The 72,089-nt window shown below is 36.3% G+C and overlaps 1 protein-coding gene across 1 annotated transcript; it reads left to right on the forward strand.

Moving 5' to 3' along the window:
• Positions 1–2,721: 2,721 nt before the first annotated feature.
• LOC145691876 (retinol-binding protein pinta-like) lies at positions 2,722–57,123 on the forward strand. The gene is made up of 7 exons (XM_081767186.1): positions 2,722–3,013; positions 24,522–24,681; positions 31,067–31,226; positions 32,777–33,026; positions 47,162–47,272; positions 50,329–50,434; positions 56,757–57,123. The coding sequence occupies exons 2-7, from the start codon at positions 24,531–24,533 to the stop codon at positions 56,906–56,908; spliced, it is 930 nt and encodes a 309-aa protein (XP_081623312.1). The 5' UTR covers positions 2,722–3,013; positions 24,522–24,530; the 3' UTR covers positions 56,909–57,123.
• The last annotated feature ends 14,966 nt before the right edge of the window (positions 57,124–72,089 follow it).

Raw genomic sequence — 72,089 nt, forward strand, 5'->3', positions numbered from 1 at the left:
GGGTGCAGTAAAATTAGCTACGTCACTTTTCAATGCTCCTTCCTTCTCTTCTCTCTATATCATATCTGGAGATGAATGTTCTGACTAGTAGGCTACAGTGTCGATTTTAAAAAGTAAGACGACATACGCTATCAATGAAAAATGTTATGACTTTTAATATATATAGGGCAACAAATCAAGAAACTCTATATCGGTCTTTTGTCCCCCTACCGTTGGATAAGAATCCTGCTGGCGTTAGTGATTATCAGATTGTTTAGTTGCTTTATCATATTGTGCTATACACGGAATAAATACTTATGTGTTTTATTTGAGAACAAGAACCTTATTTACATTTGTTACGGCCCTTGCTTGAGGACAGCGAAACATATTCACGTTCAACTTAATCAGTTTCCATTCTCAAATGAATACAGTGAGGCGAATGAAATAATTCACACACACATTTAGAACTTAGAAAATTGACCTGCTAACATGTCGTAGTAAATTCCTGAAGAGTGAAAATTGAAAAACTGAGAATACGAATCTTTTCAGAGATGACAGTGCACTGGTGCTTCTAATATATGTCTTTACTCCCTATACCTACGTTATTTCCCTAGTCAAAATAAAAACTCTCCAAAAATAATCAATTTCTTATGCAACCATTCCTTCCTTGGAGTACTGCGCGGTCTCATACCCGTCACGGCGATGTAAAGGCACTTTTGGCAACGAGGATACATATTAGTAACTGGTCACCCCACACAATTGTTACAATTATTCTTATCTTAGTGCTATAAGAATATCATATAGCGCTTTATTTTTTAAAATTATATTTGTGCAAGGGAAATGATTTCCTGGTCAGTTCGATGATTTGGAGCAAGTGAAAGCTGTAGTATATAGAGGTATAGAGATGGCTAGTGTGCAGAAAGAGTATCACAAACAAATAAGACACGTACTCAGAAACTTTTATTGCGACCAAGATGCCGGTTCTCAAAACTATGCACAATAACAATGCAATTTCATACACGAGCCTACATAATTTTATTTTTGATTTAAATTGTTTAGTCGCCAGACAACGTATTTCTAATCGCCTTGACTACCTGACGCCCAGACTTTCTTTAGCATAAACAACAGGAATATTGACAGAAATGCATTATGAGTTATATGTGTTGTTACTTTGAAACTTCAACTTTTTCTTTTCAATAACCTTACACGAAATTTTTCTAAGCATACGAGTAGTAGTCACTCTCACTCGCATATGAGGTTGTGCTGGAGAACACACTCTGCTTCTATGTTTCATTCAGTGTTGTGTTTAACAGTCTCCATATCTTTCTCATCCAAACAAATCTCAGAAAACGTAGTGTTATCTTGGTAATGAACAGTAGCAATTGCAGCTTGGTGCTTGCTTCTCTCTTCCTTTGTCCTAATTCTTGTACTTTCCCTCCAGTCTACGAAGTTCATGAAACAAAGTCTTAGCGTTCTTTGGTTGTGAAAAAATGTCCCTTCAATAACAAATAAACTGTATTTTATACAGGGTGTTCCAAAAAGTGCTATTTTGACAATTTGAAGAAATTTTTTAGCTAAGTATACGAACTGAATATACTATTTGATTTCGATTTTCTTTTCTTCGTTGCGTTGTGACATGCCTAGAAAAAAGTTACCGCCCTATTAGAACTATAAAAAGTAAATTGTATGTTACACAGGGTCCAAAAAGAGTTTGATTTTTTGAAAATTTGATCTCAATTCGCGAACTGAAGATATTGTCCGATTTCAAAATAATTTACAGTTACACGTTTGGACAGGCGGTCAAACTTTTCCGCTCTATTACGATTTGATTTAAAAAAAATAGTTTTTTTCTCGATCCACTCTAATGCACAAAGTGATGACCCAACTTACTGATGTATTATGATAGTACAACCACACCCGTTGGAAGATCGATCAGATAATGTAATCATTGCAGTAAAGTCGTACGGCCTAGCAACCGTCAAAATTTCATTTCATACTTTCCACTCCTTCTTAGAGCTTTTTTTTTGGGGGGGGGGAGTCAACGAGTGTATGTTTATATATAAGAGAGGGAATAATACGGATTGTGTTAGAATAATTACAAATAATTGGTTGGCAACTCTGTTTCTACATTTTAGTTATGAAACCAGAGACGGCAGTTGTTCAATGGTTGAATAATAACTCCCCTTACTAATAAGTATTTTATTATTTCCACAACTTCCCATGACTTACACAAGGTCTGTCTCTCTCAATGCTTTCTAGTTAAGTCTACCCCCACATTTTTCTGATGTGGTCCACATGTCTATATTATCCCACACGTGTCGATCTTATCATTAGTAATGCTACATTGTATAATCAAAGACAAAATAGTCACTTGAGTGTGTCCTTGGATTTCTAAATAGATCGGATTAGCAATGGACTATCTGCACAGATTTTTCTCAATATTCTTATCTTACATTCATATTGAATATATAACCATTTAGTTTTACAATAACACTTGTAACAAAAAATGCTCTACTTTGTCATAAATATTTACAACTTAAGATTCGTTAACTTTGCTGAAAGGGCAAATTGAGGTCAAGTTTGCATCATGTTCTGTTTTAAATAATGTATGCAATAGATAAACTTGTAATGTTAACCTCTACAGGGCCAAAATACAAAGATAACATTCCAATACTTTCACTTATGTAAGAACTCTGTGCCCTTATTTTCCTTACTGTTGATATTACAGACAATTACATAGTTTATTAATTTAAAAATCGTCGAGGTTTACGTTAATTTAGAACATTGGACTCTAGTGTATAAAACATTATGACATTGGCATTCAAAACGCAAGAAAGTATAAACATTTTTTTAAAGTATTCGTATTTGGATCAAGAGTATTGACTTTGTATTAGTTATGACTGTGTGCTTATTATAGCTGTAGATAACGGTCTATAACTTACTGTGTTCTGCCTGGTAGTGGTAATCTAATACTGTCGTTTTAAAATATAAAATCTGTATCATCCTTTCAAGGTTACTCGGCAATAAGTAAAAGGTAAGAATTTTGTAATACTTTATGCTATTTATCTATTAAACTTGAACAAAATTATTTATAGGTGAGAGAAATGTTTTATATACTTAATCTGCACATGCCCTGTTATTTTCTACACGAAAATACCGGTGGGTGTTTTATTATTTATTTGCAGTTCTAGAATGTTTGATAACGACACTTATGACATTTAGATTTGTCGAAATTTTTGATATAATCCTTGTTTGTGATATATAGCATACAGATCGTAGTACAGGTAAAGATCAACCAAGTATTTGTTGAATTTGAATTGATAATATTAATTCCAAAGAGTTTGCAGTAGAATAATTGAAGCTATTCTAAAATATTTCTTCGTATTATGGCTTAGTTATGCGTGTTGCCTGTGTTGGTTTAGATAACTCATGACAAGTAAAGAAGTAAATGTTCTATATTTTCGAAAAATAATTTAGCAAGAGCTTGCAAGCAATCTATTACTGAGATGCTACAATCCTCATTTTAAAAGAGAAATGTCTCAGTCTCTAATAATTAATAGAATCCGCTCCAATAAATTTGTTTCTTACTTACCTGCGTCTTTTCACTTGAAAATTAATAGTGGTGATCCTGAATATGAACGTACCTTCCAATTCATTTCTCACAAGGGAAGGTCCCACAAGTTGTTGCTCAAATCTGATTGCCACATATCACATCTGATAGAGCATCATGAGATATGAAAATGAGCAAAATTTAAGGTGCTATGGACAAGAAGGATAGGACCTAAGGGACTATAAGATTTGAATATCCAAAAAATTATATCATGGAATTATATACGTTTAAAGTATCTTGAAAACCGTTAAAGCAATCAAAGCAAAAGGTGCACAATATAATGAGAAAAATGTCACATCGAAAACCACAAACAATGGTGCCATAGATAAAGTAGTATTGCCAACTCAGCATAAATATATTTTGTTTGAAATAGCATCATATACAAATGTGCACAGATTTAAAACGCATTATTATCACTAAGCATAACAGCGAAGTGTAGTGGTACAGTGTCGTACACTATTGGAGCTGTGTGTGCTGAAAATGTACAACGGAGAAGTTTGATATGTGGCAACAGAGGGTAATGAAGGAATGCATTAGAAAAAGTGATGGATCTGCATTACACTTCCTTAGCCCCGGTGAATTAGCAGACAACTAGCGAAAACAAAATGTTATACGCGAGGAAATAAACCCTTGTTCTTTAATTCTTCTAATTCTGTAAACTGCTTTTCCAGATTGTCTTATCCAGATTTGGTAGAGTACTTTCTTAGTACTCTAAAATTGACTTAGGCGTAGAATTATTTTTTTAAAAGGATCAGAAAGTCAATGATCTCGAAAGAAACTATTGTGATCTATCAGACTCCACCAGAGTGTAAGTGTAACTTTTTTTACTGGAGTATTTAATGGTTAACAAGTTTTCGTTGGTAGGAACTCAAAATTGTAACACATAGATAGGTCTTCTTATTTATTGCATTTCCTCAGACAATATTAATGTTATTGAATAGTAAGTTATCATTATTTTAAAACACCAAGATCCGTTAAAACGAACAAGTGAAGAAAGAAGTAATTCTGTAATATTATATGTGGTGGCATGTTGTTTTCCACGACTCGATTTTCGTTTTGTTTGGCACGATTTTGCAACAGTATTTGCATTACCATCATATCAGACTTCATTATCGTGAAGATTCACACACACGCAGAGCCGTAGCTAGAGATTTCGGCGCCCGGGGCGAAGTAGAATTCGGCGCCCCCTACACTCACCTTAACAATAATTGTATATATATATAATCAGCTTTTGTTGTTATGCTACACTGAATTTTTATTAATCTTCTTGGAAAGACCATTGCAACAACCAAAAACGATCATTATGTATCTTTTTTCAAATAGGAGCTGTTTTCAAGTCTTATTTTGGACTTTTTGTTAAACTTGACAGAACTACCTTTGGTTGTATACAGATTCACTAGGAGAACTGTTATGGAAAGTTACTGTTATTTACAACGTTCCATACTGTTGATGAGAAATGAAATATCAATACGTTAAAAACTATGCGCTTTTAAATTGTTCGAAATGGGCGACAGTATTAATTTCCAGTAATAATTGTAAAATTTTAAATTTTATTCTGTATGTGACCACATCAATAGCATTTTAATTTCGATCTTTTTACGGTAAGAAATATCTTGTGAAATGTAATGGAAATTCAGAAGGAGTCTTCTTTGTGAATTTCTAAATATTGATCGATGGAGGTGAAGAATATGTTCAATGTTTGTACTTAAAATTCAAAATATAATTTGGCTACTACATATGTATGAAATTATAGTAATTACTTAATTTCTTAATGAATCAAAGTTCCGAATTTAAGGTACTTATTATTAATTAATACATTAAAATACACTAACACGTACATATATAGTGTGTGTACTTATGTTTTGTATGTATGTAGATAGATAGAAACATCACACAACTAGGCACGTATGCACAAAATAATATGCTGGCGATACAAAAAGTTGATGAAAAATGACCTCAATGAATTCTTCCAAATTGGAAGCATTTGATATGTCAATGGAATTTTAAAATAAATCATTGGTAGTGATTAGTGTCTGAAAAAGTCGAACTTGTTGGGATAAGCCCCTATTCTACAACTGCTTGAAGTTCGAAAATGTTATTGTTCCCCTCTTTTACCTTTATTTTTAATATTCCCGCGCAAACAGCAATTTGAATGTGTCTCTTCACTCTTCTCACTTTCATACCTTCATTTTCACCGTCGCACAATAGGACAAAACAAGGCAATTCTTAGCAAAAACTCGAAAAATGAAGTAAAATATTGACTCGATTTAATTTGTTCTAATGAAACCTTTATAGTGTACACATAAGATAGTGTGCAGGAAAAGAAGTGATAGCAGCTTACAATGAACTCATGGGACGTGTAAATTCGGTTATGCGCCGAAGTCAGAGAGGCGCTGCTTAGTGACAGAAGATAGGAAATTGACTTGGAATGCGACTATTCCTACATTGTGTGTAGATATTCAGTGGCTGGTAAACATGGTGACACGACCGACATGTATGTACCGTTTTGTATATTTAGAATGTTGATGTCATGTGTAGTCAATAATCATATTTGGAATGATGCTAATATCATTATCATATCCCTACGATAATCCCCTACTTAATAAAATATTTGGAAAATGCTGTGGTACTGAAAGCACATAAACTAAGGACAAACGACAGAATGTCATTTCAGTAGAAAATATGGCATAATATGTCTATGATTTTTTAATATGTCGTAGCGGAAACATTGTTCTTACTGTATGCAAAGAGAAAACCTGCACATATTTGCACTTTTGGGGAAAATATCGCATGAAAATGTTTGAGGAAAACCGCATTCTGGATGCAATGCTGCTTTTGAATTGAGCTGGGATGAGTGTGTTAACAAGTGTTAGGTTATTAGACTTGTGATCCCCATGTACGCAGTGACAAAGTTGAATATAGGTCGTTTCCTGAAATTTTGCCCCCAGGCCTCGTTGGGGGCTTCGTCCCCAGGACCCATCTTGATTCCAACATCTAGTCATATTTCTCTGGCATTCACCAACAGAACTAAACTCTAGTCAAACATATTTGATTAATGGTGGCGACATTTTGAAACGCCAATGTTTGCTAAACAATCTATGGACCATAAGGTAGAACCATTTTAAAAATGGTGTTGATCAACTCAGTACTTTTTTATTATATATATATATAAAATAAGAAATTTTATCAATCAATATTTAATATTTGATTTAGAAAACAAGGAAAGACAGTGGGAAGAAAAAGGTGCGGGGATTATAATTATTATAATAGGACTCCTTGGTTAGACACATAAAATTTGGTATTTGTAATTTTCATTTAAAATTAATTACAAAGAAATTATAGAGTAATACACATAAACAGAATTATTTTATTTTATTTTATTTTATGTTTTATTTTTTGTGACGCGTACACAGAAGTGACATTGGAATCAACTGTAATGACCTCCGCTCACTCCAGCTCAGAATGTTCCAATCAAGCCCTGAAATGAGTTAACGTAATGCACGATGCAATATATGAAACAACCCGAACAGGTTACCGATGCGTGTAAATCATACTATGTTTAATATACCTGATAATATATTTATATCGAGAACTTGTAATGATATAATTTTTATGTATTGAAGCGTCCTTGCATCTACATTGTCATAACGAATCTTCCACAACTTTGAAATAATTTTGAGGAGCAAAAACTTTTCTTAATTTTTATTACTCATCAGTTGTAAAATGAATAAGTACGCTTTTTTCTTTCATGCGTAAGAATGTAAGACAATCGTAAATTGACAAATCAAAGCATATTGCACACGCGTTTGTTTATGCCAATCATATAATCTGTTATATAATTTAGGCGCGAATATAAAGAACATTTCCTTTTATGATGTAAAACTCTAAGTTTTTGATGAAATAATGCCGAAATAACATTATTGTGGCCACTACACATACCGAACTAATTGGCTTTCTTTCAATTTTCTGCTTCATATTGCGAATTCTTATTTTTGCCAAGAATTCAGTGCTTTGGCCCCACTGTGCTTTGTGATTAATCCGATTGGGTAGAAAAACGTTTCGAACTGGGCAAACTCATCACTGTCAAAACGCCGAACACGACTTTGCTCATTTCGGATTTTGCAAATACTCCTGCATACACTATAAGTCATTACTCGGCACCTTGTATACCACATGTTATTAAAAAATAATCTATAATAACTCTTTAAGTAATAAATAAAAACTTGTTGTGACTTATTCAAACTCTTGGATTGCGAGCGAAGCGAGCAAGAAAATTTTTAAGAAATCTACGTATTTCATTGATAACCGACAGCAATATTAATCTAATAGGGCGCCAATACTTTCTGGGGGCGACTCGTCTTTTACTCATGCCCAACAACACTTTTTCTTTCTCCTTGCTCGTTCGGCGTCCCCTTGATACCAGCGCCCGGGGCGGGCGCCACGCTGGCCCTCCCTTAGCTACGGCTCTGCACACACGTAGAGTAAAAGGATTGGTTGCCAGGCACCTATGTTTGTGATGCCTGGATCAAATGGTAAGTGTTCTCACTTTAGGGACGAGAAAGTTTTCATTAGACTCGCTCCTGAAAGAAAACATTAATCTCCAAACAATTGAACACAAACACATTAATATCACAATAACTTAGTAAATTGATACAATTGTATTTTCTCAATGATATACTTGATATATATATAAACTTGATATATACTTGATATCAAGTTTATATATATATATAAACTTCTTAATATAACCTCATGTTACATAATGTTTTGTTTTTGTTATGCTACGCGAGTAAAGAACTAGATAGGGTGAGTCAAAAGTCCTTGGACACCTGCATAAGTTTGAAAATCTACGGGAAAAGTAAAAAGTGATGATGGGAACAGAGGTTTGATGAGGCCGCAATTTTTGAAGTGTATGTCATTCATGGCAGCCATCTTGAAATCCGCCATTTTGGATTCAATTCAATTTTTTTAAATGGGAAGTGGAGAGCATGACACATCAAATAACACTAGCTTGAGCTCAGGAATTTAGTGGTGTAATTTGTTTTTTTTTCTATCTTGTACAGTTTAGAAGTTATTAATGTGCAAAGGTGGGAAATTACCTTGATACTGACCCAGTTCTCTCTTTGTTTCAGGTGATCTAAAATGGGCTGACACGTGAACAGAAGATCGAAATCATCCTTATATCAGGGGAACGGAGCTACCGAACAATAGCAGCTGACTACAACAGACGGGACGCAGACAGAGAACCGGTATCACACAGCACGGTGGTTCACGTGATTACGAAATTCCGGGAGACGGGCTCTGTTCAAGATAGGGCACGTAGTGGGCAACCAGAGACTGTCACCAATGAGGAATCTGCAACGGCGGTTGTTGCGTCGTTTGTGAAAAGTCCTAAACGAAGTACCCGTCGTGTGTCCCTAGCATGTGCAATAAGCTAATCCTCCGTTGTCTGGATATTGCACGCCAATCAGTGGCATCCTTACAAGCTGCACATGTAATATAAACTGAACGAGGATGACCCTGATCGCCGGTTGGAGTTCTCCATGCGGGCTACTGAACAACACGAACTGGATCCTGCGTTTGCCAAGGGCATACTGTTCAGCGACGAGGCGTATTTTATTTTGAACGAGGAGGTTAATCGGCATAATTGTCGATACTGGTGTGACGCAAATCCGAACTGGGTTGACCCGAGTCGAGAACATAGTCCAGCGAAGGTGATGGTGTGGTGTGGCATATGGGACACCCGCATCATTGGGCCATTTTTCATTTACAACACCTTAACTGCACCACAGGACCTGCTGCTGCTGCAGGACCTTGTGTTCCCTGCCACACTGAACGATGATGGCATTTTCCCATCTTATTTTCAGCACGATGGAGCCCCTCCACACTATGGACTTGGTGTCCGTGAATGGTTGGATGAATAACTGCCAGGGAAGTGGATTGGTCGCCGTGGTCCCGTGGAGTGGCTGCCCAGATCCCCTGACTTACGCCCCTTGATTTTTATCTATGGGGACATCTTAAGCAGATAGTGTATGCTGAGACAATCCTTGATTTGAGACACCTGGAGGAACGCACCCAACAAGCCTGTGACCAAATTTCAGGAGACATTCTCCTCCGTGTGCAGTCAGAGTAGTTGCAGCGACTACAGTTGTGCATTGCACGGGATGGACAACACGTAGAACATGTGTTGTAGCATTCAGTATCAAGGTATTTTCCCACCTTTGAACATTAATAACTTCTAAACTGTACAAGATAGAAAAATCAAGTTACACCACTAAATTCCTGAGCTCAAGCTAGTGTTATTTGATGTGTCATGCATCCCACTTCCCATTTTAAAAAAAATTGACTTGAATCCAAAATGGTGGATTTGAAGATGGCCGCCATGAATGATATACACTCCAAAAGTTGCGCCCCTCATCAAACCCCTGTTCCCATCATCACTGTTCACTTTTCCAGTAGATTGTCAAACTTATGCAGGTGTCCAAAGACTTTTGACTCACCTTGTATATTTAGAAAAGTAAATGAAATATTTTAGTTTTATGTTCCACGCTTATGTTGTGTAAGCTAAAGGATATGATGATAATGAGAATGAATGCAAAATTGTGTATTGAAGAAAGTGGGGGAAACAGAAGAACCCCGAGAAAACTCACGCACACGGTGTTTGTCCACTACAAAGCATTCTGGATTCCTATAGAAGTTGCCTAGGATTATGAACCAAATATGATGTGAAGTCACAATCATCAGTCTATTTCATACTTCCGGGTGCATAAATTCTACTCTATACTATATTCTCTATAGAAAACGCACTGAGGGATATTAGAAACGGGTGAGAATTAGCAAAAGGGCTGTATGGCATCAACTTCGAGGTTCGTAAATTAACATATATACTTGTGTTGCAGTTGACATTTTGTAATTTTTCCTTTTCCTATTAAGTATGTAGTGGCAAAGGGGCTCAGTGGTAAACCATTCACCTCTGGGGTTTGAGGTCTCCCGTTAGATTCCAGCTCGCGCGAAGTGGCCTTTGCGTATATCTCATTAGAAAATGAAATGAAATATTTCAATTCTACTTCCCACAATTATGCCTGCTAGGCTAATAAAAATGGTGATGATCAGACCCGTATTTAGGTAAGTGCTATTCTGTGCTCGAGCACAGGGAGGCAGAATTTAGGGGGTGACAAATTTTGGATTTCATTTAAAGATTCATAATAAAGTAATATTTAAAACTAACAACCCGCTGAGTCCCGCGCAAATGCGAGAAAATATGTTAATGTGTTTAATTCGCTCTAATTAAAGTAGTTACTAATTAGCTAGCTTATCTGATTCTTTTTAAAAAGTCATCCCCTCCTACCCCAAGGGGTGAGGATGACTTTCAACATCATGAAAACTGATACCGTTAAACTCAGTCACCTCGAAAGCTATGATATCAACACTAATATCTGTCGTTTTCTTTTAAAATCTCGCCTCCTTCCTGAGGACTGTAGTATGATCTTGAAGCTAAATCGGATTAAAACTGTCACTATTCACCTCAGCGACCCTAATAACTGAGTTCAACTCTAATATTGGTCATTTTCCATTATTTTTAAAATACCCTCATGGACATTATTCTTATGTAGTTTTGCACCTCTATATCTCAGCTCAGATGAGACTTACAAGGGAACCTTCCGAAAATGATAGTTGCAGGGAAAGATGTAACCTATGCCAATTGAAGGAACTGTAATAGAGATGTTCATTCCCAAAAAATTAGCTGCCCATAGCAATAAGTTCAAGAAATATAAGGGGTGGAAGTTCAGGAAAGAGCAAGGTTGAACAAGGGGGGCAAAGTGCAAATTCCGCAAAAAAGGAAGGCATAACAAAATACAATGCTGACAAGTGATGTATAGAAAGAGACTTGCCACAATAGGGAACAAATGAAGGCCACCAGGGGGTTGACAGTGTTGCCAACTGCAATGAAAAGTACATGTTTTGCAATGAGCACTGTATGAAGTGAGTGCAATATTCAGTGTCAACCTGTAATGTAGAACACAAGATATGACGTGTATAATCAGCGGTACAATATAACAAAATAAAATAGAAAAACAGAAGTACGAAAAATACGGAAAAGACGATGTTGGCCATAATGCGCCACATTTGATCACGAGCTGTGCACATTAGAATGAACAAAACAAGAAAGCACCAACTATGCAGGAAACCGACGTACCTAGAGTCGAAAAGAAAAAGGAGTTCCAAAGTTGGCAACACTGGCAATGAACATCCAGACAATTCTAATATAGTTAGGCCACTCGCTTCACAAAAAGAAAAATCCGGCTACAGGCATTAGCCTTCGCATCATTTGTACATGCTCGTCAACATTGTATGTGCATTGTTCGATGAGACAATGGTCCAAAAAGAAGATACATTTGCAGTGAGCACAGTGGAATATTGCCAATCCGTCACACATGGTACATTGATCGTCTGTGAATGTCTCGAAACAGTACTATAGAGGTGTCGGAACCTTTGGTGGTCTTCCTATCACGTATCCACACCTGTAGAAAGCAAACATAATCAATGGCTTGAACTGCTGTGTGCTGCTGTCTGCAGTACTATCACCATCTATATGATATATCCAGTGTCCCACGTAATTCTGCGACTGAAATAGTTTCAAAGCGAAAACAATGTGACACATCCAGTTGTGCAGGAATGTACCCATGTCAGCGAGAGACAAACTTCTGTGAGACGCAAGTGGCCCCAAGTCCCTTATCATAGGGTCCCAGGGGCCAACTACAAAATTTCAAATAGCACCATCGGTCGAGTTATATTTCTTTCGAAAATCTTGGAATATGCAACAACGCATATCAGAAATATTTACTATATGGGATTTCAAAATGGGCGCCAAAAATATCTTTTAGGTGACAAGAACAACGTGCATTTTGGCGGCCATTTTGAAACCCGTGCTTCATATAGCAAATGTTCATTATAGGCGGTGTTGCATCTATCCAGAGAAATGTGATCCGCCCCTGTTCCCATTTGAAATGTTGCGGTTGACCCCTCGAGCCTTATGATGGGGGCCCTGGGGGACTTGCTTCTTACAAAGTTTTCTTGGCCCTCGACATGATTACATTCCTGTGCAATTGGATTTGCAACATCTCTTTTCGCTTCGCAGCAATTTGAGATCACAATGTTCGATGCCATGTTAATACGCAGCATATATTTGGCTATTTTGAAAACCATGCTTCATATAGCAAATGTTTCCTATAGGTGTTGTTGCACATTCCATGATCTATCGAAAGAGGTACCAATCGGTCTCTGTTGCCATTTGAAAGTTTGAAGTTGGCTCCTGGGGTCCTATGATGGCGATCATGGGGGCACTTGCTTCTCACAGACTTTTATCACCCACTGACATTGGTACATACCTGCACAACTGGATCCGTCACATTTTTGTTCGTTTCGCAAATCTTGCAGGTCACAAAGTTTGCTGGGACACCATGTATAATCCCACATACGACCCAACCATGACATATTGTTCACTACTTATCTCAACCCAACCATTTCATTTTCCCCGACTTGACATTGCCTCAATCACTCTAGCATTGATGCATTCCGAGTGATGCCTGTTGCCGGAATTTTCTTTTTGTGAAGCGAGTGGCCTAACTATATTAGAATTGTCTGGATGTTCATGGCCAGTGTTGCCAACTTTGGAACTCGTTTTTCTTTTCGACTCTAGGTACGTCGGTTTCCTGCATAGTTGATGCTTTCTTGTTTTGTTCATTCTAATATGCACAGCTCGTGATCAAATGTGGCGCATTATGGCCAACATCGTCTTTTCCGTATTTTTCGTACTTCTGTTTTTTTCTATTTTATTTTGTTATATTGTACCACTGATTATACACGTCATATCTTATGCTCTACATTACAGGTTGACACTGAATATTGCACTCACTACATACAGTGCTCATTGCAAAACATGTACTTTTCATTGCAGTTGGCAACACTGTCAACCCCCTGGTGGCCTTCATTTGTTCCCTATTGTGGCGAGTCTCTTTCTATACATCACTTGTCAGCATTGTATTTTGTTATGCCTTCCTTTTTTGCGGAATTTGCCCTTTGCCCCCCTTGTTCAACCTTGCTCTTTCCTGAACTTCCACCCCTTATATTTCTTGAACTTATTGCTATGGGCAGCTAGTTTTTTGGGAATGAACATCTCTATTACAGTTCCTTCAATTGGCATAGGTTACATCTTTCCCTGCAACTATCATTTTCGGAAGGTTCCCTTGTTAGATACCTGGAACAGATCATTTGAATCATTTCTCTGAGAGCTTTAAAATATATTAAAATTTCATGTGTCTATCTACTATGGTTCTCGAGGTGAAAAGTGCTACAAACAGACAAACAGCTTATTGTATTATTACTGTAGATGCTATTAAACCATTACTGATGGTGAATAATGTAAACAATTATTTTTCTTATCAGTTATCACCAATAATTATTTGTGTCTCACAGTGACGTCCACGAATGGTCACCTACCTTCGGGCAGAACACCACATCATAATCATAATTGAGAGAATTCGGCAATTTAAAATTACATTGTAACTTATAATACCTAAACTGCTGCTCAACAAAAGCTAGTATGTTTCCAAAATCACGGCTTGCTTCCTTGTTTGAGACATAAGTTAGTGCAGCGGGGGGAGGGGGTGGCAAATTGTTTAGAGCACACGGGTGCACCAATATATATAAATACGGGCCTGGTGATGATGAGAACTGAAGGCAACAGTTGAAATGAATAAAGTTAGAGGAAACGGGAGAACCCTGAGAAAACCTGCGCACACGGGATTTGTCCATCACAAAGTCCACTTGGAACTAGCAGGCATCGAAAGAGAGTCCCTGTGCACCAGAGGTAAACGCTCTACCACTGAGTCACTGTGTATATCTCAATAGAATTAGCCTATACAAACTCATTAAAACATAAATTAATAAGCGATCGAGTACTGTCTAATGTCAAACGGTCAGGCAGAAGATATGAAATAGACCGTTCAGATATAATTTAAATTTTGAGAATAAACTAAAATACTCCTAAAATACCTTTGGAGAGAAATATCTAATGAATACTCAAAACTATGGTTAGGAAATAGAAGCAGTAACCTTGTTTGGGACTGTTTATATTGTATATATTCTGTTTATAAATATAATAGATCTGATTGTTATAATATAGTCATCTGGCAGAACTTAGGTTATGAGTTGATTTTCTATAAATCTTCATGATTATGATATAGGATAAATTATAGAAAGCAATACCGTGGCAAACAACACCAAAATCGAGTAGTGGCAAACAACACATAATCATTATATGTAGGGTTGTATTTTACATTTTTCCTTCTTTTTGTATTTTTGTCTCTTATTCTTTATTTATTTTGTTATCTCTTCTTTATTTCTTTTCTGGTTCAATGTTGCTGAAGGTTATACACCAGAATAAGGAAAGTTAAACTAGCTGATAACAGTTGTAGCTAAATTGATCTCTTGACCTATTGATTTCAACTTGCACACATTAGAGAAATGTTACTAGAAACAATAAATTAATTATAATATTCAGATAAGAAATGTCATGATGCACTTCTTAACTTACTATAGTAAATCATATACCACAAATTCCATTAGGAGTGTATAATTATGAGATCAGTTGACCTTCGTCTATGTATTCATGACTGCAGTTATTTTGTTTAACTTATAAAAATAAATCTATAAACAAAGGGCACAGAAGTTGAATATAAGAAAACAAAATATTATTGTTTTGCTGGTAGCCCTAATTCTAACTTAAAATTCTAATTCTAATATTAATTCCCAGTTTAACAAATCCATTTTTCAACTGGAGAATACATCTGGTCGCTGAAGTCATGTTTTCCTGGCTTACTGGCCTTACTCACTTTCATTAGTTTAAGTATACTTGAGCTTGCCGTCTAATAATACACTCAAACATAGAAAAAATATATATAATCACAAAGAAACGTAGTGTGTTTTATTTCACATTGTACTATTAAAATAAATTTTCATATTATAGTGATCCAATATTTGTCTTGTAAATCATAATGTTTAGAAAGGCACATGTATCGTGTATTCTCGAAACACTAATTATACAAGGTGTCCGGATTGAAGACTCCTTATTTGAAATACCTATGACAAGCAAATGAAACATTTTTTTTTTTTTTTTTTTTTGTGTACTAGGAGGTAGACGGTAGCTTAAGTGTAAAAAGTTATACTTACACGAAAATACGGTTCTCTTTTCTCTCTCTCTCTCTCTCTCTCTCTCTCTCTCTCTATATATATATATATATATATATATATATATATATAATGAAGAAACTACTGGTAGCAACATTCTGAGAAGGAGTAATTGTACGCAGAACTGGACTTCATTCTTGCGGTGCAACAAGGTTTGCGTGTGATTTATCAGTTTTGTTTTTCATTTATTGAAGTGTATCATCCTTTTTTCTTTTTTTTTTTTTTTTTTTTTTTTTTAGAACGGAGGTTATATGAGACATGGACTTACAGTTTAAGGTGGAATCTAAAACAAGGTAAGGTGTTTCAGAATCGAACGCGGAACTCAGCACTACAACCGTGCGGGCGTTTGCTACTACGCAAACTGGGGGAAAAGCAAATATCAGTGAGACCCATCTGATGCCAACAGAATTAAGGCATTAGAGATGGAATCAGTTCCAAAGAAGTATAGTGTTCATCGATCAGGGTGAAACCGTTCAGGGAATTGCAGAGGCATTTCAAAGAAGCTCGAAGATCTTCCCATTGATCGCCTGGCATTACTCCTCTTGATATTTTCCTATGGGAATGTTTTCATGTTTTCCTTATGGAGGCCTGTTATGGACATGGTTGTTCAACCAAAGTCATAATTAGATGCCGCGATGGCTCAGTGCTAGAGCGTTCACCTCCGGTGTATGGGGTCCTTGGTTCGATCCCAGCTCGCACCAAGCGAACTTTGTGGTAGACAAACACTGTATGGGTGGGTTTTCTCTGAGTCCTCTCGTTTCCTCCCACTTTTTTTCATTCCACCATTTCTTTTTAATTTATGATCATCACCGCCTCTTTCAGTCTAGCCGGCATAATCGTAGAACGTCAAACTTCAAGATTTTATTTTTCTAATGTCACAGCCGGGGAAAAAAGTGGATCTGAAAAGGTAGGGGACGCATGACGTTACGCCATCCACTTTGCCTAACTTTGCCCATTGTATGCTTTTTAGAAAGTGAGGGGACGCCACAGATGTTTTCTAGAAGTGGGTGGACGGCATCCTCCCGTTCCCCCACACTTTTAGCCCTGGTCACAGCTATGGATCGGCTTTATGCAAGTATTACAGTAGGAATTCAGACATTCACAAAACATATGTTACTAGTAACCTGGCATGAAATTTGACTATCAGCTAAACTTGCAGTACATATGGAAATATACTAAGACTATTCTTGCTGTGCGTTTTAAGTATATATATATATATATGTTTCCGCCAAGCCTTCGGTTCGCTGTATACTATGTTTTAAATAGTCCGTAATAAAAAGTAACAATTGTGTACATTTAACTTTACTTTCAGTTTGCACACCAAATAACTAGCAGTTACAAAATTTTAGTATGGTCACGGTCCTAATCTTAATAATGAACAGGAAATCACGTTTATGTTTAGTATCCTTACTATCCACTTTCAAATAATTAAATTGAAAGAATTCAGATTAAGAGGCAAATAAGGTATTCGGATCTATTACTATAGGAGAACACAAATATTAATGGTTAAATCCAGTGTGCGAATTAGATAATCTATATGGGGGGGATAAAATTAGGCCAAAGGACATAGTCTGAAGGTTCAAATTTCAAAATGAGACAATAAACGCCTTACCCCCATATATATATATATATATATATATATATATATATATATATATATATATATATATGTGTGTGTGTGTGTGTGATATCTGTAATAAATAAGAGATTTATTAATTTAATAAATCTACCGACAATAACTATGCACATATATATTGTCTGACATACACACACCCCACTAAACCTTTCTGAACGTTTTAATGTTGTACTCACTCTTGTCCCTGTAGCTCTCTAAGGTTTATTTAGTTAATAATTCGGCTCGAGCGATAGCCATGATCACAAGCATATGTTAATTTTTCCACTCATATTGAAAGCTTCCACTTTGCATTAATACATACAGGTTGCGAAAAGAAACCTACTTCAGTCTTGTGAAAACCACTAAAATTATCAGTTAAACCGGACTTTTTTTTTTTTTTTTTTTTAAGAAAATCTAGATATTAGCCTATCAAATAAGAAATGGATTGTTGCTGGTCCCGATTTCTCACATCAAGGTCAAATCGAAGGCCAAATATTTAAAATCTCTCAATTCAAATTTCGAGCTTGTGCTTCTACTTCGCGCTAAAGCTGTGCTCATCACGACTTTTTTTCTCCAAACATCGATTCCGTGATGGGCACGGAAACTCAACACTTAAAAATTACTTTAATGTTAGGTTGAAGATGAGTTGATTTACTATGGGTTATTCAAATAAAGTAAAACATTACACTGAAGTTTTTCAGACAACATTAATTGCGTGGACAGCAAACTTTACAGCGAAAAGATGGAAAAATGAAGGGTTAACTTAAAAAAAAAAAAAAAAAAAAAAAACCGCTCCAGTTGAAATGCTTATACAGACACGGAGAACCAGTCGTATTAACAAATGCTGAAACAAATCTTGAATTATTCGCTTATTCACCTAAAAATCACTTTCATTAACATGTCTGCTCAATAGGAGCGTATCCCCCAGCGTGTACGTTAACATATACTTACGAGAGAATACCTATATCTCAGATTTTGAGTACAGTTTCAAAAGTTCATTTCCGTAAACTGTAAAAGCAGTGAATACTATGCTAATTATCACAAATTAAACGCAACTTTTGAGGGAATTAAGACCATGTGCTAACAAAGAGTACACTGGAAAATGAAATAACATGTTATAACAAAAATTAAAATAAGATGATAATCGATACAAATATAGAGGATGAATATGAAATATCCGAACTTCGCCAAGTAAGGTAGAAGAAGCTATTTATTTACTTCTTCTTGGCCAACTGCTAAGAACATTTATAAATCTATATATGGCTTTGTTATACGCAATTAGTACATTCAAATTCACAAACGATGACGAACTGAAGGGTACGAAGGTACAGTTGCAAGTAACAACCGTAGTCATAATAATATAGTTCTACTAAACAACGTTGAAAATAGTGGGTAATTAGGTGGTAAGTAGAAATGACCAAAACTGAACAGTTTACATCGATCATTTCGAAATACAGCTAGAATATTAAATTTACAAGAAATAACAAAAATCAGTGAAATTTGGAGTTATACTAAGCATAGTTTGAGGGGGAAAGCGAGCATCCCCGGTGGGGATACTTCAGCTGACTTCTTTGGGGGGAACAAAATGTGATTGAGGGGGAAAATCCCCCTCATCCCCCCGGTAATTCGCACCCTGGTTAAATCTACAAATAGTTGCTGTTTTGCGATTTTTTCGAAACAATTAAATTAACGCAATGCAGTTTCTAAATTACAATGCTATGGTCACAATAGTTTTACATGTAAAAATTTCCTGGGCGCTAGCCCCATCTCTCTACGTTAATCAGATAAGTAGGCAATGCATGTAACGGAGCGGTAAGCACTGTATTATAAATTTCCGTTACTCAGACACTGAGACATTCTCCTTTTAAAACAAGGCTTGTTTCAACACTTAAAGGTTTTTTTCTACTTTCAGTACATAGTCTCTTTATTTTATTCAAATTCAGCTGTCACTGAAAAGACAGCACCAAATTAATTTTCATCATTAAAAAAAGTTTAAGATAAAGGTTGATAATACCCGCTTTTGGCCTATTACAAACTAATTACCATTCATATTTTTAAGTTTTTTTTTTTTTTTTTTAATAAATGTAAAACAGCAACATTTAATGCGGAAGTGTTTCAGGTCCAATTTTGATCATCTTGGAAATATTTCACGCTTAAGGATTTTACTCAAAGCTCCTTCCAATGCTTAAAACATTGATGACGAGATGTTATAAATAACTCTCATAATGAAGAAGCTTACTTCTATGTATTTAAACTGAGGGTCCAAATTTTATGTATCGTTTATTTCACAACTTTGGTAATTGGATTGGGTTTTTAGTGCTCTAAATGCCTCGTTTATTGAATTTGAATCCATCTAGAGCCTGAAAACCAAGTTCGCTAGTTTGAATATCTAGATGAGCAATCGCTGTTGCATAATGAACGACTTTATAGTCTCGTGTTCACTCATAGTGTAGTTAGAAAAATTGGGTATTCAGTGCACAGGAAATTCAAGTCCTCGTCTGCTCATTTATAACATAATTCACATTTTAAGATATCTAAATGAAGGTCCTTCCAATGCTTGAAAGATTCATGTCCAGATATTGAGAAAAGTCTTATAATGTAAATAACAATCTTCACTTTTCTATGTATTTAGGTGGACCATACAAACGTAATGTCCCTCTTTTCCTTTCTTTCTATACAACTTTGCTAATATAAAGGTAACCAACAAACTTCTGTCGCTTCTTGTAGAGGCCTATATTCAATTGGCCCTCACACCGTGCGTTGACGGCGAATGGAGATACGACGAAAAGCAGTTGTTGGTGTGGCTATATTCAACATACTACCTGGTTGTGGCAGTTCAGTTCCACCGTGAACTTGCGTAAGGACAGAGTGAACAAGGGACCGTCATAGAGCGTCATAAAGACGTGTAATACAGCTGCAGATAGATATGCCAGGTATTTGCTGAGGGTGTCGTGACTACTTGGACAGTGCACGGTGGTTTAACAAGTTTAAGGACGGTGACGAAACACTCGAAGACGCACAACGCGCCGGAAGACCAACACACTTCCAAAATGCAGATATCCATGCAGCAATTAAGGCAGGCGAACAGTAGCCAAACATTTGAGAAACTGTGGCTACATTGTGAGCTAGTGGTCTACTATGCCACGCTTAATTGCATGCATGGAGAGCATGCCCGCGACCGTTCGGTCTATTTAATGGACGGGTTCCGCCAAACAAGGCACCCCGCCCGTAGTTGCACAATATACGCTATTATTGCTCGTGCACGAAGTGCACCGTCAAGATTTGTCCCTTAACCTTGACACCTAAGTGTGTCACCGCCATTCTCTGAGGGAGTGGGATACGCCCACTGCGCGGCCAGACCGAAGTCCTGAGTGCCTACCAGTAACCTACTGGTTGAGGCAGACTGCTAGCGAGTCAGTCCTACCATGCTCTGCAGGCATGGCGCCCGAGCGTATTAAGGCAAGCTCACCTCCCGCCCGTGTTCACCGTTACCCAGATTCCTGGGATTGGCTCCCACAAGCTACCGAATCCCACGATATGACCACAGCCCGGCAGAGTCCAACCCAATCCGGGGCCCCAGGCAACGCCCGAGGGGGCTTGTTCAGTCCCGGCCCTGCGTACCTCTATCGTTCAACTGGCTACCGCCTTGTCGTGTAGAAGTACCACGCACACGTCGAGATACTCCCGTATCTCATCTCGGACCCAATGGTACGTGTTCAGTCACCATTTGGGTTTGGTGCCAGCCGATGTCCCACAGAACTTCCTCCCATTAGCAAGATCAGAACCGTTACCCAGATTCCTGGGATTGGTCCCTCCCCCACCTCCGGTTGGTCCTCCCGCAGGCTGGAATCCGACACTCCCCCTCCCCCGGTAGGGTCGTCCGAACAATACGGGACTTCCTCTAATTACGGTAGAGGTACACCGTACATTACCAGAGCCAATGACTGATGTAGACCGTTTGCTCAAGGCAGACATTTTCATTAGGGACCCGTGTCTCCCCAAGCCCCGAGGAGCTATGTCTCCCCTGGTAGGCTCGCCCAAACAATACGGGGCTACCTATCTTTAGCGTGTTTAGGTACCACGTACACGTTGTAGCAAAGCTACTTGTCCGAATCCCAATGGTACGTGTAGGCCACCATTAGAAGGGACACCCACACCCTTCCTTCGGTAGGGTCGTCCAAACAATACGGGACTACCTCTTCTTACGAGAGAGGTGAACCGTACATTACCAGACCCAATGGCTGATGTAGTCTGTCTACCTTTAAAGACAATGGCCATTTGGGAGCGGGGTCTCCCCTGGTAGGGTCGTGGCCCCTGCACCCAGTAGAATGCAGAAGACCTGGGACGAAGAAGCACACTTCCTCAGCGCTCCTGAGGTACGAGTATGCGTTAGGATACAAGTATCCCATCCCGGACCCAAGAGAACGCATTACACTCTCTTTGAGGGCAGTACCTACATCATCCTCCCGGTAGGGCGTTGAATCAGCCCACCCAGGGCACACCAACTACCCACTCTTTTTAGCGTGTTGGGGTACCACGCAGCCTTATCTCCCGGACCCAAGGGCACGGCTTAGTTGCCCATTTCGGGGGATACCCGAAGGCTCACCCCCGCCGGTAGGTATGGCAACCGAAGCTACCTACCCCACTGAGGACGTGATGGGGTCACACGTACTCTCCCGGATCCAATGGCACGAGTTAGTCGCCGTGCAGAAATCATTGGACAGCACCTCCATCAACTTGGGTTCACTACAAGTTGGGTCCCCATGATTTGACTTCGGGTCAGAAGACAATGTGAGCAGACACCTGTGTTTCTTTCCTGTCTCGTCTGAGGAAAGAGCCATTTGTGGATAAAGTTTCGGCATGTGATAAGAAGTGGGTCCTGTACGAAATTCCACGGCGCCATTCTCATTGATTAGCATCCCATGAACCGGTTACAAAACAACCGAACATAGCACTGCACATAAGAAGTTCTGCTGTGTTTCTGGTGGACAGCTCGCATCATTGTACATCGGAAACTGCTACCAGTTAGTTAGAGCATCAATGCAACTTTGTACTGACACCAGTTGAACCATGTTCAAGAAAAACTCAACACTCTGGAGTCAGCACTTCTGAAGGGGTCCTCCTGTTAGAGGACAACGCTAAGCCTCACGTGGCTAGGATGACCCGAGACACCGTTCTATGCCTTGGATGTGAAACACGATTCCATTCGCCACACTCCCCGGCCACTGCACAGTAAGATTATAACTTGTTCCGTTCCTTGGACAATCTCCTTAAAGGACTTCAGTTCAAATCCGTAGTAGAGGTTCAAAATGCCCTTGATACCTTCTTCCTTTCTACCCACCAAGTTCTACCGCGATGGAATCCATGGTCTTCCAGAACATTGGTAGAAGGAAGTCAATGCTGTTCGGGACTATTTTTGATGTTCCAGGTATGTCTTAGGTGACGCTGGGTGAAAAAGCGACAGAACTTTCTTGATTACCTTTATAGAACAAGAATCCTCTGTGTTCTGTCCGCTCCATATATGCCGATACGTAAGTTAATTTTTTGCTCACAAAGTTATTTCTTTTTCAACGTTTTCATATTTCTGGCTTTGATTTTACAGTTCCATTCATTTTTTGCGAAATCCTACATTAATTAGACCACATTAACTTTTTTCAACTATATTAATTTTTATAGATTGGAACGCACCTTTAGATGAGCTCCGAAGATAACCCTAAATCAGGGAAATTCGGTTAATAAAACGCATTTTTCGTTGTCGGAAAGTGCGTCTAGATAAGCAAGGTTTTGGATCGAATATTGGCATTGTTAAAGTAAATATTTATGGGTACTAACTATTCAGAACAATAGGTTAACCTTGTATCTGTGAAGTAGTAATACTTTATAAAAAGTAACAAAAAAAAAGCAATTACAAACATAGGAAAACAAGAATGTTCGAATATTTAGTGTAACCTTTCTGTACGTAACTAGAATCTAAATAACTTCTGACTTTGATATGTTTTAAAGTACCTATATTAACATAGTCTTCAGTAAAATGAATTAGCAATGCGGGATTATAAGTCGATATATTCAAACATTTTCAGTATCGTTTTTATCAATCGTTATGCTTTGATTCAATTGTCAAATTCTTGTTTCGATAATTCGTTGAACACTGTATAATATGATAATGATCTTTTCTAGAAGTCTTTAGAGATTCGTCAATGATGAACATAGCGTATTGAAAACGCATTGATCATATCTTGTTCGGGCTACCAGTCATTCTGCTCTGAACTACGAACAGCGCTGCCCTGGCTTATTAATCAGTTCCGACTAAAAGAAAAAAAAGGAAAGATTGTAACTAAAGTTATACCAAAAAGCTTTTTTATAATAAAAAGAAAATACATTTCCATACTAAGATAGCTACTTTATTCTAATTTTCCCCTTTATTCTCCGTTTCAATTTGGAAAGTACAGAAGCAGTTTCTTCTGTTACTGGAATGTGATTTCCGTGCATTTTTTTCTTTTTTGATAAAGGAAGAAACAAAGTAACACATTAAAACACTAGCTAGATAGCAAATAGTTTTGCTATAATTAGCTTCTATGTTTGCCACAATTCTCACGGAAGTTAATATATTAATGCATTTGTAAGATTCTAACGTAACTTTTGCTTCAACAATTTTGTTACTTTCGGTCGGTTTTAGATCGTTGCTTCAATATGTAGGCCTATATCCTTACTATGAACCCAGTGAATTCTTAATAGCGTTAATAATGAAGCCAAAGAGTTAGTTGGCGAAACTGTAAAACGTGTTGAATTTTAATGAGAAAAAATATAGTTTTGCTCAGCAAGTGGTACCGAAGCTTACAAACGAAGATAAGATATGCATTTCACAACTGGATTATTATATTGCTTTATATATCTATATCTATATCTATATCTATATCTATATCTATATCTATATCTATATCTATATCTATATCTATATCTATTTGTTTTCAAATATTTCTAAACCTATATTTAAACACTGACAACTAGATGTAATTCTCGGAAGAGAGTAATATAACTAAACTTTTGTCACATGCTTTTATTACTTAGGGAACCAACATGAGAGAAACAATGTATTTTGAACCTCTAAAAAGCGAACAAGAATCATTTGTGTTGAAGGAGTTGGAAGAAGATTGTAGACAAGTGCTAAAAGACGTTGCGTACATAAGACAATGGCTAAGAAAGCAACCGCACCTGCCACAGGACATAGGTAATTATTGAAAGTAAATAGTACTTACTATTTGTCAAATCAATAAATATTTTTATATCAATCATTTTATATTATTACAGTAGAGCGTCGATTATCCGAACGTCGGTCAAACGAACGACCGCTTAACCGAACTGTGTACTCGCTCGCACCTGTTACTCTCCCACCCTACCGTCCATCATCCCCCTCACTCCCAAACCAAGTTTCCCACAATAGTCGCCCCACTGAGCCACCGCTGGCGGAACATTGCTTCTAATGGGGCCTTCATAAGGCGCTGCTGAACGGCCAAGCCGCCAGTCGCTGTGTTTCAACAATCAGCACACTTCTGTCGGTTTGGCACTGGCTGTAGAAGTAGCGGCAGTATCAAAGCTGTTCATAGCAACAGCTGCACCAGCTTAGAGTTGAGGCGTGCCGCTCCGCGCATGGCAAATAAACATGTACAGTTCGATTATCCGAACAAACCAGTTTTCCGAACACCCATGTCCCCCAATTACTTCGGATAATCGACGCTCTACTGTATATAGATTTAGGGAAACATATAATGTTTTTTTTTTTTTTTTTTTTTTTGCATACCGTAAAAATATTAATGGCACTGTCTACATTTCTTTCCCCTTCTATTTAACATTTGCAGACATCATTTAAAACGTCCCTGATATAACTCAAATATTGCTGAAATATTTAAGAACAGTTTCTAAAATAATGAAATTAAATTTTCTTTCACTTTTGTCAGAGACAATGGGGAATTAAAAATTTTCTGTTTTAATTTTAAGTTGGATCACTAGGTGTTCTCTATGCTAAACACTGCTTATATAGTGCGGCGTTGCCAAGTACTGTTGAGTGTTTACTGGTGCCAGATAATAAGGGAAGTAAGAATGGAACTCTGCTTGGATACTTACTGGAGAAATTAGTTTTCGACCCTTACCGCAATTCACAGCTAAGTTTCACTTCTCAAACTGCAACGCTAGAATCAAGGAATTAAACGTACAAATTTGGCAAGAACGCATTATGGGGTTCTGCGCAAGCTTCTTCTCAAAGTCTATTTCCTTAAATGTAATATTTAAATAAAGTGTGAAACATAACACGAAAAACGGTCAAACAATATATCCAATTCGTAATAAGATCGTTACTTTAAAGTACTTTACACATTCAAATAGACATTTTATAAAATTGAGCACTTCTAGTAAGTTCTAAGAGCAAGTGTCATCTTGTGTGCTCATTGTAAAACAAATCAAATACTTTCTTTTATTTGTTACCTTTTTCGATATCAGGAGACACAACCAAATGAATCAGTGTCTTATGTTGTAGCTGAAACATAACTCTATCTTATAATTCAATATTTATAATATGTAACGTTTGATTGCGGAGTAGTTAAGGGAATGACCTAAAAATATATACTGACTTCCGGGTGGTGATCCACCTTAATGGAGTAAGTTTTATCCGTGATTATACTTTTCAATGTTATTTATAAAATTGTAAATCTTATTGTATTTTATCAAGCATTAATGTAAAAGTATTAATCAGCTTCATAATTCAAGTATAGTGTATATGAAAATACTCGGATACTTTCAAAAATATTTGCTATTGGACTACTTTACTTGCATGTGTCATATGAATTCTCATAAAAGATATGAAAGATATTTATCTATTCAATATGAGTCTATCACAAACATTATTAATCATTAGTGAATAGGGACTGCAGTAACTCAGTAGTAAAGCGTTCACAGCGGACACATAGGGTACCTCGAAATGTACTTTTTGGTAGACAAGCACTGTGTGCGTGCTTTATTGGGAGTTCTCTGCTTTCTTTCACTTCCGTTATTCCACTATTATAATCCATCTCATAATTAGTATCTCCCTTATCCTGTGTAATCGCATGGTGTTAAAAGTAGTAATTGAAACGATTATGTGCCTATTTATGCATACTACGCAGATTAGATTATCAGATTAATTCAAAGTCAAATAGATAGACTTTAAATCACACTTCTAATGTTCTAAATGTTATTGTTATATGACCACCAACGAATACATTTTAACTGTTAATGATACTTGTCTCGAAAAGTATCGTATTTACGTAACTAAATACATGAAATGAATAACAAACGTTTTGTATCTTTTCCTCAGATTACTACTTTCTAATTACTGTTTTTACTTTTATAATATTTTAAGAATCTATTTATTATATATTCCTGAATTACTTAATGTATATCCTCAGTCAAGTCCTCAAATAATTTAGTTTTACAGGCACTGTAGTTAAACTAGATAATTTTATAATTTAGTTTGATTGTAATTTACTTCAAATTGATCTTGTTCATATTTGTTAATGTTACTATCAAAGTGTTCATGCTAAAGCACTTATAATTCTCCTTGTAATTAAAATTAACATAGGCATATGAGGAAAAAAGAAGCATTTGGGTAAACAAATATCTGTGTTATCACTGTATTGAGATTGGTGATAATAATTAGAAATAACATAAGTAAAAGTCTAATAGTCACCGCAAGAAACAATCTATATCACTAGGAAGTACTTTCGAAGAACATCGTCTTTATATTCAGCCTAGGCACAATTTAAAAACGATTTAAACCATAGGAAAGAAATTATGGATAGGTAAAAATGCTTAAAGAGAATTTTAAAAATATGCGAAACAAAAATCTTCTTGTCACTTGAAATAGACATATGTTAATAGTAATTCACTTATCATTGTTCACTGTTGTTTACTGTTTTTCTCTTTTCATTACCTTCCAGATGGTAGAAATGAGTAGTGAAAACATTGCTCCAAGTGGCATTTATGTCACCTTTATCTGAATTGAGTGTCGGTTTCTCCTTATGAATGTAATAAGCTTCTTTAAGTTTCCGTTCAGTTGCTGTTTTCGCTTCTTCGATCAAACATGATTTAGCAATGTTGTGGTTATTTTCTTGAGATGTGATGCTAATCAAGGTAACTGTTGTAAGCTACGAGATTTGGGTGTGTGAATATGCTTAGCGATTCTGGTACAAATATTCCTTTTTCTTTGGCTTATATATATTTAACTATCCATGATTTCTTTCCTATGGTTAAAATCATTTTCGAAGTGTCCCTAGGCTGAAGATGAAGATGATGTTCTCCAAAAGTACTTCCTAAAGATGTGGTTTGTTACTTGCGGTGACTATTAGACTTTTACTTAGTTATTTCTAAATATCACTATTGTTTCTTTATATACTTCCTGCTTATTTTCAGATTATTAGCATTTAGGTTCAATATTTGTTCAGCATCTTTGAAATTAGCTTCTGCATGTCTCAGTAGTTTTATAGTCCACCAAAACACGAATTCCGTAAGGTAAGTTCTTATAATGTGTAAAACTATAAAACGAAAGTTTATGTGCCACATCCATACATGATGTGCGTAATTGAAACCTAAGTAGTGACTCCAACATGCTCAGAATATGGCAAAGATTTTTCCAGCAAGAAAGGATTAAACGTACACAACGCAAGGAAACACGCCACACAGGAAACGCACCTTCAATTAAATTCCCCAAATTTCCAAGATTTCGTAACAGAGCTTACAACACTGAAATCCAACATATGGATAATAAAAAGAATCCTGAGAGGGGAGCAAGAAATGGAATAGCAAACAAACTCGCACATATAATAAATGAATGTCTTTTTAATAATGATTTTTCTTCCTGAAAAAATGTATTCGTTTTCTCTTTTTATAATTTACGACTTCCCGAAAATCGCAGTTCGGAGTCAGTTATCAACATTATCAACCACAATTTAAAAGAGATCTGATTCATGGAATGTCCTCCAGTTTCTGACAAGAAACACAACCAGATTTAACAAGTAGAATAATATTTAAAAAATCTGACTTTGATACAAGAGACAAATTGAAGTTACTAGCATCAGATGACAGTTTAGCTCCTTCCAACGAAGAAACATACCGCATACCCGCAACTAAACATCCAACTCCTTCCAGGGTCCTTAACAATGCCAAATCCTCCAGAAGAACTAGACCTTTGCATCAGAGTAATGGAAGATACGGTTCTGAAAGCAATTCATAACTTTTTCAATGATTCTGCTTCAGGAATAGATGGATTGTCACCTCAACACTTAAAAGATCTAACATCGAAATCGGCAGGTAATTCAACGTGGATCTTACTCAGTTCAATAACGAAATAGGTAAACCTTATTTTAAATGGAAAAGTAAATCAGGATATAGGTAATTCTCTCTTTGATGGCAACCTGTGTGCCCTGTGGAAGAAATATGTGTAAGGCTGATAGCAGTTGGATGTGTGTTCAGAAGATTGGCTTAAAAAATAGCTGTATCATCAGTCTATAATCACTGCACAAATAATTTGTAACCACATCAGCTTGGTTTTGCGACAAAGGAAGGGAGTAAAACAATCATACATGCTACCCGTGCATTCATTAAATCACACCAAACTCTAACAATATAATCCTCAAAATAAATTATAAAAACGCATTTAACGCTGTAGAAAGATACTCTACGTTAAAAGAAGTGCAACGAGTTATAACCTAGCAACGAGTTATACCCCAGTTATTCCTTATTTTTTTTAGGCAAAGTTATGCTAATCCGTCCATGCTATTTTTCGGAGTAGAACAATTTCATCACATGTCGGATGTCAATAGGGTGATCCTGCAGGAAGGGTGCTATTTAGTTTAGCTATTCACACTATAATTAGTACGTTTCGTTCAGAACTAAATGTGTTTTATCTTCAAGATGATATTTTAGGTGGACCACCACAGTCATGCACGACTTAAATGTTTTACTTATCAAAACAAGTAAGATAAGATTACAAATAAATCCATTAACATGTGAGCTATTTTTTACGTCGGAAACACCAGCTACCATCATCGAAGCTCAATTTCAGGTTGTGCTACCTGGAATACGAACAAAACCAGCTCATGAGATATCATTATTGGGAGCATCACTACAGGAAGATGGATAAGATGGAATAGGAAGATTCCTCATCCAACAAAGGAATTAGAGATATGGAGAAGCATTTACAACACAATTCCGGATGCAAAGGAGTAACAAAGGAAATGGGATGAAATTGCAATCAATAAGATAACTGAAAACGATTTAATTTCGCAACACGATTTTGATTCAGCTCGCCTCAAAGCACCACGAAGAAAGAGTCCGGAGCATGGTTGCAAGCCACACCTTCAAAAAACATTGGAATATTTTTAGCAACAAATATTTTTCAGATATGTCTAGCCTTACGGCTAGGACTTAATATTTGCCATGAATTCACATGTGCGTGTCAAAGTCGAATGGATAAGAAAGGCCTACACGCATTAAGCTGCATCAAAAGTGGAGGGAGAATTTCACGCTATACTGAATTAAACCAAATAATAAAAAGAACCCTTACCAGTATAAACTGTCCTAACATTTTACCGCCAACGAGAATGTGTCGGAATGATAATAAGCGGCCAGATGGAATTACCTTGACACCTTCGAAAAGTACGGGTATGGGATGTAACATGTGTAGATACTTTTGCCCCATCTTACTTAACGTCAACTAGTGAAGAAGCGGGAAGAGCAGCAGAGATAGCGTGTATGCGGAAACATTCTAAGTATTCAAAACTTAAAGAAGATCACATTTGCATTGCGTTTGACACGTAAACAATGGGTGTTTTTAGCATAGAAGCCAGAATGTATTTGAATGAATTAGGATCAAATTTAATTAACAAATCAGGACATCCTAGGAGAGATTATTTTCTGACACAAAGGGTAAGCCTAGCCATACAACGAGGCAACGCAATCAGCATGTTAAACCCCTTCCTATCTTCACCCAACCTGGATTTTTTTTACCTAAAGTAAACATTTTTTGAATATTAACAATTACTACTCGAAAGACATACAGTATCAAATGATACTTTTGTTCGTTAGGGTATGATTGTGATTATGGCAAAATCTAAGTAGAAAGGAATGAAACACTTATTAATCATTATGTGTTACCCTTCGTTTATTACAATTGTCGGTGTATATAGTAGCACATTTATGTTTAATTTTTACTGTTTGCTGTTTTAATATGTACGAAACATATTCTGAAGTACACGTTTGTCTTATATTTTAGTGAGTGATCTCAAAATTTACGCTACAGTTAATGAAAACATTATCAAGCTTATGGCAAAGTAGCTAATGAACAATATTGTCTAATTTTGTAGTTTTATTCTCCAAATTAGTAGTAGCAAAAAGTTAAGACTTAATTAACTTTGTCTCCATATTGCCTAGAATCTACAATTGTAAATTTTATTAAAAATTTTCACTTGCATTGCAAGGAGTTATTCCAATAACTAAAATTAGCACTCTTCATAACATAACCCTTAAGATACTTCATCAGAACAAAGGATTTCTGTATATTTTAAATAAATGCTGATTTATTTCAGAGAATAACGTGATACTGTTTTATCTAAGACAATGCAAATACAGACTGGAGAAAGTAAAAAATAAGCTAGACACGAACTGTTTGGTACGAGGGATATGTCCAGATTGGTTTGACAATACATTTCTTCTTGAACCCAAAATGAACGACATTTTAAAGAAGAGGTAAATATTTTATGAAAGAAGTTTCTAGTACTTTCTAGTAATAAGATTTGTTTATATTATATAAGTTATTTTGTTACATGTTATGATATCTTGACAAAATATAGAAATTTAGATTTAAATGCCAAGAAAGTAGGAGAGGCACTATACTGCTTCTCCAAGCGTTGTAAGCAGTTTTGAAGTGACTGGGAAATGGTAATCAGCAGGAACTTCATGTTCTTCATAATGCCTTCCAGACACTCAAATCAAATAAATTTCTGGCATTTTAACTTGACATATAATAATATGCCTTAAATTTCCGCCGTGCATGGTCATATGATCACAGAAAATATTGATTTGAATAATACCGTCTACCTGGCACGGTTTGAATTGTTTTTTTATTATTATTATTGTATTGCATTTCGTTCAAGCCATTTGAACAAAACTATCACTATTTTCCGACTTCAATGAGAAACTATATGAAAAATGTTCATTTTACATTCAATTAGTGTCAGCATTGGCAGGATGACAAACGTAAGTGAACGTCACAAACCCAGTGATCCCATCTCAAAACTACCCTGGAAATACAGAATTATTCATATAATGTAAAGAAAAACCTTGGTAACTCGAATTGCTATGGAAATATTTAACAACACCTTACACATATCTTGGCTATTTGCTCTTGGACCGAATATTCCAGACACCAGTGAGACTGTTCTCATGAAAACAGCTTTAGGCAGTTCATTACCTAGTAAACCGTTCCTTAGTTAAAAACAACGGCCTTTGTGTCTGAATTTTACCCAGTGATATAAAATCTTCACTTGGCAGACTGACTGAAAGTATTTTTACCTGGCAAGACCACTAAAATAATTTCATCAATCCTATGAGATCTATTTGACTATAAAAAGGTCGAATAAAATATCCAGTTTGCTTGTCTCAACTTGGTATTATGTTTTTTAATTGCGAACAATGTACATCATATTAAAGGACAGTAGGAAGTCAATAATATCTGGAATAGACATCACAGATGAGCCAAGCTTTCGTAACTTTCAAATTAGCACTTTTTTTAAGTACGAAGCCTCATAATCATATGCTTTATGCTAGGATCACCAGCGTTCATTGGCCTATTGAATAATACATGAAATGTTCATGACATAGACGTCTATATGCATATGGCACCCAGTGATAGACGAAGTGTGCATAAAATAATGTATGCACATGGTGCCCAAAGTGTTAAATAATGATGTTTATTCACACCATGACAGCTGGAATCCTACTTAATTCAAAATGTTCTAATACAGGAAACTGACAGACACACAAAGTTGGAAACACGATTCTTATACTATCGCTTTCTCAATGAAGTTGCTGCAATAGTTATACAACTATATAAGAATTAATTTACTATCCGTTGTATTATTATTGTTTATTACATTTTATCTTACCAATTTTATGTAATACACTTAGTCAAATGTAATTACTATCTTCATTGTAAGAATTCAGTATTGTATATAAACTAATTTTTGCTGATCAGTTGGTAAATAGATATCGTCACACTTAGTTTTTCTTCTTTTCAGTATTGCATTTCCTTTAAAAACACTAACACCAGAAGGTATTATAGTTGGGATATTTAGGGCGTCAAAAGATATATCAGAGTTTGACCCTGAAATGTACGCCAGAAGATGTATACTAGGTATGGACTTGGTATCCAAAATGGGGCCACCATGCACAGGATTTGTTCTTGTGTTTGACGGAACAGGATTTACAGTTTCTCATTCATTGAGAGCCACATTTCCTTTCATAAAGAAATTTATAACATGTTGCTTGGTAAGTATAAAAAACAATGTACATATATATTATTAATTTTTACTATTCCACTGCTGGGAGAATGTATCTGCAACCATTTTACACGACCATCTTCTTTAGCAATTCTTTCCCTGTTACTTGGAAGATCTTCCTACTATCGTCACACACTACCTTGTATAGGAAGATTTCTTAGGATGTTTTCATACCTTAATATGAAGTCAGTAGTTGTTTTCTTTCTTTGTGATGCATGCCCGACCCTATACCATTTGAAAGCTTTATTTCCACGATAACATCCATTATCGCTGTCAACTTTCATGTATTCTTGTCCGTATTCAACTATCTTCACAAATGATTTGTAGCATACATCTTTACATACTCGGTTATGTAGTATGAAAATTGTGAACGTTTGATTTCCTTGGTATCTTCATTTCAAACTCATACGTCAAAACAGGCAGTCAATGAAAGTTGGCGCTTTAACTGCGTTGCAATTTTACAATTCAATATGCTATTTTGTTTGAATCCAATCCAGCTTAGCTTAATATGGCCGTTTATTTCTACATCAATATTGTCTATATGTATATCTTCTGTTCTAGACAGCTGTTAGTTTTCAGTTCTAATTCTTTCTTTTCAAATTCAATCCTAGATTTTCTGGCGACTTTGTTAGACATTACATTTGAAACGTTACATTCTTGATCTTTAACACACTGACTACCACATCAGAAAAAAAAAAACATTTTTCCTGAAAGCAACGGTGTTTTATTAGGAAAATTGAGTATGAACTTCGAAAACTAAATACCCTTTCTACTTCAACAAAAAGTTATATTTATTGTTGCATGTCCATGAGTGGCGTAAGTACAATGGAGCTAGTGGAGCAATTGCTCCAGGGCCTTCAGGAAAAGGGCACAAGGACGAAAAAAGAGTACAGAAAACTGTTCCTTATGTAAAAAAGAAAAAAAAAACGTTTGAAAACATTTCGAAATGGACTCTATCACTATTAGCAGTTAATTGGCAACAGCCGATACCTGAGCGGATTCAGTAATTTATGAAGAGGAGACGCAGATCTGAAAAATAAACTTGAGACAATTTTCGATATTTGGTTTGCTAACTAAATTGTGGACTGCAGTGCTTTACAATACGTATTTATCTCCGCCCTTCGGGAGGCCGCATTGAGGAAAGCCATGTTGTTCAACACGAGAGAATCGAAGATAATCATAAACTGGAAACGCACACATTATTTTCAATGAGTGAAGAACGCATTCAAAATCTTCCTTTTGAGAGAAATTTTAAAACTTTCTTTTCCCACAGCCTTTCAACAAGCGCTACATTAGGGATTAATTTATATATTTTACTCCTTATGGATGGGCGCGCAAGCCCCGCACCCCCTTTCTGGATCCCTACTGGGTGATATCCGAACAATCGTTACTGCAATGTTTGTCTAGCTAGGTGCCTAGTGAAAGTTTTGCATATTGTGTCATTGTAATTAACGCGCCGCGCCCCTCTGGGGTTCCACCCCACCCGGGAATAAAACGAAAGTTGGGCCTGTTTGAAACCTAGATGACACTTATAAAACTATCTTGTACTCCCTACTCATATTAAGAATTATAAACAAAGATATCATTCTACCTTTGAACTATAAAAGTAGCAGTTTGGATTAAGTACAGTAAACGATTTCTAATTTAATTTCCTATGAACATAATTCATATCAAGTATGTAGTAATACTTAGGAAAAACATAAGTAAAAACTTGAGGTTTGTTAATAAAAATAACTTCGTATACTGTTAGTATATATATAACCTAGCAGCTGAAATGTGTGAGGCAAGGGGCAGGTACGAGTAAATTGATGATCGATGGATCGAGGGTGCAGTAAAATTAGTTACGTCACCAGAGCCGTAGCTAGAGATTTCGGTGCCCGGGGCGATGAAGAATTCGGCGCCCCTTACACTCACCACGCCAAGCTTTTCCTTTTTTCTTTCTTTCCTTATTTTTTACTTACAACAAAAAATTCAGTGTAGCAGCTATTTTTATAATACACTGAATTTTTATTAAGCTGCTTGGCTGCAACAGCCAAAACCGATCATTATATATTCTTTTACAAATAAGAGATGTTTCCAAGTGGCATATATTGGACTTTTTGTTAAACTTGATAAAACTGCCTTTGGTTGTATACAAATCCACTTAAATGACAGTTCCGGAAATTGACAATACAACTATTTGTAACGTGTCATACTATTGATAAGAAATGAAATTTCAATACATTAAAAACTATGTGCTTTTAAAATGTTCCAAATGGGTGAGGGCATTAATTTCCACTAATAATTGAAGACTGCCGGGTATAAACAGTATAAGTCGAAAAACACGGGTTTTCAGGAGGCCACGTTTTATTTTATCAAGCATAAGTATAAATCACTTATACTATCAATACCAAGACGCGAATATACAACACAAGTTTACAATTGATTTACAACAAATTAACCAGAGGAGGAGCATGACACATAGATCTATAATTTTGACTTCTCTCAGTTTGGCCAATTTCTGTCTTATACTGTTTCTTCCGCGCAGTCTACAATTGTAAACGTTTGTAATTTTATTGTGCATGTGGTCATACAAATAGCATTTTAATTTCGATTCTTTTAATATCAGCAATTAAACAGGTAGAATTTGTTAATGATGGACTTTCTTTTAATACTCTTAGGGTTCGGTTATGTGATTCTATTGTTTTAAATTTACATGCCCCAACTGAAGATAAGGATGACGATATAAAAGACACTTTTAAGAAGAAGTATCACGGGTATACAACCAAGTCCCATTATATGATATGAAAATTTTATTAGAAGATTTCGATGCGAAGGTAGGGCGACAATATATTTTTAAACCGGTTATAGGGAAAGAAAATCTGCATAAGGAAAGTACTGACAACGGGGTTAGTTTCGTAAACTTTGGAACATCCAAAAACTTTATCTTGTAGAGTACAAAATTCCAACATTGCGACGTTCATAAATACACATGGAAGTCGCCAGATGGAAGGAAACACAATCAAACTGATCATATTTTAGTAGATAGAAGACAGTCTAGCATAATTGATATTCGCTCGTTCAGAGGACACGACTCTGACACTGATCACTATCTGGTAGCAGCGATACAAAGAGAGAGATTATCGTTGAATAAAGAGAATATTCAGCATCTGAAAACGGAGAGGTTTAGTTTAAAGAAATTAGAGGGGAACCAGGGGAGAGGGAAATACCTGACTGAATTGTAATAAATCGGATTCGGTAGAAAAATGTGATTAATTTAGCAAATTCATCATCATCATAACGCTGAACAGATATTTTAGGCTTTAGCCGTTTTCGATTTTGAAAACGTTTCTGTGTACACTATAAGTCATTACTCGACACCTTGTATATCATATTGTTATTAACGAATAGTATATAATAACTTTTTAACTAATAAGTGAAAACATGTGTCTCTTATTGAAATTTTTTGTTTGCAAGCGGAGCGAGCAAGAAAATTTTTAACAAGTGTATTTCTTTGCAAACCGACAACAATATTGATTTAACAGGGTGCTAATTCTTTTAGGGGCGTCGCATCGTTTACTATTTTCCGACTCCTTTTCTTCTTGATCGTTCGGCACCCCGTTGCTATCACGCCCAGAGCAACCGTCCCACTCGCCCCCTAGCTACGGTTCTGTACGCCACCGCAGCCAAGGTCAGTTTTCACCCAAAGGGTCAACCATCAGATTACATAAATGCCACAGCATAGTAATGTGAGTCACCTGCGCACCATGCGGCTCCCACGGTAAAGAGTCAGTTATATTTTTTCTCGAGGTCTTGGGCATAAAACTGGCATGAATTAAATTCAATGCATATATTATTAGTGTATTAAAATAAGATCATTTGTCATATGATGCAGTTTTTTTTGTACTTTTACCACGAAACGTATAGTAGTGTCAAATTTAATGTTCACATGTGTACAGGAAGTAGTAGATATTAAATTGTCTAAGTGCTGTTACATTATTTAGTTTTTCATTTTCCCCATAAATTCCCAGTATAAAAGAGATAATCTCAAGTATTCAGATTGTCTCCTTTACTTCCACTAAAAATCCCACATGCGTGCCACATTTCAAGTTTCCATATTCACAGGAAATACCTAATAGGCTTTGAATCATTGTTGTAAGTGGCGTAAAAATACGTACTTTTTCCTCCTTAGACAAAGATTTTATTTTAGTTCCCGACTTTTCCCTCTCCTTAGCCTATACCACAAATTATGCATTTGTGTCAATTTTCCAACTGTCGTGTCTACAGGAAGCATTCTATAGGTTTTCAATCAAGTAACGTAACTGTAATTATATTTTGTCTTTGTCCCTAATATTCTCCCTTGGATGAAGACATTTGCAATTGTCAGAATTTTTTTCCTTATTTTCTCATTAACCCTATCATAGTTCTAAATTTCAATTTTCCACCACTTCTAGAAGCATCTACTAGATTCTAGGTTTGATTCTACTGACTTAACTATATAATTTTTCATTGCTTCCTAATTTTCCTTCTTGAAACAGGAAAATTCCAATTTTCAGACTCGAATGTCCTCTTTTTTTGTATTATAAATCCCCCATTATATAACTTATAACATTCTATCTTAAGAAAGTGCCCTATAAACTTTGAATCAAATGATATAACTACGTAAAGTTAAGTCTCGCATCTTAATTTTCCTTCTTAGATAGGGAATACTGCAGTTTTCGTTTTTATACTTTATTTGTGTTAGAAATATTACGTTTGTGCCAAGTTTTAAGTTCCCATTTTCACTGGATGTATCCTATGGCATTTGAATCAATAACTTTCCCCGTTGAAGGAGTACATTTCTAGTTTTCGGAACTTTTTTCCTTTACTAGTATCACAAATCCTATAATTATGCCAAATTTTAAATTTGCACGTCTAGAGTAAGTACCCCACATTATTTGATGAGTGAGTGAGATCCTAAATTTGAGGTATCTTTTGAGTATATCATGAACTTCCATCTCATAAACAGTTGGAGATAGAAATTAAAATTTTACAATGGTTATGGCCTGGTCCAGATTAGTGACGCTGTTAATTTTCGGATCACTACCTTCCTGGAAAATAAAATGAATGTTCTAAGAGCAAGTGACGTAATTTTGGGTGGAGGAAATTTCTACCTTTCGGGTTTTTTTTTTTTTTAAGTCACAAATCTTACATTTGCCCCAAATCTCAAATTTCTATTTCTAGAGAAATCACCCAATAGGTTTTGATTCATGTGACGTAAGATTGATCTTGTCCCTTAATTTCTTTTCTTGATGGGGAAATTTACACTTTTCGTAACTTGTCTTTTACTTGTATTATAAGTCCTACATTTGTGCCAAATTTCAAGTTTCCACATATACAGGAAGTACCACGTAGGTCTTCATGAGTGAGTGAGTGGGTGCCAATATTTGAGATGTTTTCTCTTCTGAGGGCTTTATGAACATCTATCTTGTAAACACGTGGAGGTAAAGTATTGAAATTTTATAAAGATAATGGACTAGTAACGGTAAGTGTACCCAGAGCTCCTTCGTGGCTAAGCGGTTAGCGTAGGCGCCTTTGGCGTGGGAGACTCGGGTTCGATTCCCAACAGGAGCTCATGTGGTTTGGATTCCACGTTAATCAGTAGGTCCCGTCTCACATAGCCTCGCTGTTAAAAGAGACGTTAAACTCAAAATCAACTCATTGTTTAGTGATACAACCAATCTTTGTTGAATTATTGTCATACCGGGAAGAGAATGTATGGATGTTTGAAAATGCCTGATTTGCTCCGTGTAATATACACACTGCGCTATCCGGCCAGAGAACTTAGTTTGTGCACTGATGTTGCTTTGATACTGATACATATCAATTTAATGATGATATGTGAAGTTGGAAAAACGTCTGATGTCTGCATTGGCAACGGTTAGGCAGTGACTGAAGTGCCAAGTTGATTGTGGTGATATGTTAGGGCATTATGTGAGAAGAAATAGAACGCAGAGCAAAATGCGTTTTCTGACTTAGGAAGAGGGCAAATAGTTGACGATCGACTAGTTTAACGAAAGTGTAAAATGTGTTAGGTGTGCCGCGAGTTACAGCTTTCAACGTGATGATGGCCTACAGAACTAACGGCAAAACCGCATCGGCGAAGATAAACTGATATTGGAAATACATTCTAAGTGACAGGTTCTACCGAAAACTACAGTAGTTTGCTTCTCAGATACGTTGTGCGACTGAAGTATAAGTAAGCAAGAAAGTCGAGTAGCACATTGCACAGGAACGAAACCGTTAATAAAGTACCAGAAATCTTCAGCATAATGCCAATGGTGGTGCGAATAAGCAAGATGGATCGCTACTGATGACTGTAAACATGTATTATGATCGGACGAGTTGTCCTTAACCTTATTTAAAGCCCGGGATGTGTTCAAGTTCTATCGAATGTCTACCAAAGTGTACGATTCTCTGTGTCTCTACTCAATGGTGGCAGCTCTGTAATACTGTAGGCCGAAACATCCTGGTTTACAGTTATTCCTATCAGGTGCTTATTGCTCACATCACTGCTGCCAATAATTGTTGCCATTTAGGAAATGATTTGTATCCTGTTTCATAGACATTGTTTCCGGCAACGACATCATATTCCAAGCCGTTAATATGCTTATTTAGATAGATGGACTTATTGCAGTGTAGCTTGAGAAACATCGTACGGAAGTACTTCCCCGGACTTGCCTTATCTTTGGACGTGAACATAGTTGGACATCTATAGTTCGGTTTGGAAATCCGAGTTCGATGCAGATTTACGCCTCCATCCTCTATCATGAAACCATTTGTACATTGCACGATAACACTTACATTCAGACTTCAATGACTCGAGGACAAAAGAAGGCCTAACTACATAATCGATAAATTACACTTTTACAGGCATTTAGGTTAAATTAATAAGTATATATACAGGGTTTGTATGATAAGTAATGAGACCAGGTCAGGAAACATTGTTTTATTGATCTGATCTGTACAGGGACTTAAAAGCTTTCGAAGTACTCTCCTCTTGCGTCGATGCACTTCTGCAATCAATGTTTCCACGCTGCAAACGCCCCCTGGAAGTCAGCAGCCGGCATGTCCTTTAGAAATGTGGTCACGGCTGCTTGGATGGCTGTGACGTCTGCAAAACGGGTTCCTTTCAAGCGTGGCTTCAGCTTCGGGAAGAGGAAGAAGTCGGCCGGGCTCACATCTGGGCTGTAGGGTGGTTGTGGAAGGACTTCCACCCCAATCCGGGTCAAAAAGGAGGTCACTAAGAAGGCGGTGTGGGCAGGGGCATTGTCGTGATGCAACTTCCACCGGCTAGCGATCGCCGGTCTTTTCCGCTTGACGCTCCTGTGCAGTCTCTCAAGGACTTGTTTGTAGAAGGCGGCGTTGACGGCTTGTCCTTGGGGTACAAACTCCTTGTGGACCACCCCCACATTGTCAAAAAAAAAAACAATCAACATTGTTTTCACCTTTGACTTCGACATTCTGGCCTTCTTGGGGCGCGGGGACGCAGGAGTGTGCCACTCCGCGCTTTGACGTTTCGTTTCAGGGTCGTACTGGAACACCCACGACTCGTCACCTGTTATGACGTCATCTTCAAAGTTAGGGTCACTGTTCATGAGGTTCAACAGTTCCTGACAACAATCAACACGTCGTTGCTTTTGTTCGTCAGTCAACACTCGCGGCACCAGTTTCGCACAGATTTTTCTCATTCCCAATTGTTCCGTCACAATCTTGTGCACTGTTGTGTGGTTCATATCGAGTTCATCAGCAATCAATCTCAACGATAATCGACGGTCTGAGTTCAGGAGATCCCTCACTTTTGCCACAGTTTCGTCCGTAGTCACTGTTGTCGGGCGTCCAGCCCTCTCCAGATCCTCAACGCTTTCCCGGCCGTTCCGAAACGCACTGTGCCAACGAAACACCTGGGCTTTGGATAGGGCTTCCTCTTTGTAGGCCTCCGTGATGAGAGAAAGCGTCTGAGTAGCCGTTTTCCCCAGGCGAACGCAAAATTTGATCGCATAACGCTGTTCGATGGAACCCTCCATGTTTGTTGATTTTCCGCCGTGACAAGAATGTTCACAAGGGCTTTGTCCAAGGCTTGTCCGCGCTCCACTAAGGCTCGGAGCCAACTGACGCGCGGTGCGTTGCTTTGCTCGGACCCCCCCCTACATCCTCCATCACCGACAAACCCGCTCCAGCGACACGCGCGCCGCGGCGCGGCGAGTCTCATTACTTATCATACAGACCTTGTATATATATATATATATATATATATATATATATATACCAAAGTAAATCAATTGACTGATTCATTTATCAACAGATCTCCGAGCCGATCACGTATAGAATCTTGAACAAATAGTCTCCTTGGACTCTTGTTCGTAGATGGATATTTTATGAAATGCGATCCCTATGGAGGCCGGAAATTTAAGTGATTCCTGTATTCACCACATCTCGCAAACTAGTAGGCTTAGAATCTTGAAATATTGCATACATGAACTACAAACAAATATATATATATATATATATATATATATATATATATATATATATATATGGAGAGAGAGAGAGCTCTAACGCAATTACTTCAAAATATCTTGTTGCTTCATTTATTTTCGAAACTCTTAACCCTCGGATGCATGTCGCTTTTTTTCTACACTTTTACATATGTGGGGTCAATTTGACCCCACGCAATATTTGGTTGATAATAATATAACATAGTATGCATGTTAGGTTAATTAGATTACGTTAGGTTTGGTTAAGTTAGGTAATGCGGAGGTATGTTAAGTTTGTTTAGATTAGGTTACATTAGGCAAGGTATATAGTTCAGGTTATCGCGTTTTATTCATTAATATAAGGAATAAACCAATTACAAATATTGTTCAGATATTTTAACTGTTTTCCTCTTCCTCGCTTTCCGAATAGTTAAAAATAGTTCACTCTTCTTCATATTAATATGAGTAACAGTTCACTTACACTTATCCGAGCTGCAATTCAGCACCATAATCTTACTTGAAACAAAAGATTTCTTGAGCAAGGAAAACAACACTAAATATGAAGAAAGTACCCATGTTTTGGCTTTGTCACATCAATACACATCACTGACATTCAGAACACACTACTAACACACTACTGTGAAATTTGCACACATACTTCTCACATCTGCTGCAACGCTGTGATGTCTTCCTGTCCTCTTCCCTTGTACAGATCTGACATCTTACTCTCTTGTTCGAAGATGTAGGAGCCAATGCCTTTGTTTCCCTCTCTACACCGCAGAGTTTCATCGCATCAATCACTGGTTTCTTTAGGTTCAAACTGTGGCACCTCAGCCTGATGTGAGGAAGAATCAGTTCGTTCGCCAACTCAGTTAGAAAGACACGGCGCTTGTGACTGATCCCTGAATGATAATCCGGATGTTGTGATAAGTAGCATGTGTATGCATTGAGAGCGCCTACGTTGATTACATTATAAAAGAGGGCCATTGGCCAGCGACGCGTCTGTCTCCTACAGGTGTATGTTTGAACCAATTTGTCCATGGCGTCAACTCCACTCTTTGTTTGGTTGTAAAATTTTATGATTTCTGGCTTCTTCTTGGAATCTTCCTCATCCACGCCTGTGTCATGATGCATGGTGCTGAGTAGAATGACGTTCTTATTCTTTTTCGGTACGTAGCTTACTAGGGTAACATCTTTATTGAAGACGAATTGTGATGTGCTAGGCTGTCTTGACTTAACATTGACCAGCGCAGGTGGAATTTCACGTCTGTTTTTCTTTATTGTACCAACAATAGTTACATTTTGTACCAACAGTTCCTTAGCTAAATCATAACTTGTGAAAAACTGATCAGTTGTGATATTACTGCCGGAGTTCCGCAGCGTGTAGCACAATGTCTTCACGACGTTGCTGGCGAGGTTAGTTTGAACTGGTTCCCCTGGCTGTCGTCCCAAGTACACTAAACCGTCTTTTGCGTAAAAGTTCTCAGCATCACACAACCAGAAGATCTTAATGCCGTATTTACCTGGTTTACTTGGCATATACTGCACAAACTTGCATCTCCCACGGAAAGGCACTAACTGTTCATCAATCGTGAGGAAAACTCCGGGAACCATAACTTTTCGACAATTTTCTATGAAAAGTGTCCAGATATATCGAAATGCAGCCATGTGATCAGTTTCCAGACGCAAAGCGCGGGTTCGCTTGTCATCGAACCGGAGCAGTCTTCTGATATCTTCGAAACGATTCACGCCAAAAGTTGCTTTGTATTTCGGATTAGCGAATTTGTTGAGAAAAAGTTCGCGAATAGGAACATCCCAACTTCTCTCAGTACCTGCGATAAGAAGGATGCCAATAAAAGCCTGAAGCTCTTCTAATGTTAGGTCAGTCCACTTTTTCACTGATTTCACTGCCACTCTTCTTCCTTCTAAATTCGTGCACTGCACAATTTCCTCCAAAATGTTACGGGAAATGAACAAATCAAAGGCATCTTTGGGTGACGTCAAGACAAAGCCCCGCGGGAGACCTTGTACATTCCTTACGATGTTGTGCCTAGCAGTCTGGTGAACACCGGGTGGTTTGCTTTTCCACTCAATTCCATTCTTCGAAATCATACCGAAAGAAGCTTGCTCATCCCTTGCATCTTCTTCTTCTTCTTCATCATCATCACCACCATTATCCATTTCAAAATCACTGTCTTCCCTCGGAATGTTTTCCTCCTCTGAAACTCCATCATCTTCCTCAAAACTGTCCAAGTTGCTGGCAACACCATTATCATCCTCCTCCGTAAGCAGTTCGTTTATTTCATTTAGAGACAATCCTCTTTTTGTCATTACTGTCTATGGCACTTTCAGTCTAATAAACAGGATTTTATAAAATCACGTAAAAGCAATAAGCATGCATTTGTTCAAACCTAAAATGCGGCGTTCTTTCACACACGGTGTGCAATTGTTTCTGCAACACAAACAAACATGAGAGCGGAGCACTGTAGAAATGTCGTCCGACTATACACGCGGTCTGTCAACAACAACTGATTGCAGTGTTGTCAGGTTACAGTGGAAAAAAATATTTTCAAATAAGATAAAACAACCTTTTATTCGCGACAAATTTTTACTATACTTGCAGCAATATGCGAATTTATGGAAATTTTACAAGAGCATAAGTTTATTCCCAGAGAAAATAAGATCTCGAAATCAAAACTTATAAAAAATATCCAGTTTTACAAAAAGATTCATCATCATCCCTCGATAATTCGAATGATGATGATTGTTGTTCTGCCCTAAGGCAGGTCTTTGACCCGAAGGTCCCTGGGCAAGATGAGCCCATGGTGGTTTTTCATTGCCTTCCATGGGATGATGATGACGTCCTAAGGACGGGACCTACAGTTTAACGTGGGATCCGAATCACATGTGTCCCCACCGGGAATCGAACCCGGGACCCCTTGATTACAAGGCGGTGAGAGTAACCACTTATCCACCGCGGAATACTGATTTTAAAAGATTTTCTCTACTTTGGGTATAGCTGAACATTATATCCAGGCCAAACTTTTTATTTTGAACGTTTCTAAACTATTTTGAAACTGGGGTCAAATTGACCCCACATATGTAATAGATGGGTAATGATAAAAAATGGTAAAAAAAATAAATAATAATAACTTGCAAAACAAATGTGTTTACATTCTTTTGTAGTTGAAGCATCCTGCTTAGATGTCACAGAACATCAGGATTTTTCAGTGAGATTTCCTTGTAATACTAGGAAATAAAAGCATGTTGGGGTCAAAATGACCCCACACATGCATCCGAGGGTTAAACTTAGTCAAATCGACTTCTGTGGTCAAAGACTAGGATCAACCATTACTTAATATAGGGATAAGGAGGTACATGCATATTTAATAGCATAGAAAAAGTTATCAATATAAAATATGTATAACAAGCACTGTGAAAATATATTTTTAATGTGTCATGCATTAAAATGTATTTTCTATAACCAGCAGCGGCAATTAATATCTGTTCAATACTTTGCACTATCTAGCCCTACTTCTCAAGAGTATATGGTGCTTTAAGTTTCAAGAACCACAGAAAACATTTGCTTCATCGTTGCGATCATTTTGAAACTGACAATTTATAAGCAAAAAAAAAAAAAAATCCTTACATACCTGATTGCTTATTAGACAACACTACGGCAGTTGATGCAACTCGAAAAATAATGTTCAGAATGTGCTCAAATATGTTAAACTTTTTTAGTCACTAGAAAGAAAATTCGAGACAATGCTTAATAATTATAATGTCAACATGCGAAAATATGTTCTACCTTCAAGCCAACTGTCTTGGAGTAGAGGTAATTTCTTTGTAATTCTCAACCAAATCATCTTCACATGAAGAAATAGCATGAAAGATAAATTAGTTTTCCTACTATGTTTAAGTATTATGACGATATGACATTTCTAAATAAAGGTTATCTGCAATAGTTGGTTTTAGTTTAGCTTCCCTTTCAGCAGCGAGGCTGTATGAGATATGGACCTACTGATTAACGTGGAATCCGAACTACATGAGCTCTCGCCGGGAATCGAACCCGGGTCTTCCACGCTAAATAAGCGTACGCTGACCGCTTAGCCACGACTGAGCTCAAAGTTTATCTAAAATATTAACACACAACATGTAGGCTTTTACTCTAATGTGCGGGCGATTTAGACTCCAATGGTATTTTAAAAGTGGAACATTTTAAGATTCAAATTACGTTTTGCCATAAAAACAATGAATATTTGAAAATTAAGCAATCTAACTACAAATGGCTTGTGATAAAACACGATGATGCAATTTCAAAATTGGCGGCTTGGACAGGACAGAAAAATTACCAAGAAGTCGATCGTTTCTTACATTTAAAGTTACAGCTCAGCTGATTGCATTACAGTTGTACTTAATCTGAAAATTTATCATTACTAAGAAAATGTATCTTCAATGGTTGCATCAATTAAATATAGAGTTATTACCAGGACAGATTACCATTTAGTATTGTCTATCTTTGTTAAAACAGAACAGTGTCAACAATATATAAGTTATTAGTATTAAATTTCTGCTGTAACAACCGTCTAATAGAAAATAAAAGAATCTTTTATGTTGACTTTAGGATGCTAATTTGTTTTGAATATACATTTACTTGAGTTATATGATAGAAAATGAAATGAAATCTTTGAGTTTTACGTCCCACGGTTATGGCGGTTAGGCTAAAGGAAACGGTGATGATGAGTAATGAATGAAATTGTGGAATGAAGAAAGTGGTAGGAAACGGGAGAACCCCGAGAAAACCCACGCACGCGGTGTTTGTCCACCACAAAGTTCACTTAGTGGGGCCTGGGATCGATCCCGGGACCCCAAGCACCAGAGGTGAACGCTCTACCACTGAGCCACAGTTACTGTATATGATAGAGTCTCAGGAGTTATATAGACGGGGCTCCTGAGCATGATTGAAAACACCACGAATGTATCAAGCGCTGCCCATACTATCATGAATGAAATTCCTAGGCTAATGATAGATATGGATAACTATCATCGATACCAGAATGCCAAGTGTCAGTACGTTATGGAGAATTCGAACATATGTAGGATTTCGTCGATTATCTCCATCTTCAGAAACAGGGTCTCCAAAAGAAATTGCTCTTAACACTGAATATCATCTTCCTCTGTATGTATATTACACTTTTCGACGATGATCGGCCAACTAACATTACAAATTTCATACTAGGACTTTAGAATGCCTACTAAATTTTAAAAAAAATACTTTATTCAAAAAGCATGTAACAAACCAATTTAAATACGTATTAATTACTAAGAAGAGAAATACGTACCATGTTCAAAAGAAACATGAACTGGAGACGTTAATAAGGTTTTCGATTTTATGATTTGAATCTTTTTGTTTTTCTTCTTTTGCTTGTTTTCTTGTTTATTTATACAAAGTTCCTAATCTTATTATGAAATAAAATTGCATCTTTAAGATTAGATACTTGTACTGTAGGGAGTTAAAATAACTCAGAGAAGCTTACAATGCATTTTGGTAACGACTCATTGTAACACTATATATAAATTATTGTACGAGTATGTTCGTTCATTGTACAACATTTGGTTCTACTTGTAGGAAAGTTATCCAAGCAGATTTAAGATGTTTTACGTAATCAACTTGAATAAAGGATTACTCAATTTTGTGAACATTTTCGTCAAATGTTTGCCACGAAAACTGAAATCAAGGGTAAGTAACATCAAATGTAAATTACGTCAACGTATTGAATTTTTCGTTTTAGATATGTGTAGAATATTATATTGATATGTACGAAAACGTAAAAGGGGTAGTTCGTAACAAAATTTTATTTGTGATTGTGATGAAGGGAAAGTTCCTCCAAATATTCAGGATTCCAATACTAATCAAGGATAAGAATAGAAATATTTGAGTACAAAGCCTCCTAAACATTTATTTAAGAAAATGTACTTATAAAATATTTAATTGATATGTTGTCATTGTACTTCATTAGCTTAAATCCGGCAAATCGATTAAATTTTTACGATACATGGATTATCAAATGTTATTATCAAAAATTATTATTAATAGAACAGATAGATTGATTTGTGTTTACGTTCTTTATTGGCAGCGACAATAGCACAAGAGGTACATTTCAAAATGGATTGTTAATCACTAAAATACACTTGACCATATCCCAATGGAAATCGTACCCTGGACCTCGTATATAGGAAGTGTCTACGTTAGTACCTAGATCAAGGGAGGATCTGTCATAATGAAAAGGAATCATGTTTCATATTCACTATATGGTCGAAATGGTGGTAAATTACCTTGCTACAAATTTCGTTCAGAACTAAATGACAACAACCTTTAATTTCAATTCTTGAGGCCAAAAAGTAAACCGTCTTTTTGTGCTTCGATAATCAGAGAAATGATCTTTGTATTAAGAATGCTAAATATATACCTGTTCAAGATCCATGAGATTTCAGTTCCTTGAGTTTCCTTTAACTTGTTTTAAGTATTGTTTTATACAATATTGTTATTGACGCAGAGACTATACAGTGCATATACGGAATTTTATTAGTGAATTAAATTTGTGTTAAAATGTACCATACACGCAGGATTAAAAACATAAAAATAATATAGAAGATAATATCAAAAATATTTTGTTAGATGATTTATACACTTAGAAAGGATAGGGTTACATGTTATTCGTTTACTGAGGCTCCATACTAAATAGCCAAACGTTTAGATTAATAGGGCTTGGATTATACTTTACACTTTTAATAACATACGATATACTTTTGTAGGAAATACAGACTGAAATCACCACATATTAAATACAATTCCAGCTTTTAACACTAAATCATAAGAATTGTTTTAAAGTTGTAGATGTAAAATAAACAATATGTGCTACTCACATCTTTGTCAACAGGGCACAACCAATCCTTGAAATCAGGGATCATTTCCCACTGTTTTGGGTACTTTTGTTCATATTTTGAAGTCAAAATAGTTCCCAAATAATTAACACTACAGTTCTTACGATATGCAACTTTTTTTAAAGAAAAAGTGCAGAATAATTAAAAGATCCCAAAGGACAAATATAACGAACATCCACTTCGCTTTTATTCACGCACCTATAACTAATCTCGTTGCTATCGATAATGCTGCATTACTTGTGTCCCTCAACGAAAGCTCTACGAACTAGAGAACATCAAGTTTGTAATTGTTCTCCATTAGAGTGCAAGGGAAAGAGATAAAAATGCAGAATTATGGGAGAGTGGGTACGCTGTATTCTCAAACTCTTTATCACTGCATTGATTAAAACAAACAAAAAGAAAGAAAAGGACAAAAAAATCTGTTTTGAACTAATAATGCTTCTTTACAGATTAACAGGTTGTGTGCAGCAAAAAGTCGATAAATGTGTAAGTAGCTAAATCGTCATTTGGAAATCACCAAAAAAGTCGCCAATCGGTAAAATTATTTTTTGTCGCTATCGTGGAGGTCGAATCCCACAGATTTAGCGACTTTTCTCCCAAATTGGTAACACTGCTAGTTCGTTGGCTCGCAGGACAGCAACAATGTGGTTTGATATGACAGTAATGTGGTACTGATTATTGGCTGAAGACATAGCGCATCACATCTGCACATACTTTACTAAATTCCTCTAAATTCCACAGAGAGAGACAATGATCTCGAACGTATCGTTCAATAACATCCCAAGGGTGTTAAGTTGAGTTAAATGGATAGTTTTGGGAACATTGCAGCAATTAAAATTCGCCACTGTGCTACTCGAACCACAGCAGCGCAAACTTGGCCTTGTGATGATGAGCGTTGTCTTGCTAAAAGATGCTTTAACAGTTGGAAATATGGCTAGCATGAATAGGTATCCATTATCTGTAATGATCTGATGATAGTTAGAAGCTGTCATGCTGCAATCCATATGCACTACTGAACCCGTAAATAACCGTTTGAAAGTTCCCAAAACATAATTGGAGACACCGCCAAACTATTGTCGTCATACTGTGCATGTTTCGAGAAGCTATTTTCCCTAGAAGACGACGGATTCTGACCCGGCCATCGATGTGATGAAGTCATAAAGTGGTTCATTGGGTTACGCAATGTTGTGCCATTGCTTGGCAGTTCAATGACGATGGACACATGCCTATAACTGTCGTAATCGACGATGATGTGCTGTTAACGTTGGTGCACTAGTGAAATGTCGGGTGCAGAGAAACATATCTAACGGTATATGGTGAACAATGTGCTCAGACACGCTCATGCTTTGTTCATTGTTAAAGTTTCCTTTTAATTGTCTTACAGATGTGCGAAATACTGGTGTATCAACATCGATAGTCTGCGACATCCAGCATATTTGTTAAGGTGATGTTAGCCCATGTCTCTTGGTTTGATGTTGGTTTCACTGTCCTTTTTCCACATTTTAAAGACACTAACCACAGCAGCTTGTGATCACTCGACATGCTAATTCCGAGATTCTTGTTCCTTGGTATCTGGCCATCATAACTTGGCTCCTAACAAATTCTAATACGATACCCGGTATTAACTTTCTGCGCACACTCACCGTACTGACCGATCAAATTAGATCCCTGACATCTGATAAGCAGTCCTACGGTAGGCCGTTATTTTTGTGTCAGCTCAATGACTTCGTTCAATAAGTAGTGAGTAGTCATAATTATTTGGCTGATGAGTGTAGATTAGAGTGAACATATTCTATTCTATTGCCTATGTTTGTAAGAAATTACTAAAGTTTCTGTGTGGTTTTTCTTTAGCTTCAGGTAGTTGGGAAGGAGAATAGTGAACTTTTTGAGCTTGTTCCAAGAGATATTCTTCCATATGAATATGGTGGGAAAGCTGGTTCAATACAAGAGTTAAATGGTATGATTATTACTTTAAGTTTGTTTTATAGCAATTGATATGAATCATTATAAGTTATAAATTAAATTCAGTATTGCTCAATTACACTTTAATTTAAGGTATGAATGTTGCACATAACAATGACTGAACAGACTATTTTAATTATTTCTGCGTAAGAACTTACCTGAAATATTATTTAGTTATTAATAACTTTCATCTTTTAATGCATTAGTGTTTCCTCGGTATTGTGTAAAAATCTACCTCGGTATCCATCTTTCAAGGTACTGCCTCTTTTCAAAGTTAGAGTTTGATGTATTGAATGAATATTAATTTGCGAATAAACAAATATCTGTGCAATAAATTCATAATTACTAAACGTTTGAATGAGAGTGATTATTTCATTCAGTGTCCAGCTTTCTAATTTTAAATTACTCATCGTTTCTTTTGAAGAACTGAAATTGATATATAATGCTCTCCAGTGCATTATATATCATATAGTATTTGCCTCAACAGTCATGAAACGTATCTTTTAGTCTCTATGTTATATATCACTTTTAGTCACTATGTTCCCTTATATATCACTTATTGGTGGCATCAACAGCCATGTGACGTGACAGCCATGTAACATACAGCCAGTCTGTATGTTAAAAAATATCTTCCACCTGGTGCAACCAGAAGGCACTCACACATGTTATATACTTATTTGATTACTATTCATGCCAAATACTTGGCTAACATTTTTTTTTTTTGTTTTCTTTGATAAGTTACGAATTTAAACTTTGTAACGTATTCAGACATATATTACATTGCTTGAGGTTCATGCAACTGGAATTCACCAACGTCTGAATTTAACTGCAGTTTCACAGCCATGAAGTTGCAAGAACAAAGACTTACTAAACCGTCATCGTCTCTGTTGTTTTGCTCCAAAAGGATGAGCGTACGAAAGGGTAAAATGTTAATATGTGAAAACCTGAGTCAATATTGGGGGTAACTATTAGAATTGAAGATGAAAACAGTTTAAAATAAAAAAAATATCGAATCTCTCGAACTTTCTTTTAAATCACAGTAAATCGTGTGAAATGAGACATATTTAATTTCATTCAGGCACCTATATATATGAATTAAATTAGGCACCTATGCTAAAAATAAATATATATATATATATATATATATATATATATATATATATATATATATATATATATATATATATATATGTTTGTTTCAAAGTATTACCACAGTTCAAATGGCATACGAGAAAAGGTTTATAAACATTATAGCCAAAAGAACACTCAATGAATACTCACGTTTTAACAACTGAAAATTACACTAAAAAGGGAAGCAAAGCTAGATTTCTTATACGTAATAATACAGTGAAACCTCTACTAACGGACACCTCTGTAAAGCGGACACCTCTCATAACGGACATATTTTGTAATCCCCAAACACTGTAATAGGAAAAAACCATGTTGACAAACCTCTCTAAAGCGGACACTCTCTAGTACGGACACGGACAGTCTTTTCTGTCTCTTATAGGTATTATTTACCCCCATATTACGGACACTTTCTCTGGAAACAAGTTGAAAAGTACAGAAAAAATACATTTTCAGAAATGCATACATGTATCACCAAGGAAGCATTTTAATAACATTTTTCCTCGTCAACTGGCTGTTCAGAAACTCACATGAAGCGTCTTTGTTTAACAACACCCTCATATCCTTTGCTTGTATTCCACTCCCACCCAACCTATTTTAGAATCAAAAGTTATTGACAGTTGCCTGCCATTTGGGATGACACGCCATTCTACTGTTCCGCTGGAATCAAGCAGAAGACATGTTTGGTATTTTTTGTCCGCGTATTCGCATATTCTCTTAGTGCCTCTATTTGTAGACTGAAATCTTTTTAAGTCATTCTGCATCGAATAAGCAATAAGGTGTAAGTTCTTGGGAGCTTTCGAAATGCCACGAGAAGCGCTAATGTTAAAATCGAATTGATTGAATTTTCGAAGAATATTGAAGTGTGCGAAGGATAGCTGAAAATTTTTGTGTCGGTAAAACACAAGCACCTGAGATAATATAAAACCAAGACAAGTTAATAAAGTTGTGGTGTGAAAATGACAATGAAAATAGTGTCTCATTGCTTTGTATAAAGTTGGTGTGCAAGTGAATATTTTTATAGAGTGTGGAATGAAAAACATTCCTGTGTTAGAGTCGATGCTAAAGCTAAGAATTTGGAGGTAGCAACAGAAATGAACGAGTAGTTAGAGAAGTTTCGGATTAGACACAAAATTTATTTCAAAGCGATTTGTGGAGAATCCGCAGATGTCGACATGCCCACAGTCATAGAACGGTTTGATAAATTACCTTCAATAGTTTGTAATTACATATCACCTTATTTACTAATTTACGTAAGAAAATATCCAAACCTCTCTAAGACGGACACCTCTCTATAGCGGACAATTTTTGATTCCCCACTTCTGTCCGCTTTAGAGAGGTTTCACTGTACTGTGATTGCTCGTAGTACCACACCATGTTAACATGTTTCCTGTCTAGAACAAGTTACACAAATCATTTTATATTTTATATAGGTGTTTAAAGTGGCTATCTTGCAAGCTTTATATGTATAAAGCTTGCAAGATATCGTGTGTGTGTGCATATGTACAGGTATGTGTGAAAAATGATTGTCACCCTAATTTATTAGCAGGTAAATTTGAGTCATAATTCTTTTTCAGGTCCGTGATCTACATAATTAAATTAATTTATATTTGGGATTGCCAAACTTTTGAATGAATGAATGGATAATTTTTCATTAATTGGAAAGTTCTTATCTATATGTGATACCGAGTATACTCCGATCATGTTACCTGTTCTGAGAAGTAGGCCTTGTAAAGGTGAAGTTTCCCTCACAGGGCTCAAGTTTCAAATTTTCAAAACAAACATTTTACTTCAAATACCAAGAAGTCAAAATAAAATAAACGTTGCATTGATAAAATAAAGAAAAAAAATATTATTCATATTATACCTGAAATCGGTATTATCAGGGAGCTAGGACAAATAGGTGCACACCTAACTAGATAGTCAGGTCAGTTGTTTCTCAACGTTATGGCAAACTCCAGACAATAAATAAAAAAGAAATGAATTACCAATTCAGAATGTGATTGGAAATCTACCGCTACTCCACATAATAACAATCAAGAAAGAGTATTTAGGTAACAATAGTAACATTTTAATAGATCAACATAGATAATAGATTAGTAAAGAAAATGACGATGGCTTAGAAAGATCAAAGAAAACTACAGTTTTTTGTAAGGTTTTTAAATAATTTAGATTGCACTTTTTAGATTATACTAATCAAACCTTTTTCGTTTGGAGTATAAATGACTCCGTATTTTAGTTGAAATCATGTTACCCTGACTTACAATTTCTACCCGAAACAAAAATTAATTTTTCAGAGAAAAACTTGAAGATCTGAATTGTAGACATCCCAAGTCCATCCCAAGTCCCAGACATCCCGAGTATTTTTGTGATTTTTGAATAAAGACCAGAAGATTATATTTGGCATATTATTCTGTTTATCTTAGTTTGGACTTACGTATTATGCAATTGAATAGCCCTTAAAACACAAATGCTAGCCAAATAAACAAAAACAAAAACAAAAAAAAAAAGAAAAATACAAAGAAAAAAGTGGACTTGGGATGTTATGCAATTCAAGTTTTCAATTATTATTACAAACATTACTTTCTTTATATATAGTGAAACAACTCAACAGCAAAAGTGAATTAAGTTATACTTTGACTTTTTACAATGATAAATCTAAGCAATAGATGTGGAATCGATTTCTAACGACAACACTTTCTAGTAATAAATAGTCATATTGTCTTAAACAAACAGTTATTTATGAAATCATTGGATAGTTACCGAGTAAGAAAAGTAAAAGGTAATTGATCAAAGCAAAACACAAATATAGCTTCTTACATCAGTCTTACATCATTTATTCTGCCGGTAAACCATTGGCACATTACTATCTACGTAAGTCTCACAAGGAGACTTACGGAAGTGTCACTCGCCGATCTGAATGAAACTTTGCACACTTGTAGAACATCGAAAAATAATCGACACATATTTTTTGTTTAAGCAATGATAAAGATTTAAGGGTAAAAACCACCCTTTGAACGTTAGGGGTGGTCTTCAAGCATAGACAGAAAACAATTATTTAATATAGAAGAAAACATGCAGTCAAGGGAATTTTAGAACAGCTGATTCAGAATCTGACGTCAAAATTACAAAATTCAAAATGGCGGACCCAAAATAGTGATTAAAATTACAAATTGTCTTCTGGTTTGAAATTCTCTGCAGTAAGCCAAAAACAATTATAATTGACATGGGGTTGCAGACCGATTTGAAACCCCTTTCTATTGATTTGAAATCACTTTATTTTAACGGAATACTCGATTAAAGGGAGTCTTTGTACCTCTCCCTATTCGGGGTGCTTATGTATAGTGAGTCCCATCGCTTTCCGCTATGTTAGAAATTCATATTTTCTCAATTGTTATAATTATGCATTTTTTGAGAAAACGCTTCACAGTAATGATATTCCGTAAAAAATGTGTGATGCATAAATATTGTTTAAACCAAGCTCACCTTATTACAGCAGTAACTATGACAAATCACAAAATACAGCACAATCTTCTTCCAAATCACTGTCTTTGTATCACGTATATCTAACAAGATTTGCAAATCTGGAAGAAGAAAACTGACTTTGAATCAGAGATTTTGATATAAATTATATTATTACGGAGACGTAAATTTATGTTATAGTTGTAGAGATCAATACCAGTAAAATGTCTCAAGAAGTTGAGTTGAGTTGAATTTCAGTTTAGCGTCCCTTTCAGCAGCGAGGCTATGTGAGACGTGGACCTACTGATTAACGTGGAATCCGAACCACATGAGCTCCCGCCGGGAATCGAACCCGGGTCTCCGGCGCCAAAGGCACGTATGCTAACCGCTTGTCTCAAGAAGTGTTTCAACAGCCTAAAGAAGAACACATCAAGAGACTGAATCCTACCAGTTGTTAGTGCACAATGGTTTCTATTTTGAGATACTCTTTTGTTCGCAAAATAGATTGAAAGGTTGAATTTTGACCACTCCACGAATCTGATAACAAAATTGACTTGACGTTAGACATTATGAGAAAAACCTCTTGAAACCGTGATATCTCAAGACCTGATGTTAATTTTCCCGAATTTGATGCTTTCTCAAGGACATATTCAGATTAAAAGAGGTTGTTTCGGACTATAGGGTCAAATGTTTCATTCTTTTTCCTGCAAAATAATTAACGGTGATAACAACACCATTTTCAGAAATTAAAAGATGTATGGTGTAGCTATAAGTTATAGATTTATTGCGTGCGCCACATTTTCTACTGTTTGTGTCGCTGGAAATGCTATAGTGAGACGTGTAGAGACCCACTTTAATCAAACATCCCATTAAAAGAAGTACAGAAAGGGGTTTCAAATTGGTCTGCAACCTCCTCTCTCTGGCTAACTGCAGAGAATTTTAAACCACAAGACATTTTGTAACTGTAATTACTATATTGGATCCGCCATGCTGAATTTTGTAATTTTGACGTCAGATTCTGAATCAACTGTTCTAAAATCCCACTGGTTGTATGCTTTCTTCTATATTAAATAATTGTTTTCTGTCTATGCTTAGAGATCACTCCTAATGCTCAAAGGGTGGTTTCTACTCTTAAATATTCACCATTGCCGAAACATTAAAGTACGTGTCAATGATTTTTCGATGCTCTACTAGTGTATAAAGTTTCATTCAAATCAGTGAGCGACACTTCCGTAAGTCTCCTTGTCAGTTATGCGAAACAACCACTTCGCCCTCGATAGCAATTCACTGAGATCGTCCTGTTGTTACAAGCTTGGACTGTGATAATTGTAATAAAATGGATTTACTGAAACAGCTACTGTCGTTTGTTATTCAACGTCCTTCATGGTACTAGCAGTGTGCGCTCTATAGACAATACAATAGATATTTCATTTACGTTGTCCGATGTACTTCGCCTTTTCATTATTTCTTACCCTGAGACAAAGCATTCTTTTTCTTATTTTTCTTCCATATAGGTTTTTTTTAAACGTTTATATTGACTACAAATATATCTGTTCATGTATGAGTTTTATGTTGTTCATTATTTATTTATTTTCTTTATTAACGTATAATTTGTTAAGGATAGTTCCGTAAGTTACTCAAGTGTGCAGGTTCAATATAAGCGAATTAGTATTTATGGAGGTGAAAAAATAATCATGTTTTACACGAAATTTATTTATATCTCGTAGATGAATGGTGCAATACACTTTTGCAGAACAAGAAGTGGTTAATAGAGCACGGACGAAAGGTGACTAATGAGAGGAAAAGGCCAGGGAAAAGTAAAACTTATAGTGACATATTTGGAATGGAAGGAAGTTTTCGTTCTTTAACCGTGGATTAAACATCGTTACCAACCTATAGACTACATTCTGATGTCAGATGTATCTCGTTTTCACTGTGAACATACACTTATTAAATCAACAGCATAATCGAGACAATAGAAATTTACAGTAGTTTTTGAATTAAAGTTTTTTTTTTTTTTGTATATAAAAAGCCTTTTCTACCTGAGCTTCTTGTAGAAGTATTGTAAAAATATATTTTATATCTTGAACTGTACGCTGTGTATTCTTTAATCTATACATATTTTGTATTGTAGAGGGTTCGCCTCTAGTGTGTGGGGTTCCTGGTTCGATCCCAGTTCGCACCAAGTAAGCATCGTGATATATAAACACTACGAGCATAGGTGTCCTCTGTGCTCTCCTGTTTCCTCCCACTTTTTTCATTCTGCAGTTTCAATGATTTTAATCATCCCTGTCTCCATTAAGCTGCACGGCATAGCCCTGGAGAGTAAAAATAAAAGATTCTCTTTAATTCCACTTAAATTTGAAACTCTCTTGTAACTTTCGGGCTAATAGATAAAGGAGCTGAAATTCTGCAATATGCAAATACCAGCAAAGAGGTATTGCATTATGAGCAGACAATAGTGTTGCCAACCCTACATAATGTCTTATTTTTGAAATTGTACAACCTAGATTTATTACATACATACTGTGTATTTGAAATTACATTTTCAACGAATAGTTGGAATACACAATTTACAAGAAATTAACAAAAAGTACGTGCAATCACCTTGATGAAAAAAAAAAAAATATGTATACCTTTCCAACCATTATGGAATTAGTCTTTCTGTACTAGTCACCGTGCTTTGCGATTGACCTAAAACTACCTGAAAAGAAAAATTGACATCCTTCCCCTCCCCTTACCAAATTATCGTATCATACATGCTCAAAATTTAATCTTTTTTAAATTTTGGTGGGGGTGGTCGAAAAAATTTTGAAAGTTTCACAGATCCTAGATACTAGCTAGATGTAAATATGCAATTCATTTCAAAACCATCGATGCATATTTTCTTTATTTTTAGTGTGTTGAAAATTTCAAAAAATTGTAGAAAAAATTTTGGGGGCGCACGTCGCTGATTTTTGGGTTAAAAAATTTGTTATACCCTTAGGTAAAATATATAAGTTTTGAGGGGCCTGAAAGTGAAGCAACATTGCCAAAAAGAAATAAAACTGAAAACGTGGTTTTCCCACCATTTTAGGGCCCTCAAGGTGAGGGCCCCTTCAAACAATCCTTTGCCAAAGTTCACAATTTTGCGTCCCTTCCGCTTCTGTCGTTCTTCGGCTGCTACGATTATATCCACTTCGGAATAGAAACACCAAATATATCTCCGAAACAGTTCTTCAATTTCAACCGACTCTTGCACAACAAAGTTACACAGCTCGCGGTAGAGAGCGCCACTGTGTGTGGACAGTGAAGCAAGCACTGATAAATACCAGGTGCCGACGCGAGGTGTGAGTATCTTCGTTGTGCAAGAGTCGGTTGCTGTGGAAGCACAGTTACGGAGATATATTTGGTGTTTCTATTCCGAAACGGACACAATCGAAGAACGACAGAATCGTAAGAGATGCAAGAGAAACGATAATTGTGAAATTGGCAAAGGACTGTTTGATGGGGCCCTCAGTGAGAAAACTGTGCGAAAAACACGTCTGTTTTCAGTTTTATTTCTTTTTGACAATGTTGCCATCACTTTCAGGCCCCGAAAAAAATATATGTTGTACCTAAGGGTATAAGAATTTTTTTAACCAAAAAACCTGCGACGTGTCCCCCAGAACTTTTTTTTACAATTGTTTGAAATTTTCAACAAGCAAAAAAATAAAGAAAGTACGCATCGATGGTTTTGAAAAAAATGCACATTTACATCTAGATAGTATCTACAATCTGTGAAACTTTCAAAATTTTTCGACCACGCCACCAAAATTAAAAATATTACATTTTGAGCATGTATGATACCATAATTCGCTAACAGAAGGGGAAGGGGGTCAATTTTTTTTGGGAGGTAGTTCTAGGTCAAAGGCAACCTTTTGGGTCAATAGCGACCCAATTTGGATTAAGGGTAGATTTCACTATCTTACTAGGAGAGACCCTTTATTCATGTATACGCAATAAGGACTTTTTTGTGTGCCACAAAGAAAGTGTAATGATATTCAGATGTAGTGTGGATCATGTCACCTTAGATTAGCAAAAGACCAAGACCAAGTGGGTAGAATCGTATAGAGAACCTATGCGTGGTGCGGACGGGTGTTTGTGGATTGAAGAGCTCTGTGCCCTTGCAGTGAGTGTTTTTGTGTGAGTATTTCACAACTCCCAGGTCAAGAAATTTACAATCAAAAATTGCAGTGATTATGCATGTAAGTGAAAATTATGATATAAAAGATAAAAATATATACTTACTCGGATCACTAATATGAGAACATATATGAATTAAACATATCAGTTGAAAGACATTTATGTCATCATAAATATGTAAACACACACTGATAAAGAAATTAGAAAGGAAAGACTCACTCTTCTTTAGCATCCTTGGGAAGCAAGACTTAAAACATATAACTAAGGGTTAAACAAATACCTTTCAAAAGAACCTAATACTTCAATATTAAGAATAATAATAGTAATAATATTGTATTTTTATGAAAACACTTATATGTAGTTTTACGTGTATTTTTAAGCATCTATTTCTGCCTGTTTAAAAGAAAACAAAGAAGGTTCAGTTATCTTAATTGCTAAGAGACTTTGCGAAGGGCAAGAGCTTGAAAATTTAAGATTAACGAGTACGAGCTTTCCTGATTATATGAAGATTGGCTGAATAGAACAGGAGAATTGGAAAGTTATGATAATATTTTCTAAAACATTACTTGATTGGAATCGACAAAAGTACGAGAAAATGGGCATGCAAATTTGAGACCACACACATATTCACACTTTGTTGATTTGTTAGGAATTATAAATTCTATTTCTGGGTACTTAGAATCCGTTTCCTTTTAAACCTGTCACTTACGAGCGATGACGTTCCTCAGTAATCACATTATCCGTGGAAGTGGAAAAGGAAAAAACGAATTGAAAAACAAGGAAAGAAACGGTGTTGGACTTTCATATTTGGTATCATCACGACATTTACCTGGTGTGAATCAGCAAAATTCAAGAAAACCTTACTTAGGGTGGCTGGCCTGAAAAGGCTTCTATACACCGCGGTCCGAGTAATCCAGAATCGAGTTCGGTACCACTCGCATCAAAGGCGACAATGTTAGTGACTGTGGTAAGCTGGGCTGTGGCAGATATTTGTTAATTGTATTGTTGTTTTCCATATCCCCCTTCTAAGGACAGATTTTAACTTTTGGAGTTTAACAATTAAATCACTTGAACATTACTGGAAACTTTTTCTCTTTTGTAATGAGTTATATTCATTTAACCTTGCGAAATTTACTTTATAATAAATTAAAGTATGTTAATACAATTATTGGTTTTGTGTCTAGCTTTTGTTTTATTAATAGTTTATTAGATTTCATAAGAAAAGTTTCCAGGACACAACTGTTAAGGATTAACATCATGGGCGCCCGAAAGGGAGGGCAGGGTGGCGATCGGGCCCCCCTCTGGCTCACAAAAATGTATCCGTAATATAGCACACCAGAAATACCAGACGTAATATAACAAATATGGACATGGGCCCCTCCCTAGAATATTTTCTTCGGGCGTCCCTGATTAACATCATCTTATTTTGCTTCGCTTGAGTAATTAGAGGAATATTTTCTTCACTCCTGAAGGCTATCTCCTAAGTTTATTATGTTTTCAACATATTTGTGTAAACAGAAATTTGAATAATGTTTCCATGTTTCCTTACATATTTTGTAAAAGAACTAATGTGTCATTTCATTTGAAATTCAAGGGAACTTCCTTGCGCAACTTTATTGTTTTACATCACATTTCGCTGTATTTAGACACCGTGGGAAACACTAGGTTAACGATATTAAAATGTTGAGAAGATATGACAGTCTTAGTTATTTAAGATTTACGCGTCGTAACGAAACTTCCTCCTCATTCGATATCAATTCTCATTTCTCGTTCTGAAGAGTTTACTTAGGAACTGAATCGAAGTAAGTACAGTGCACACTCACTATTGTCATTTCATATGTTGTGTTCTATTCTCATGTTCTAAGTTATAAGGTGTTAAAAATAGTTACAAAGAAATCCAATACTACATTTCTTTAATTAGCAAAATATAGTGATAACGCATGATGTTAATCGAGAGTACACATTTTTAGGCGGATTGTGGATACAATTGAGGATACTAGCAAAAAGGCAGGGTATTTGTGATCATACTTGAAAGCACTAATAATTGGGCCACTTGGACAGCAAGTGGTCTAAGTCTAAAATTATTTTTTTTTCAAAGAGAAATTTGAAATTAAGTACCTCATCAATAATTCATATTTCGGTTATATAGCCAACCCAAACCACAGCTACGTGGTTTATGATCTTATAATTATTTTACTGTTTAAAAATTCTTTTAAAAAGACACATATACAGACAAGGCCAGACCTAGGCAATTTGCCACCATCATGACATTTGCCGCCCACTTTCTCAGAACAAGTCGTAAAAGCCATGATTTTAAGTATGCTGCCTAGGGTGGAGTGAAAAGAGGTCAATTTTTTGAAAATCTAAATTCGAATTCGGATATGGGGCAAAACTTGCATAATATCGTAGTACTTTACCATGGAAAATTCTAATTCTCTAAAATATTATTTTAGACGGGGCGCAACGGCCATAAGTTTCATAGATTCTGTAAACAAATACATGTTTATTGGGAATTTAAATTCATGTTTATTAGGCAGCTCTTCGCTTGAAGTAGACTGTAATTTGAAGTTGCTAAGATTCATCGTAGTGTCAGATGGATTTCTAAAGCTATCGAAGTTCATACTCAATGTTACAGGCTACATCAACCCAGAATTCACCACTAAGAGGTGGCGGCCGTCAAGTTCAATCCCACCCGCCCGCCAACATTAGATTGAATGTTTCATAAGTTTCATTCACGTCTTCGTGCAAAATACTGCCACTTTGTCTCGAAAGTAACCATGTATTTTGTCGAGTCAGTTTTGGAACGAATAAGAAAATCTCTATCTCGAGCATCACATACTTAAAGAAGCTTCACTAATTATTTTCATTAATCTTACCACTGCTTGCGTATGACATGGTAACTCTGGGATATCAACATATGTATTTTCTGAAGAGCAAATTTCTTGCAATTTGCCATCTATCACATGAGTCAGTATTGGTGGTACTGTTATGTTACACTGATTTCAGTTTGAAACTTCTGTGTAATTAATAGCCATGAAGTTTAATTCTGGCACTTGTAAGAAACGAATTTCAAAAGGTTTACACTGTTTTCTGGATTGGAGGATTTTATCGGCAGCAAGGATTCGTGTAGCTGATCTGTCGTCACCAATCATGGCAATGAGAATATTCTAAGGGTTCGCATAGAATGTATTTGTGAAAATGACTTTATTGACGGAAGTCGTGTATGGTTCTTGCAACAACAAATGTTTAGATATGTATTTGACAAGATGTTTCAGTTTCACATTGAACCACACTGGTGCATATACTTTTACCGCGAACTTTGCAAGAGTTTTGAGCTCCTCTGAAGGATTTGGCATTGATATACTGTATATACACACAAGTCTATAAGCCATTGTTAAATAGCGGGCATGCGCAAGTTTCCCTGGTTTCTTATCTGCTAGGCTCTTTTCACAGTTTCATCTTATGACAGATTGTCATATTTCATACAAGTACCTTTGATCATAACTGAAATCACGCACATTTAGGAATATAGAAAGTTCTGAAGAAATATTTTCGAAGCCGCACACTGGATTTGTTTCACAATTCACAACTGATTCACAAGTGGCTCAATAGGGCCAGAGAAAGTGTAAGAACCAGTAGTTGCATCATCGATTTCTTTTAGTAAATGACAAAGTGGTAGTTCAATGAAATGCAATAAACATATCCCCAACTGCAAGACCCTCCCTAAATGCTTTTCGAGCATTCTTAATCACTCCTCCTTTTGACTCCACATTAGTATTAGTGCCATCGCAGACGATAGGTACCACATCTGATAGGTCCACATTATTTTCTTGTATTTCGCGGCAGATGGAACTAGCAATATTCTTTGCTGATGCTGATCCGGTCAAAGAGGCATGGCTGGGAAAATCGTTACGTGGTTCTTCAAGGATACAATAATGTCCTTCCATCTTCATATCTATGTGACTTTCGGACATCATGAGTGTTTGATCTTTCTTCCCATCAAAATAGATGGCACGAGATTTCACTTTATTAGCAGCCTCGATTCTCTTTGTATTTTACTTCTGTCAATTATGTTTTGCGACTGTTCTGGACTCACAATATTAAACTCTCCCAAAACTGCAGTAGCAATTGCTGCAATTTTTCTTCTAGTCACGCCGGTTTTCTCCTTCAATTTTGCTAATTTTGGGAGGAATTTTCTCATTTGCGTGCATCCAATCAGTGATTGCTCTCTTGTCTTCTTCAAAGAATACCTCCAACTAAAATCAGGATCTCCTCCAGCTTCAACGTGTTCTTTATTGCCTTCCTTTCTTGTTTCCGAAGATGAAGAGGAATCTGAAGATTGATAACGTAACTGGTAGAGTGTAATACTCTGGTTAAAAGCTTCACCGTAAGATCGCTTGCTGGCTTTCAGTCCAAGTAACTTCAACATAACCGAGTGTCATTTTTTTACACACCACCCAGAGACGCAACTAGCCTAGTTGTCGCCCACGGCAAGAACTCGGTTAGCCTCCCTTCCTCTTGATCAGCCAACCAAAACGCTCTCCAGCTATAACTGATATCGGAATCATACAGTAGTTTTCCTATTTCATTTTTCCTTCAAGTGGTAAAGATTGACTTCAAAACTGCAGTACATATTTTTTGTTTAGTAAAAGATAAAACACCAAACTAATTAGTATCTGATTGACAAATAATTTGAGAGTAGCAAGCTTGACATATTCTATAGACTTACCATAATAACAGTAAATCAAAATGTTTCTGGAATTATATCGGGACGTGTGTATGTGTAGAATGAATCAACAATATGTTGCTTTAGAATAAAATATTTAATTATGACAAACAATCAAACTGTTGTCTCAAGTATTATACACGGACATTTTGCAAATCTCTTAAATCGATAAGTTAAGTGAAAACACAAAAAGCTGGAACTAAAATTTAACTTTTCAGGCTTTTTGGCTGCAAAGGTTTTTTTCTTACAATGTCCTCAAATGATTGCCTTGAAGCTCAAAAGATAATTTATGCTCTATGGATATGATCCTAAGTTGTCCTGTTAAGTTTCTAGGGTATTTTTTTTAATGATTTTTAGTTGCTAAATCTTATGTCCTTGCCTTATAGTGAAAATAAATATTTGCCAAGTTTGTGCCCCCATTTCGTCGCCTGGAGCACAAGCCCCATTTGCCCCCCTTAGTTACATCACTGTCACCACCCCCCAGACTATTATACTACTGACAACACTGTCAACAAGTTCATTATAGGATATCAGAGGAAAACTGTTATCAAATAGCAAAAAAACGCTTCTTTATGACAAAGTCGCAAAATGCTTATAGTTGATCACTTTTCTTAGTATTATTCCCAAATTTCAGGGCCATTGCGCCTCGGCTAAAAATAATTTTAGAGAATTAAAAATTCTTGTTGTTATTTACTGATACACGATGCTTCTTTTGCCCTGCATCAACAATACAAATTACAGTGTACTTTTAGCGAAGATTTGCTAAATATTTACATAGTAAATGGAAAATAATTTGCAAAATCTGAAATTTAAGGCCCCTTGCGCTCCGGCTAAAAATTATTTCAGAGACTTGAAATTTTCTATGGTAAAGTACTACGATATGATGCAACTTTTGCCCCCTATCCAAATTCGAATTTCGAAAAAAAAATTCGCTCCACCCTAATGCTGCTCTATTATGAACAACGAAGTGGAGAGAAATGGCACTGGCATTCAGAAAGGACTAAACAATGAAATACAATCTCGTACTTCAATCAAAACTTTTCTTGGACACCTTATATCTGGAGAAGTACATATAGTGTAGCCAAACCCAAACAATCGCTTAACTCAGTATGATGTGCTTATTGCGAAGAAAATACGAAAACTCGATTTAGGGGTCGTTCAAAAATGTTGTCGCCCTTCATCCAATAACTGATTATTGACGAAGATCGCAATCTTTTGATGCAGTTTTTAGATCATTGCATAAATTCTTGGAAAAGATTGCAATCTTTTGATCCATTTTTGGATCATTCCCAAAATTCTTGTTTTAATTTTAATTAATAATCTATTATGTTAGAGAAAGATAGAGTAAACACACATGCAGAGGAAAGATGGTAATCCTTCTTACAGAATACGATATCGAGCTTCAATCTTAATATAACAGTTTGTAATTCCGGTACAACTAGCTCTTTTATTTTAATTCTAAATTTTCCTTCTACGTCTATTAAAGAGATTTTCTTAAAAAAACTTGTCTTCATTTTCAAGAAACTTGTTTCTGACAAAGACAAGACTAGTTTTCATATCAATACTGTGATAACTAATTAAATGGAACAGCTGTTCACAACTGTTCGAGAATTGAGTTATTGTAGTTGACAGCAATCAAGTAATTCATGCTAGGGATTGAGTGACCATTTGCTTTAGTACTGTCCATGTGACCAGGAGCGAAAGAACAAAATTTTCTAGGAGGCCCAACTCCCTAGTTGCTGTATTGCGTTTGGTACTTGTAATTTGTATTAAGAAAATCTTAAGAAATTTAATACATTTTCTTCAGCCTCCGGGCACCCATGAGTATGACTGATCTAATGCGACCTGAAAATGATTTATGATTGTAGTATTCAAGTAGGTCAGCTTAGTAAATTTAACTTCCATCATAATGAAGTCTATTTCCAGCAAGAAATATTTATTTTAAATAATATAGTTATGACAGATTTTATAGCGCCGTGACAATGCATGTGTTGCATATACAGTAGAGCCAGTCCTATGTACAGAAGTAAGGGATTAGTTTTCCTTTTTTTTTTTTTTTTTTTTTTTTACTTCGGTCAATTTTTACTTCTGTCAAGCGGTTGAATTATTAATTTTTGTATTAGCACTTCTCATCAACACAAAACTTAGCTTCATTGGGTTTTGCTTTCTTTTTACTTCCTTTTGTATGTGAGATTGTTTTAAGGTAGCTTATTCTTCTCACTTTTTGATGGCTTACCTTCTCGTCACTGCGATCTGAACAAATATGCTCATTTCAAATTTGTACATGTAGGGAGATTAAGTACAAGATATGCAGTCTAAAATTATTGTACAGATAAGGCAATGCCAGAAATTGTTTTTATTTGAGAAGACCTCAAAGAACTGCGAATTTCTCGTATTAATCTTTGTATCTCTATAGGTTTATCGTATTTAGTTATTGTAACTGGTTTCAATTGGAAAAGATTGTATATAATGTTCAATGGAATTTAATCGATATCACCAACAATAACTTACAAAACGACAAGGTATGTATTTCAAACGAATTCGTTACAATATACTTTTGAAATCATAATTCTTATTAAAAGAATAAGCCACATATACTGTACAGGGTGTTTCAAAACAACACCGACAAGGTTTGAAAGGTGATTCCTCACACCAAGATAAGACAAAATGTATAGACCAACCTGAGCGCAAAATGCGTCCTTTCGGAGTTATTCCTAAGTGAAGTCTTGATCCGATTGCGGCAGGTCCCATAGTATTGGAGCTATGGAGCTTTAAAGTTCATTTCCCCATGTTTTCGGGACCCTAAAACTCCGAAAGGAATCACTTATACACCCAGGTAGGTTATACTTTTTGTCTTATCTTGGTGTCAGGAATCTCCTCCCCAACGTTGTCGGTTTTGTTTTGAAACACCCTGTATATCTTTTCTAATTATTTCTGGGATGCAAATTGGGAGGTGTTGTGGGCTCAAGATGAACGCCGTGTGCATGCGTATTCCACGTTTTGTATGTGCACAAACCTCTAGTTGTACGAGTGTTGTTTGATAAGACATTATTCACTTATGTGAATGCAATGCACATTTTAAACCTATGATCAATATAACAGGTTTGACACTAGTAAAAATATTAAACTCCATCTAATGGAAGCACTTGGGGTTGTATATACTTGTCTGGGTTGGCAACAGTCAGGAGGCGACCGCTGTTTTGGACTGTTGGCGATGTGATAGGGCAAACTCCATATTACGCCAAGAGCAGTAGAACTACAATTTATATACAATGCTACAATGAGACGGGATCGTTTTCTACAAGTAATCACAATAATAAAATTTGCATATCAAAGTACTACGGAAGAAAGGTGAACAGATGACAAAGCTCGAAGCTATATGATAGTTATTTACTCTCATAAATGATTTGCTTCCTACATTTTATTTACATGAGGCAAAATTACTACTATAGACGTGATTATGTTCTCGTTGTTTAGGGAACAGATGCACTTTCAAAGCTTTTATGAAAGAAAAACAATCTAAATATGGCATTCTTATAAGAACCCTTTCAGATGCCGAAATGTTTTATATTATATACATAGAGCCATACGAAGGGTAAAATAGCTAGCCTCAGATTGAAAATGAGTCCAAGGCAGTTGGAAAACGATTTGCAAGGCCCATCACTATATTAAATCGCAACATCGCCACAGATAAATTCAATACTTTTATAGACCTTGCTGAATAACTCTTCTAGGAATACAAACTGGCACTAGTAGAAAAATACCCAGCACATCCAGAAACATTCCGGAATAACTGCAAAACTTGCAAGTGCACAAACTATATTCTTCAGAATTTGCATTCACCGATCTGGCAGCAGAAAAGTAGTTTATGGACCTTATATCCCATATTGTGAAAGAGCCCTTGTATCCCATCATGAATTCTTGTTTTCTTTCGACCCAGCTCCAAGATAATGAAGAGGTTTCCAGAGAGGAAGCAAGGTCAGCACTAAACCTATAGGAATGAAGGGGTCGATGCTATAGATCAAATGACCAGAAACTACATTGTAAAAATAAAAATAAACCAATGAGCACATTCGTTGTTCCATATACTCCTAGATATTGCACTTTTCAATACGAGTTCAATATTCTTGGAAGGTAATCCTCAGTGTTACCCAAAACATAAGAGCCGACGTTGGAAGTTTCTGTTCTTAGTTTATGCGGAGTTGTTAAAACTGTATGTCAGAGCAAGGCCAACAACACAAGTCAACAAGAAAACAATCCTGGTAATCCAAGATTTCTTAGAAAATGAACTGTCTCAGCATGTACCCCATACTTAATCTGTTTCGACAGCTTCTCATGGCAGGTGCTACATTTGTTCCAATGAATGCGAAAACAAAACGAAGTACCATAATCTTAGGAAATGAAAACGAGATGTGGTGATTGCAACAAGCATGAGTGCACAAAGTAAAATACCAACAAAGTTACAAGCTACAACCGTGTTTGACACAAATAAAATCTCAAGGGCGTTGAAGTCTGAAACGTCGAAAAACTTATTGTATTTATTAGATAGTATTACGATTTTTTATTATCAACTTCTGTTAGGTTAAAATAACACATAACCAATAAAAGACAAACACTTGTATTATCTAACCTGACTTTACATAACATATTGACCCAAGATTACCGAACATATTGGCCTAATCTATAATAGAAAATGTCATTTATATTTATTACTAAGAAAAAAAAAACTCAAAATTTTACCTAGAAATGGATTTTCGTGTATGGGTTCAGCATCCCCTTTATATTCTACTTTACAGAAAATAACTTAGTACTGTAAGGTTAAAATATGTTTTCCATTACTTCCGAGTATGATAAGAGAGAAGGAAGTTATGGTGATCATAAAATAAATCTAATTGAACGGATTTCAATGGATTCATACGTTTCGTGACCTCTACATACTGAAAAACAGGTTTCTTTATGTTTGTTTGTCCCTCCGTCTGCTCGTTTTGATGTAAATATTGTAACTCGTATAGAGGCGTACCGTTCAATGAAGGACTCCAAATTTTTAACTTTAGATTTTGTAATGAGATTTTCCGCGAGTTTCCTTGAATTTTTTTCTTACCTCCGAAGGAAAGGCATTGTACTAAAATTAGAAACTAAGACTTATTTTCTTCAGAACGACTTTAAAGATTTTTTTCATGTTTCATAAATTAGTATCTCATTAACGATATTATAGTGTGGAATAATTAATCCCTCCCAAAAAGAATAGAACGGGTAAATTTGCTCCTGCGGTGAGTTTTGTCTATAATTTTGTTCGTAATTCACAAATAATTGTTTCTGTAATACGGCAGCATAACTTGACTTAGTTTAAGCTATTAGATCGAGACAAATTAGTGCAAATGTCCAGTGTGATTTATCATGACATTTAAATAGAAGTATACGAGTATAGAATAGTATGTCTTAGAGCTGTTTCGTGGCTAAGCGGTTAGTGTACTCGCTTTAGAGTGGAAGATCTAGGTTTGATTCCCAGTGTGACATCATGTAATTTGGATTACACGTTAAGCTGTAGGTTAACGTATCATATACATAGGCTCGCTGCTGCAAAGGAGGCTAAAATCAAATCTAATCCAAATCAAATAGTACAGTATGTCTGCTTTAAACCATATGGCAAGTAAGAGTATCTTTTGTTACAGTGCATCGTATTAGTTACATATTTCTGAGAAAATAAATCAATTCAACGATTTGGAGAAGAATCATGGTGCTCTCTCATCTTCAAATATTTTGATCCACGCTACTCTCTAAATATTTATTTTATCTCTAATTTATGTAGAAAGATCTTAAGCACTCATCGTTACTAGTTTAGAATTTGAATTAAAAGTGTAAGTACCCGCCATTATTAAATCTTCAATTAGAATTTGGATAGAATGAGAGAAAAGACAATTCCTTTACCTGGATATTTATCTTCTACTGTTACGTAAGCCCACATAGCCATTCGTAATGCTGGAAGCATGCAATAAAGGTGCTCTTAGAAACCGCGAGAAACGTGCATTCTTTTCTCCATTTAATACCCAACAAAACAAAATAATATCAATAAAGAAAAAACTTCATATCCAATTTGACCTGGTGAAACTGTGCACATAATTGGTGGTTGTAAGTCATTACTTTGTATGTGTAAAGCTAATCGCACCCACCCACACACTATTTATATTATTAATGATTATTACGTAATGTTCTTTTCCAAGGAAAAGTACATGAGCACGAAAAGTGTAGATTAAAGAGTTGAACATTAGCGTAAACTTATTATGTGAATCCCCTTACGTGAAAGATACGGATCGATGAATTCAAGATAGCGTAACCTATAAAACCAAAAAGAACTGTATCCTATTACGTAAGACATAATAGCTTCCTTTCCACATACTTAGCAATTATAATAAACTTAATGCAATAATCTAAAACTTTACGTTTTTCTTTTTTTTTTTAAAAAAAAGAGCTCGAAATAAATTCTATTCAATTCCTGATATTCACTGACCAGCCAAATCATAATGACCACGTACCTAATATTTGGTATATCTATGTTTGGATCGTAGGACAGCAGCAACGAGTTTTAACATGGAAGAATAAGACCTTGCTTGGTGGCTGGAGATATGGCGCACCATAGCTGAATACACGTTTCTTAATTTCACTAAATTCCTCAGAGGGGAGCGAAGAGATAGACTTGATATTCAACGGCAACCCAAAAGGACTCAATCTGACCTAGATCAGATGAGTTTGGGGGTCATTACGACAATTGATGGAACACTGTTTTGCTCGGACTACTGCAACACAAGACTTCCCTTGTGACAGGAAGCGCTGTTCTGCTGAAAGAATCATTACCAGTTGAAAACATTGCAGAGATGAAGGATTTATATGATCAGTAGTGACTTACCGATAGCTAGGAACATCATAGTGCCATCAATGCACACTACTGGGACTATGGATGAATATATTAGGGTTTCCAAATTATAATGAAGCTTCCTGTGCACATATTGACCAATTTTCCTCAGAAAGACGACTAATACTTACCAGTGAAGGGTAATGACAATGTCGAGACCATTTAAGTGTGCTATTCCTTGGCAATCCAATGACGATGGACATGTATGTATTTCAATAGTTTTCGACGATGCCTTACCCTTTACAGTAGCACATATGTGGAACGTCAGTCGCGAAAACCTATACCTAATAGTGTACCGGGAACTGTGTACTCAGATTCACTTGTACTTTGTTTACTACCAAAGGTACTGTTAATTATAAAACAGTTTGCGTGCTATTATATTATACCTAGCACGATAATCTTCGATGCCGACATCTTTAGTAAGGTGTGACCCCCTCATGCCTTGTAGTTTGGTGCTATTTCACCGTCTTTTCCCCGAGTTTGCAAGACACTAAAGAAAGCTAGCGAACACGATACATACCGCGCTGTTTCTGAGATCCTGGTTCCTAGATGCCTGGGCATAACAATTTGGTCATATTCCAATCCTCGTATATCGCCAACTTTCCCCGTTCTACCCTCAAGTATCACATTGACTGATCGAGTAAGATTTCTGTCACCGTCTGGCGAGCAATTTTGTTGTTCTCCGTGCCTCTTGCGTGAGCCAAATGACTTCGTTCAAAAATAACAGGTGGTTATAGTGTTTTGGCTTGTCAGTGTATATGTATACTGGTAGACACACACGTATATATATATATATATATATATATATATATATATATATATGTGTGTGTGTGTGTGTGTGTGTGTGTGTGTGCGTGTGTGTGTACACAAGGATAAGCAAAAAATTCTAACATAGCAGATTGATATGACGTTAACAAACTTTCGTCCTCAAACTACCTCAGATGCGAAGTCGCATAGAGTTATAGAAGTGGTGAATAATAGCAAGTGTAAGGTTACACCATTCCTTGTTCAGTGCATCTCGCAGTTCTTTCAACGAAGACGCAGGCTGAGATCTGCGATGGATTTGTGTGTTCAAAATATGAAGTCCTCGTTATGAAGTTTCTGTCTTTACCCATTCTAGTTCCTCTTGGGTACGAATATTCGTCTCAGGACCTTGTTCTAAAATACTTTCAGTGTCCTTCAGAGTAAGCAACCATGTTTCGCAGCCATACAAAACAACAGGCATGATTATAGTTTTATATGTTTTAAGCTTCAAATTTC

The sequence above is a fragment of the Thermobia domestica genome, chromosome 8 (assembly GCF_964235325.1).
Source record: "Thermobia domestica chromosome 8, izTheDome1.hap1.1, whole genome shotgun sequence".
NCBI classification, from domain to species: Eukaryota; Metazoa; Arthropoda; class Insecta; order Zygentoma; family Lepismatidae; genus Thermobia; species Thermobia domestica.

Coding starts and splice junctions, on each gene's coding strand:
- LOC145691876 (XM_081767186.1), top strand. CDS start 24,531: ATGAGAGAAACAATGTATTTTGAACCTCTAAAAAGCGAACAAGAATCA. Junction 31,227..32,776: donor AACGACATTTTAAAGAAGAG/GTAAATATTTTA, acceptor TCTTCTTTTCAG/TATTGCATTTCCTTTAAAAA. Junction 50,435..56,756: donor TTCAATACAAGAGTTAAATG/GTATGATTATTA, acceptor TATATCTCGTAG/ATGAATGGTGCAATACACTT.